The 72,089-nt window shown below is 40.0% G+C and overlaps 5 protein-coding genes across 5 annotated transcripts in view; 2 read left to right on the top strand and 3 right to left on the bottom strand.

The window, feature by feature from the left end:
* The window catches only part of LOC139448559 (uncharacterized), a 2,774-nt gene extending 392 nt beyond the window's left edge, over nucleotides 1-2,382 (bottom strand). Inside the window, exons 1-3 of the mRNA XM_071230128.1 lie at nucleotides 2,331-2,382; nucleotides 1,048-1,104; nucleotides 1-430 (exon numbers count right to left, since the gene is read on the bottom strand). The exon at nucleotides 1-430 is cut by the window's left edge and continues 392 nt beyond it. Coding sequence (XP_071086229.1) covers nucleotides 1-430; nucleotides 1,048-1,090 — 473 coding nt within the window. The 5' untranslated portion in view covers nucleotides 1,091-1,104; nucleotides 2,331-2,382. The remainder of the gene's footprint in view (nucleotides 431-1,047; nucleotides 1,105-2,330) is intronic.
* Nucleotides 2,383-5,268: 2,886 nt separating this feature from the next.
* LOC139448761 (uncharacterized) lies at nucleotides 5,269-10,698 on the bottom strand. The gene is made up of 5 exons (XM_071230297.1): nucleotides 10,425-10,698; nucleotides 9,392-9,489; nucleotides 5,804-5,930; nucleotides 5,565-5,635; nucleotides 5,269-5,274 (listed from the first exon to the last, which is right to left on the bottom strand). The coding sequence occupies exons 1-5, from the start codon at nucleotides 10,696-10,698 to the stop codon at nucleotides 5,269-5,271; spliced, it is 576 nt and encodes a 191-aa protein (XP_071086398.1).
* Nucleotides 10,699-25,002: 14,304 nt separating this feature from the next.
* On the top strand, nucleotides 25,003-27,697 carry LOC139448398 (uncharacterized). Its single transcript, XM_071229941.1, has 2 exons — nucleotides 25,003-25,646; nucleotides 26,460-27,697. Exons 1-2 carry the CDS (start codon nucleotides 25,274-25,276, stop codon nucleotides 27,527-27,529), a joined length of 1,443 nt encoding a protein of 480 aa, XP_071086042.1. The 5' UTR covers nucleotides 25,003-25,273; the 3' UTR covers nucleotides 27,530-27,697.
* On the bottom strand, nucleotides 27,669-32,247 carry LOC139448397 (uncharacterized). Its single transcript, XM_071229940.1, has 3 exons — nucleotides 32,099-32,247; nucleotides 31,101-31,249; nucleotides 27,669-30,788 (listed from the first exon to the last, which is right to left on the bottom strand). Exons 2-3 carry the CDS (start codon nucleotides 31,247-31,249, stop codon nucleotides 28,208-28,210), a joined length of 2,730 nt encoding a protein of 909 aa, XP_071086041.1. The 5' UTR covers nucleotides 32,099-32,247; the 3' UTR covers nucleotides 27,669-28,207.
* Nucleotides 32,248-32,406: 159 nt separating this feature from the next.
* LOC139448527 (monocarboxylate transporter 5-like) lies at nucleotides 32,407-54,635 on the top strand. The gene is made up of 6 exons (XM_071230081.1): nucleotides 32,407-32,423; nucleotides 43,551-43,759; nucleotides 51,941-52,084; nucleotides 52,531-53,577; nucleotides 53,912-53,962; nucleotides 54,546-54,635. Exons 2-6 carry the CDS (start codon nucleotides 43,561-43,563, stop codon nucleotides 54,608-54,610), a joined length of 1,506 nt encoding a protein of 501 aa, XP_071086182.1. The 5' UTR covers nucleotides 32,407-32,423; nucleotides 43,551-43,560; the 3' UTR covers nucleotides 54,611-54,635.
* Nucleotides 54,636-72,089: the final 17,454 nt, after the last annotated feature.

The following is a 72,089-nucleotide window of genomic DNA, read 5'->3' as shown; positions in this document are numbered from 1 at the left end:
ATAGTATCCGTTAGGCATCTTCCTCGCTCACCCTCCCGATACACAATGGTACAGATTCTCCCTTGATGTCTGTCGCAACTCCATACACGGACACACCAGGACCGGAACTGATTACAAGCCCTGTACCATTTGTCCATCTTTCCATCCTCAGACACGCCTGTCTCCAGGATTGACAGTTGCAACTCTTCACTCGCAACACCAACCACTGATTGTGTCTCCCAGTATTGCGGACTTGGAGGGTCAGAGTTGGGTTTTGTGGATGGCTGTTGAGGAACGAACATTGGCGTAGAGCTGCAGGTGCCAAGATACATCTTAAAACTGTCACTGTCCTGTTCATGTGTTTCGGGTGGTGAATTGATAAGCTCTCCATGGGAGTTTACCTGGCAACACTTCTTATTGGCTCGAGCAGCATCCATGTGAAGTACAGGGCCTAAAATGTAAAGATATTCAACATTATTGAAATTGCAGACATGGTTATATCATGTACAATACTTTCTTCTATCAGCCAAACATGCCTAGTACACTCTGTCATCAGAGGCATACCTTACTCTATTACATAATCCGAGGTGGTAAAGTTGCAGAGTTGCGTCCCTTTGGCAAGCCAGAAACCTATGATGTTGAGTTCGAATCCCGGTTCGCCCCGATTATGTTTCTAGGTTTGTCAGCACCATACCCGTGCTCGTGGGTTTACCAAAGTGGTAAACGTCTGAGACCTGCATCACTTTGGGCTTTCTTCCCACATTAAGCAGACACGTCGTGATATAACTGGAATAATGTTAAAAGCGGTGTTGATGAAAACTCACTCAATCACTGTTACATAATACTAACCACTTCTTAACTTATATTTAGTAGTATACTTTACTCTGTAACATGGTGCTGACTCTAGCATTAAGTGGCAACATAGGCAGCCATTTCACACTGTATATTTATTCACTCTTGTATATGGTTATGTACTTATATTAGGATATACCAAACCTTCCGCTGTGAAGGGGAAACAGAAGTATTCTGTGTACTATCAGTTGGCAATGGAATCTCCACGATACTTACATACAAGCAGTCTTGCACTGGCACCCTGTCCTACAATGTCCATATTACAGGGGCAGACTGGAACATAAATCAGTTTTAAACATTAGGAAAAGACTTATTCCAAAATTGAACTATTTTTACCAACACATTTTCATTTGAAACAAATATAAATAGGATAATGGCAGCAACAGTACAACAACATAGGGATTGTTATAAAGAAATGTGCTGTACAACAACATAGGGATTGTTTTAATGGCATAACAGTACAACAACATAGGGATTGTTATAATGGCATTTGCAGTACAACAACATAGGGATTGTTCTAATGGCATAACAGTACAACAACATAGGGATTGTTATAATGGCATTTGCAGTACAACAACATAGGGATTGTTATAATGGCATTTGCTGTACAACAACATAGGGATTGGTATAATGGCATGCGCTGTACAACAACATAGGGATTGTTATAATGGCATAAAAGTACAACAACATAGGGATTGTTATAATGGCATGTGCTGTACAACAACATAGGGATTGTTATAATGGCATAACAGTACAACAACATAGGGATTGTTATAATGGCATGTGCTGTACAACAACATAGGGATTGTTATAATGGCATAAAAGTACAACAACATAGGGATTGTTATAATGGCATGTGCTGTACAACAACATAGGGATTGTTATAATGGCATGCGCTGTACAACAACATAGGGATTGTTATAATGGCATAACAGTACAACAACATAGGGATTGTTATAATGTAATGCCAGTACAGCATAGGGATTGTTATAATGGCATTTGCTGTACAACAACATAGGGGTTGTTATAATGGCAGCAACAGTTCAACATAGGGGTTGTTATAATGACATGTGCTGTACAACAACATAGGGATTGTTATAATGGCATAACAGTACAACATAGGGATTGTTATAATGACATGTGCTGTACAACAACATAGGGGTTGTTATAATGGCATGTGCTGTACAACAACATAGGGATTGTTATAATGGCATAACAGTACAACATATGGATTGTTATAATGACATGTGCTGTACAACAACATAGGGGTTGTTATAATGGCATAACAGTACAATAACATAGGGATTGTTATAATGACATGTGCTGTACAACAACATAGGGGTTGTTATAATGGCATGTGCTGTACAACAACATAGGGATTGTTATAATGGCATAACAGTACAACATAGGGATTGTTATAATGACATGTGCTGTACAACAACATAGGGTGTGTAATAATGGCATGTGCTATACAACAACACAGGGATGATACTACTAACCTTTCAGTTTGATACATGATTGATGTACATCATGAGACCTGACACCCTCAGACATCATCTATGCAGACAGGGGAATATAACAAGTCAAAAGTTTAATGAACGATTAACTCATACTTACAGGCTTTTGTAAATCTACTTTAATGCGATTGAAGCGATTTCTATATTTCCGTACTGAGGAGGTCCCAGACCCAGTACACTTATAGTGAGTGAGTGTGTATGGTTTTACGCCGCTTTTAGCAATATTACAGCAATATCACGGCGGGGGACACCAGAAAAGGGCTTAACACATTGTACCCATGGAATCGAACCCGGGTCTTCGGCGTGACGAGCGGACGCTTTAACCACTAGGCTACCCGACCGCCCCCAGTACACTTATAATGCAGTAGAGTCCATATATTTTTCCTGTGTCTCATTGCATGATAAATGTACAGAGATAAATTTTGTAAAAGAAAGTACTTCGAGTTGTTTAACAGAGATGTGAATTTAAAGAAATTGGGATTGACATAGTAATATTAAGGTATATACTTAGCCCTTAATGTTGCATAAAATAAGCATATAAAAATGAAGTGATATTCATCTTCAATGTCATTCAGAGCGCACAATTGACAAATACGTTCTTCTCTTTTAATACCCGTGTAACGCCCAGTTTCAATAAATAGATAATGTGAACAACAGCGAAATCTTGCTAAGGAAACCCGGATTTTATTAAAGTTAAACGAGATAAATACTGTTCGGGATATAGATCATTCTTTTACCATTTTGTAATAGATACTTTTGTTTGATTCAGATACAGATAGAGACCAGTTTTGTAAAAATATATCTTTAAGTCTTTGTGTCAATGATCTAATGAAATAAGAATGACATTGTATATTTTGTTGACACGGTACATTACCATAACCACGGAAAACAGCAAGTCTTTTACGCCTGTTACCCAATTACGTTTTCCATTTTTATCAAGGAGGACCATCATATTACAACTTTTTTTCGAGAACCTATAAGATGGCATATTCAATAATCTCAACTAATATTTGATAACCTTTATACATGTATATGAATATATATACATTTGAAATCTGCCACAATCACCATATACCATGACACTTGGTTTGTTAACCTTAACACCAAGGAATTTCTTGCAGGCATAGACATGACCTTTTTCTAGTTTTTCAAGCTTACTGACTCCTCATATCTCTGCTCCATATAGTAATATCGGACAAATATCTTGTAGAACGACTTGTAATAATTTTTACAAGAATATAGATTGTTTTAACACACCAATCAATACCCTGCATCGATGCTTGCTCTACATGTATATACCAGGAAGTTGACTTGTTAAATATACACCTAATATAAATACACGTAGAAAGAGGTAGTTTCTAGGCGTTCCCCTTTGTCTTCGTTGTATCTTTATTTACAGTTAATTTCCATTCAACACAGTATTTTTCTAATTCGTTAATTTGTGTCTGTAAGCCGCCAATGCTACTTGAGAATAATATAATATAGTCCGCAAATCATAGTAAAACTAATTGCGTCATGTCAGGATGTAGTTGAATTCCATTTGTACACTATCTTGAATTTGTGTTGCTAATTAATTGATAAAAAATAAAAACACAAAAAAGGACTTAGTATGCAGCCTTGTCTCACTCCAAGTTCACTATCAAACACAAATTAACAGAAAATATTTTTTTCCATGAAAAGTTCCATACGTATATTCGGTTATGTATCAGGTACCTGTCACTGGGATGAGAGAATAGGCAGTTACTATTTTCACAAATGCAAGTAACTTACGGTTTTTATCATTTCATACACATCAGGTGTCCTTAGCGGGCTCCCTGGTTGAACGTCTCTGTTGCTTGCCACCATTTGGGTTTGTGTGTGTTCTTGCAGGTTAACACCTTCAAAGAATCGACGCATTAGTTCAGTCGCAAAGGTAATAAAACACTGAAAGAATTCGCTGCAGACACTGCAGTGTTTCAACCAAATTTGTATATTCATACACCCTGTTTCTATTGTTCTCTCGAAATGTATATGTATTTTCTGCAATTATGACCAATTCTGCTCCATTCAATACCCTCTAAAACAAACTCATACCAAGAAGTTTGCATACGATCTTCTCCAAATCCACCCATCTCTGTTGATGTATAGACACCACCTGACAAATAGAAATATAAATGTTTTAAAGGAAGTCCCACTAACGCTTTATAGGCTTCTTTTTCTTCCTCCAGCATCTAAAAGTAACACCAAATCATTCAAAAGAGGATAAGACACTATGACTGAGGTGTCCTTCGTGTTTAAATTTATGTTTTATAGTAGGAAAATACGTTCAAGACTCCAAACAAATAACACAATTGCATTTCAACCCAGGAGAATCAAATACTTATTAGATTTGGTTTTGGTTTGATTTGTTGTTTTACGCCGCACTCAGCAATATTCCAGCTATATGACGGCGGTCTGTAAATAATCGAGTCGGGACCAGACTATCCAGTGATTTACATCATGAACATCCACGCAATTGGCATCGATGACGTGCATCAACCAAGTCAGCGAGCCTGACCACCAGATCCCGTTAGTCGCCTTTTACGACAAGCATAGTCGCCTTTTACGGCAAGCATGGGTTGCTGAAGACCTATTCTACCCCGAATCTTCACGGATCTCTCCAGTGTATAAAATTATGAAATTTAGGTTGTATACAGGCATAATTGTAATGCGAGTAAATGTGATTAAAGCCAATTCCAATTATGCGACAACCAGCTTCGTGCAAGTCAGCATAATGTGTCTGAATGAGGTATTATTGTTAAACGCCGACATGTTACTTGTGAAGCCTAGCCCTGTAAAGCCGACATAAGTCCAGACTAGTATGAGCAGCCGCACAAATACACGTGCATGCACGTCGATAAATATATGAAATCTTGATTTCGACGTGAAACCACATTTCGCCTCACCTCTGTGGACAGTCCTTCATGTTTATTATGGGTGGCATTAATTAGATCATGATCTCTACAATCTGTCATCCTATGCACATGAGAGGCGGTGAGGGTAGCCTAGTGGTTAAAGCGTTCGCTCGTCACGCCGAAGACTCGGGTTCGATTCCCCACATGAGTACAATGTGTGAAGCCCATTTCTGGTGTCCCCCGCCATGATATTGCTGGAATATTGCTAAAAACGGCGTAAAACCATACTCACTCACTCACTTTGCATATTCAGATGGATATAAGGATATATTCTGCAGCATACCTTCTTGAGTCTGTCACATTTTTCGTTGGCCTTCAGTAGGTCCCCTTGGGACTTTGCTAAATGGAATTGCACTGAAAACATAAGGCAAAATTATTCTTATCAGGCCAAACGGATCCAGAAAATTTGGACAATCATATCCAGGTAATATATATCACCACAATGACTGAAAAGGATTAACCCTCGTTTAATAAATTCTTACTCAATAATAAATCACTTTCAAAATCAAAATTATAACGCACACTCTATATGTACGCCTTGCTCCTTGATCTGTGAAATATGATCTTTTGCCTCCTTGTGTTTAGTCTTCTCTAGTGTGTCCTGGATCCCTCTCGGCTGTTCCAACTGCTGTTTGAGGTCATTAATGTCCTGGAAATAAAATAAAAATATAGGCCTGAAACTAAATAATACATCACTGACATCATTTCAATCAACAGTAGGATTAATGTCATTTTTACAAATATGCGCAGCTGAATGCTGTTTGTTTAACTAATTTAAAGAAATCAAATGATATATATATATACATATTTAAATGAATATATTATTGTATCAAGCCGATTCTTATTCGGTACTTATGTTTTCCATCAAACATGTTTACCCGATCAGACACCGCTTGGCAGATGAAGGGAGGTAATCACAGAACACTTGAGTTCGTTATTTTAAATGAGTTCGTTATTTTAAGGCTGCTTTTCTCAGTTCCCTACCCTCGAGGATAAACATGGCAACATTTCACTAAAATAAATATATGTTTGGAAGGCTTTAAAAATTAAATCTAGTTTTATTAGGGTTAATACAATACTTCTTATGTATATGTAAGTATATTAAGTTAAGTAAGAAATGATACTCATTTTCAACCAAAATTCTATTACATACTTGCAGAATCTCAGTTCCGAAAAAATATTTGAATACCTGCTATTTTCCATGAAACGAGAATGAGTACAACGGCGAAACTGTGCCAATGCAATGCGAAATTTATTAATATCTAAATTAAACAAATAAAATTCTGTTTCAAAGGTATGTCTAAAATTTATATCATAGCTCGTTTTGGGACTTTTGGAAAACGACCAATGCCCATCTTTTGAAATTAAGCACATTATAAACGCTTAGTTAATTCAGAGAGAAACGAATCAACTTTGTCTACATACTGTCTAACCAAATCCAAAAATACACAGTTAATTTATTTTTGCCGTGCAGTTGATTCTACCATGTGAAACCAGTTGCAGCATCACATTGTACGTAGCTCCTCGTGGAAATCTAGTTTCAGGCATTGATACAAGTTTGCACCAATATTGTACACATCGCTTATTAACTGTGACATACAAGGGATAGCGCCCACATTCTCTGCGAACAACATGATCAGGAGTGGAAATTGTTAACCAAATAATCGCTTACATGCGAAAACATGAGCACATTCTATATCTTTACAGTTATCCTAACAGTTAAACCGGTGTTACTTTTGAATCAAGACTACATTATCGTTATTCCTAGTGAGTGAGTATGGTTTTACGCCGCTTTGAGCAATATTCCAGCAATATCACGGCGGGGGACACCAGAAATGGGCTTCACATATTGTACCCATGTCGGGAATCGAACACGGGTCTTCGGCGTGACGAGCGAACGCTTTAACCACTAGGCTACCCGACCGCCCCTGCTATTCCTAGACCAAGAGAGAAAGTTCACCACCTTCCTTTTGTTTTAACCAAATCAACTGCCAGTATATTGTTACACTATTTTTCAAGAACATCAATACACACAGACATTCGTTATGTCATCTCTATATGTTTATCAGAGTGTCCCGTCTCAATACATTACTAATCACTTGCTGGTAAGCCGATGAAAACTTTATTTTTCTTATGCGGCTCTCGACTGAAAATGTATGTTAATAACGTTGTTCATATAGTGTGATATCTCCTTACAGCGCTGTGAGTGAGTGAGTGAGTTGGGTTTAACGCCGCTTTTAACATTATTCCAGTTATATCACGGCGTGTCAGCTTAATGTGGGAGGAAAGCCCGAAGTGATGCAGGTCTCAGACGTTTACCACTTCGGTGAAACCCACGAGCACGGGTATGGTGCTGACAAACCTAGAAACATAATCGGGGTACAGCGTTGTGGTATTAATCTTTTCATATAACATGAAAATGCAAAATGAGGGTTAAGCCTGTGCTCGATAATCTGGTGGATATGTTAGTTGACATGTTATAAGTAGAAACTTGTACTTATCGAATTCCCTTTTATTATTAACCCGTGAAGATCCGGGGTAGAAAAGGTCTTCAGCAATCCATGCTTGCCGTAAATGGTGACTATGCTTGTCGTAAAAGGCGACTAACGGGATCTGGCGGTCAGGCTCGCTGACTTTGTTGATGCATGTCATCGATACAAAATGCGTGGATTGATGCTCATGATATTAATCACTGGATTGTCTAGTCCAGACTCGATTATTTACAGACCGCAGTCATAAAGCTGGAATATTGCTGAGTGCGGCGTTAAACAACAAACCAACCAACCAAATTTTTCTTATTAGTTACACGGCATTTTGGGGTTCATTTTGACAGGAATTTTATTACGCAGTGAAGTGGTGATACTCACGTGTTCATCATGAAATTCCTAATCTCTTAGGATATCAGTTTTGCGATTAAGTGGGTCGAAGTTAAGAACCTTATCGGAAATTTTCGATTGAAGGAATTTTCTACGAGGCAAGGGCGTTAACCGACTTTAAAAGTCCAGTTTCCACCCTTGCCGAACTTGGCTGAAATTTCCAGTGTCACCAGTGGCTATTACGAGTTATGTCCCTTCTATGTTCAAACTATTGATAAATTAGATTCCATCTCTTATATCACTTGCATTTGCTTCAAACAAAACCCCGGCGCCCAGTCAAGACGATCTGCTCGATAGTCAAGATCTGTATTGTAATAAAACGGGTCTTACCCCGTGATGTGTATCAAATCACGTGAGCACCTAGCTTAAAAACATGAAAGAATTTGCAAAATATATGTCGACGCCCAGCTGGCGGTACAGATGCTTTGCAAATCCTGCAGTCGACCGAAATCTGCACGTTGAAATCCATGTTGTTTATATATATAATTACGAACCGGATATCTAGTTCTGTACGCGAGTTTGATTGGACATAGACTCGTTAGTCCAGCCAAAATGTAACTCCATTATTGCTGCTTAGTTCGGCAAGGTTGGAAACTGGACTTTTACGGTAAGTTATCTCCCTTGCCTCGTTTTCTACGCCCCCATACTTTTACGAGCGTTCAAATAGAAATAACTGAAAACTTCGCTTCAAAGTCAGTAGTTTGTTTGTTTGTTTTACTCAGTGTGTGTAACGCATTAGAGGAATGTGTGTAGCCTTATGTGTGTTAATCCTTTCCACTTGTATCTCTTCTGCATAATGTTAGGTGGATCGCTATGTTGTGATGTTATCTGGCAACTACACAAAGAGGTTTAAGTTGGGACTGGTATTTTGATTTTAGTTTTGTTACTTTTCTCAATAATGTGAAAAAAGGTTTCATATATAAAGATATTGTTTTAATATATATCAACTTGAAGAAAGAAGAAATTGTAAAACGGATAAACATACAACACCCAGAAAATAATTTGAAAATTCCATTTCAAATTTCCATACTTCCACAGCTGATTACCAAGTTCGCAATGTGAAGGTCAATTATAAACCCTGACGAATTTGTCACGTGACATTACGGCAAATTAGTCCTCACAGTTCTGCATGCCTTGGATATTGGACAGTCACAATTTTGCTACGTTTTCTAAAGAGTAATACTATTTAATAAATAGTTTATGTGGTACAGAGAAATAAGCGAGTTTGACTTACTGATTGTAACAGAGCTATCTGCTTCTCATATTCCTCTATTTCCTTCCTATGCTGAGCTTCTAACTTTCCCTTATTGACAAAGATAACACTTGTCAGACCTGAAAGAGAATAGATATACGTTTATGTTCTTCACCGAAGTACCAGTATTATATAATCTGATGACCCGTGAAGATCCGGGGCATAAAGGTCTTCAGCAACCCATGCTTGCCGTAAATGGCGACTATGCTTGTCGTAAAAGGCGACTAACGGGATCGGCTGGTCAAGCTTGCTGACTTGGTTGATGCATGTCATCGATCTCAATTGCGTGGATCCATGCTCATGATGTTAATCACTGGATTGTCTGGTCCAGACTCTATTATTTTACAGCCAGCCGTCATATGGCTGGAATATTGCTGAGTGCGGCGTTAAACAACAAACAAACAAAACAAACTATATCATCGGATTGCTTCCTGTGGCACTGTGATTAGTAATGTACTATTTCATTTAGAACGCTTGATATTCTTCTATCATGTTCAGGTTTTGTTCGGGTTTTGCAGGGGCGGTCGGGTAGCCTGGTGGTTAAAGCGTTCGCTCGTCACGCCGAAGACCCGGGTTCGATTCCCGATTTGGATCCAATGTGTGAAGCCCATTTCTGGTGTTCCCCTGCCGTGATATTGCTGGAATATTGCTAAAAGCGGCGTAAAACCATACTCACTCACTCACTCAGGTTTTGCACTATTTGAACAAACCTAAAATAGTGCCAAATCAGTCTGTCAGTAATTGTTGAGAGTAATGTCTTTCTCGGTTTATGTAAATTTGAAACAATAATTACATCTTTTCTTCATCACTTTTTAGAGTGGATAATACGTTTCCTGAAACAGGGTCGTATGGTAATGAAATATCTCAAAAGACTGATAGCTTATTTGGCATGATCATGTAGAATCATGTGTAGAAGCCCCAGATTAACGTAAGGACCCAGTAGTAAAAATGAAACACATCTATCTATTAGAATGCAGAATACATACAAGTTTGGCCACAAATTACAACGTTGTACCTGCTTCAGTCGAGGTCCCATCAAGGCGTTTTTTAATAAATGGTTGCGTTGTGTCCAGGACTGTACACAGTGTTCTGTAGCCTTCCAGTCCTTTTTTCTTTAGGATCTCCAACAACATCTCACACTTTTCTCCGCCAGCCTGTCTACACCTGTCATAGTCCACCTGTGTGAAGACACCGTCCTCCAACAAGGCGTCCAGCACAGGGTCCACCTGAAGGTTCTCCTTCAGGAACTTATGGTTCCTCTGAAGGATGACAACATGAGCTGCGTCCATCGCTGAAATTATATTATACTCTACTTATCTGTAGAAGACTGTAATTCTGAAGATGTAGAACGTGGAGAAATGCTTATATATGCAAATTATATGTTTCCCGCATATCTGCCTACCTACATACCAACATACCCGCGTACCAATAAACGCTCATACTCACATATCCATATTCCTACATACCCACACACCCAACTACTAAAACAGTAACAGACCAACATACACGCGTACAACAAACACCCATACTCACATACCCACACTCCTACATACCCACACCCCCAAATACTAAAACAGTAACAGACCAACATAACCGCGTATAACACACCCATTCTCACATGCCCACATCACTACATACCCACACACCCAAATACTAAAACAGTAACAGACCAACATACCCGCGTATAACAAACACCCATTCTCACATGCCCACATCACTACATACCCACACACCCAAATACTAAAACAGTAACAGACCAACATACACGCCTACAACAAACACCCATTCTCACATGCCCACATCACTACATACCCACACACCCAACTACTAGAACAGTAACAGACCAACATACACGCGTATAACACACCCATTCTCACATGCCCACATCACTACATACCCACACACCCAACTACTAAAACAGTAACAGACCAACATAACCGCGTATAACACACCCATTCTCACATGCCCACATCACTACATACCCACACACCCAAATACTAAAACAGTAACAGACCAACATACCCGCGTATAACAAACACCCATTCTCACATGCCCACAACCATACATACCCACACACCCAAATACTAAAACAGTAACAGACCAACATACCCGCGTATAACACACCCATTCTCACATGCCCACATCACTACATACCCACACACCCAAATACTAAAACAGTAACAGACCAACATACCCGCGTATAACAAACACCCATTCTCACATGCCCACATCACTACATACCCACACACCCAAATACTAAAACAGTAACAGACCAACATACACGCCTACAACAAACACCCATTCTCACATGCCCACATCACTACATACCCACACACCCAACTACTAGAACAGTAACAGACCAACATACCCGCGTACAACAAACACCCATTCTCACATGCCCACATCACTACATACCCACACACCCAACTACTAGAACAGTAACAGACCAAGAACAAACATACCCGCGTACAACAAACACCCATTCTCACATGCCCACATCACTACATACCCACACACCCAACTACTAGAACAGTAACAGACCAACATACACGCCTACAACAAACACCCATTCTCACATGCCCACATCACTACATACCCACACACCCAACTACTAGAACAGTAACAGACCAACATACCCGCGTATAACAAACACCCATTCTCACATGCCCACATCACTACATACCCACACACCCAACTACTAAAACAGTAACAGACCAAGAACAAACATACCCGCGTACAACAAACACCCATTCTCACATGCCCACATCACTACATACCCACACACCCAACTACTAGAACAGTAACAGACCAAGATACACGCCTACAACAAACACCCATTCTCACATGCCCACATCACTACATACCCACACACCCAACTACTAGAACAGACCAAGAACAAACATACCCGCGTACAACAAACACCCATTCTCACATGCCCACATCACTACATACCCACACACCCAACTACTAAAACAGTAACAGACCAAGAACAAACATACCCGCGTACAACAAACACCCATTCTCACATGCCCACATCACTACATACCCACACACCCAACTACTAAAACAGTAACAGACCAAGAACAAACATACCCGCGTACAACAAACACCCATTCTCACATGCCCACATCACTACATACCCACACACCCAACTACTAAAACAGTAACAGACCAAGAACAAACATACCCGCGTACAACAAACACCCATTCTCACATGCCCACATCACTACATACCCACACACCCAACTACTAGAACAGTAACAGACCAAGAACAAACATACCCGCGTACAACAAACACCCATTCTCACATGCCCACATCACTACATACCCACACACCCAACTACTAGAACAGTAACAGACCAACATACACGCCTACAACAAACACCCATTCTCACATGCCCACATCACTACATACCCACACACCCAACTACTAGAACAGTAACAGACCAACATACCCGCGTACAACAAACACCCATTCTCACATGCCCACATCACTACATACCCACACACCCAACTACTAGAACAGTAACAGACCAAGATACACGCCTACAACAAACACCCATTCTCACATGCCCACATCACTACATACCCACACACCCAACTACTAGAACAGACCAAGAACAAACATACCCGCGTACAACAAACACCCATTCTCACATGCCCACATCACTACATACCCACACACCCAACTACTAAAACAGTAACAGACCAAGAACAAACATACCCGCGTACAACAAACACCCATTCTCACATGCCCACATCACTACATACCCACACACCCAACTACTAGAACAGTAACATTTCCCCGCGCAACAACAAACACCCATACTCACATGCCCACAACCCTACATACCTACATACCCACACACCCAACTACTAGAACAGTAACATTTCCCCGCGCAACAACAAACACCCATACTCACATGCCCACAACCCTACATACCAACACACCCAACTACTAAAACAGTAACATTTCCCCGCGCAACAACAAACACCCATACTCACATGCCCACATTCCTATATACCCGCACACCCAAATACTAAAACAGTTACATACCGGCGTACCAGCAAATACCCATACTCTTATACCCACATCCCTACATACCAACATACTACAACAGTAACATATCCGCGTACCAGCAAATACCCATATTCGCTTACCAACATTCCTACATACCCACATACGTCTTCAGCAACCCATGCTTGTCGTAAAAGGCGACTAACGGGATCGGGTGGTCAGACCCGCTGACTTGGTTGATGCATGTAATCGTATCCCAATTGCGTTGATCGATGCTGATGATATCAATCATTCCCATAGAGCACACCTAATCACACACGAGCTTATGACGTTAACAGATGCACACTCATTTTGAAGTTTATCAGACACAATTAGATTAAATCTTCTGTTTAGGTACGCCTGTGCTGGGCATTAAATAGTCGAAGCATTGAAACACCATGTCATGTGTCATATCGATGCACATACCTTGTTGATGTTCGAGTCCCGAGGCAATGAAGTAATGCTGAGACAATACACCATGAACGTGCCATAAATATCAGTTGTACGAGACAAGACAGCCAAGGTACACAACGTGTTTGTGCAGTCCTATATATGAATATGTAGGCCCCAAACGGGCACTCAACAACACCTACAGGAGCTGTGAGGCAAGTTGGCATTATCTCTTTGCCTTCTGTCTTGAGTTTTCAGGTCACTGCGCACCGCATTTGCAAGCAAGATGTAATGCGAGCTACATCCTTGTTCATTCTTCTAAAGTAAACTGAATAACCAAAATAAATGTCATCTCAAAACATCGTACAATGCATATTCTGCACGATACGTCTTTCCACATCACTGGGAAAGGATAGCACATGGGTTGTAAGACTTAATCTGTAGAGGCCGAGGATACTTCAAAGTGAACCTATCCTACTTTCGTGAATACCTTAAAGGTCTAAGTACACACGAAAGATTTAATAAACGTTTGACCGTGGTCTAGTGGTAGAGCGTCCGCACGGAAAACGGAAGGTCAGGGGTTCGATCCCCGGCCGCGTCATACCAAAAGACGTTAAAAGATGGTACTTGTTGTTACCCTGTCTGGCGACTCAGCATTAAGGGGCTAAAACAAGGACTGGTCGGCTCGGAGTCAGTATACTGTGTCTGAGTGGGGTATTGATCATGTTAAACTGCCGCATGGTATCTCAGTGGGCTAGCACTATAAATCGGCACCAGTCCGCTCTACTACAAGCAGCCACACACACAAACACACACACACACACACACACACACACACACACACACACACACACACACACACACACGTGCATGCACGTCGCTATATAAGTGCAATAATCTTGGACGCGACGTTAAACCCAATTTCACCTCACCTAATAAACGTTTTATAAGTCATAAAACACATAACCAAATACTATAAATATTGGTTGACTATTTGGCATAAACTATTGCACAACACCTTTCCCACATTGATATACCGGTGCTTCAGATTACAACCCTCTGTCTTCTGGACAGGGGCGATAGGGTAACCTCTGGGTGGTGTTATGTTTACAGCATTCGTTTGCCATGCAGACATGCGTGAAGCCTGACCTGATGTGACACGCACCGCCACGTTTGCACTGGAATATTGCTGAAATTTGAAAAAAATGAATATATGACATCTTTTTATGGATAGCAGCTTCTTTCCTTCTTTGTCACGACGTTTCAGAGCCACTCCCTGCTTCATTAGCTCAGAAACGTCGTGACGAAGAATAAAAGAAGTTACTATCCATATGAAAGTGTCATGTGTTCATGTCCTTCCAACTTCTTTACCCAGCCAAGTTGGAATCGTTGGTAATGCAATGGCTGATGCTGAAGCTGAAGCAGCACTGAACAAATCTGTAACACCGCTTTTGCTCAACCACACTGATTCCAAACCAGTGATTACTTCATATATCCGAGTTCCGATGCAAAACAAGTGGGACACTCAAGTAGGGCAAAACGCTCATTTCGACGACGATAAACACGTTGTCTTCAGTGTAGAAGAAATCGCTAAATCACACTCGTCTGCAGTTTCTCAAATTCCAAGGCTGTAGGGTTGACGCCAACGCATTCGTCGCTGTCGATGGATCTGTTGCAAAACAGGGACGATTACTGGTCTTCTGGGTCGGATTCCAGCCTCGCGAAGATGGTTCCTGACAGTTTGGTCCGATATCCTCCTCAAACCAGGGATGCGTCCTGAAGCCTCCGTAGCTGTGGCATTGCGATGACGTAGGTGGAACAGTCGAATGTAGCGATCTGCTGTAGGGGTGGTAACACTTGGTCGGCCGGTTCACGGACGGTCTGCAGTGGAATTGAACTGTGTGTATCGGTCACAAAGGAGGCAAATGGTGCTGTGGTGGAAAGTGGAAGTGGCGTGCAACCGAAGACCGCGATTCCCCTCTTTGGATACGTCCTATGGCGATGTTCCGATCGGCAGCGTGGAACATCGCCAGCGCATATTCGCACTTGAAAAATGTTAGGAAGAGAATATATGGACGTCGTCTTCTTTATTATGAGGAAGTAAATGCATATACTCCGAAACGTTGTGTTCCTCATAATAAAGAAGTTAACATCCATATATTCTCTTCCTTAAGTGTATCACTTCTGAATGCCTTTCAAAGACTTTCAAATTATTAGCTTATGCTTGCCTTTTTAAAGTCACTACCACGAGTTACGAACGCCATAACGTGCATTTTGCTTTACTTTTTACCTCCATGACATTTTTGAACAATTGTGAAAACAATGCCGTTTAAGACATTGCAAATCGACAATGATCTAATTTATCGGATTTTCTGTGTAGTCAGGTTCAATGAACTACAGCATACTACCTGTGCGTTTCCTTTTTTGAAGAGTGTATTTACGTTTTCATTTCATTACACATTCACGCATTGAACATCACCGATCCGACTTGTACACGAGGAGATCCATTAAAATGTTACATTAAGTGATAGATTTGTGATTAAATAAGACTATAATAGGTACATTTACCTGGGTTAAATTTGAAAACATTTTGTATGAGTGTTAACAAGTGTGTTATTTAAATCATGGAAGATGTGTTTTTATAGACAATGAATTGTGTGTTCACAAATCCCTGTCATGTAATTATGTCTTCCTATGATTTTGTATACATGGAAAATTGAAGGTATTTGTCACCTGAGTAACAGACTGAGTATTGTAGGCCCATAGAAATATGATGGGATGCACTATAAATGTTGAATGCGACAGGTAAATGCGATGACTAATTACTAGTATAATCAAAAAGGTTGACGTAAGAAATTAAATGAATAAAATAATTGTGAAATAATTAGCAACAGCTCAGTGAGTTGCACGTAATCTTGGAAATTACACAAAGTTGAATTATATTTTTTCTTTAAAAAAACGGGGACAGATGTTGGTTTCACTTCATGTCCATGGATTCAGTGGATGAATTGTCAATTGAAGTAGGTTGATGACAATGTGCCAGACAAATTATGCACATATATGGTTTAAAAGTCACCACTGACAAACATCACTTATATGATAATACAAGACAAGGTTCTGTTCTGTTGGAGCACCACACTTATAATTGGTCTATTGGTCATACATACTGACTGCATTAACTTGAACGCAATCGAAAACACATATAACATACATAACAGAAGTATTATATCCATTTGTGTCTGTTAGTAGTAAATAACAATTCTTAGCAAATTATTCTCATCCAACAGTTCTCATGACTGAACAAACAACAGTGGGAGTATCCTCTTTCTGTGTACTTGGATAAACTATTTCCAGTAGTCAAGTTGCCACCTGTCTTTTTCTGTAGGAACATTCCAAACTACAGCTACATGTATCTATGTCTTTATTTCATTAAATATTCACGCTTTGAACATTTCCACCGATCCGTCCTGTCCACGTGGAAATCCATTTAAATTGGTGGCTTGTTTGGTACATTTATAAACAACAGTAAGAAATTTGTGATTAAATAAGACTAAAATAGATAGATTAACCTTGACTTAATTTGTACATTGAATGATAGCCTGCATATATCATTGACTATAGTTTGTTAAACATTTGTGTGTGCGTGCGTGTTAACATGTGTGTTATTTAAACGGAAGAGGTGTTCATATAGACAATGGTTTGTGTGTTCACAACGTCCCTTTCATGTATTTTATATTTTCCTATGATTTTGTATAAATGGAAAATAGAAGGTATTTTTCACCTGAGTAACAGACTGAGTATTGTAGGCCCATAGAAATACGATGGGATACACCATACATTTTGGATGCAACAGGTGTATGCAATGACTAATTATAATTGACTTTTTGTATGTACTTCCATGGATAAAATCAATGCAATAATTGTGTAATAATTGGCAACAGATGAGTGAATTGCACGTGGTCTTGGTTATTACACAAAGTTGAATTCTACTTTTTCGAAAAAAGTCAGGGACAGATTATTCGTTGAACTTTATGCCCATGGCTTCTATGGATGAAACTAACTTAGACGATGTTGCAAGTGATCTTCATTCCTGATTCCACACTTCGTGTCTAGGAGAATTGCTCACAGCTAAGTGAAATGCTTATTTGGTTTCTCAAAGCTATTAATGTGACAAATGCCAACTTCGAGATAAAGGTACACAATACACTAGTAAAGTCAAAGTTAGGACCGAGTCCAAGATTGGAGATAGCGCTTTGTCTATTTATGTCGAATTCGAGATAAGCATATATATATATTCTTCGGCAGAGAGGAATTATCTCATTAGAATAACAGATATGTGTGATATTGGTGTTTTGTGTGAGAGAAACAGCTTGTGATGATAAACAATGTATCAATGTTTATTACCAAAAGGGTTCATAAAAATCATATGTGCACTGGTACAAATATCACTTCTCGCGAACCAGTGTATTTTCACAGTCATCCGATCGGCATGGTTGTCGCCATTCGAATCTAATCGTGATGTAAGGTCGGAATGACGTCACACTAGAAACGACGGCTAGCTGAAGATTGTTGACGTAATTCGACAAATTGTGGTTTTGTAGGGAAGTGGTGGTGATCAGTGCATTTTTTCTTAATGGGAGATGGAAATGGTTAAGAAATAATTGGTGATAAAGACATTATTACACTGACATGTGTGTCATACTGATTTTACGAAACTCGTGTAAGAATTCATGTTTTACCCTCGCTCTCGCTCAGGAAATACAAAGTTTCTGCCATTCGTTTTGTAATAATCAGTATGACACACGCTCGTATGATAATCTCTCGGAAATAGGCATGGTAGTGTTACCAGACATCATGGCTGTACCTCGCTGTCCCTGTGTTTTATAGTTTTGTTCATATATGTGGTACAAAACCCCGATGTCCCAAGTTTCTGGACTCTAGTACCATGATACCAGCTTCAAGGATACATCCAGCAAGCCAAGTCTTTTATCGTAACATGTCCGTTATTCAGCTATGGCCTGATGAGACTCGGACGTGGTACGAGTTGAAAGCGCTAGCTAGCCAATTAAAACTGTGTTCAATTTTACTCCACTTATTTAATTATGACTATATAGTGCCTGAGAGTTAGAACTTTACTGTGCTGTGTTATATATAATATTATATATATATATAATTATATATACATGGTATAAGACATTGCCTGAACCAATATTGGTGTTTAGTATTTTGTTACTCAACCGCAAAAGAAACGCAAGCCAAATTGTTGGGGTTTTTTGTGAAGAGCACAAAATAGTATTTTGTGGAAAGAAATGTAAACAAACGAGAAAAGACGCATTGAAGAAACACTGTTCACGAATTATATCATTCATTTTGAGCACGCTGCAGGAACGCCGTCGTTTCGTCTCGTTTGACGCTTGTTGAACGAGCAGAGCAAATCACATACAAAAATGCGTGCATTTTCCCCCTTGTTCATCCTTCATAAACAACCATATAAAAAACACCAAGCATTTCATATTCGACTTTGAAAGAGTACAGGAAACATGGTTAGACTAACTGAACTCCAGAGAGACGTTGCCATTGGATGCTACAAGCCGGATCAACGTCAACTGCAATGGCTAGGCACTTTGGATGTCATGTGTCTACCTTCACCAGATTGGTCGTAGGCATTAACAGACAGGCAATGTCCAAGACCGGCCTCGTTCTGGACGGGAGGGTCACTACTCCAGCGCAGGACCGTTACATCCGGGTGACACATCTGCGTGACTGACAGCGACGAGCAACACAGACAGCTGCAACCATTCAAGGTCCACGTCATCCCGTGTCAGCCGACACAGTTCGTCTAAGAACGGCGGGAATCAAATGTTGTCGCCCTTACGTCGGACCCAGACGGACTCAACGTCACCACCAACGACGTCGGCAGTGTGCCCAACAGCACCTGCGTTGGCGACGTCAACAGTGGCAACAAGTTGTCTCCTCAGGTGAATCAAGGTCCAACCTTTTTCACACCGATGGCCGCATCAGAATGTGAAGACAACGTAATGAGTATTACAGGACGACCGGTGGGGAGGAGGAGGAAGCATCATGGAGTGGTAGGCTTCAGTTATCATCACAGGACCCGCTCCACGTGCTCCGTCAGCATGTGACTTTTGTCGTGTACAAGGATGATGTTGTTGGTAATCACGTCAGACCTCAATCTCATTAAAATCAGATCTTAGTTCTCGCTACCGCTAAAAAAAGATCTGAGGACATCCCATTACGGGTCACGTCAGACCGACCTTGCGCGAACTTTGACCGACCAATGGAATGACCAATCAGAAGGCAGCTTTCTCGTGCTTTACGGCACTAATTTCAAATTGGCGACTACGCTTCGAAACATATTTTGACAAATTCTCGATTACAAATTTGAAACCTGAACAAAAAACACATTCTGGAATGGCTAATAGATCGTCTAGATTGTAAGGATTCCGTCGTTAACCCCGTAACTATCGTTCGGAACACCCCATGTTAAAGTTTTCGAGGTTGCATGATTTGAAATCACATTCCGACTGTCGCTTTCATGATGTGGTAAGCAACGCTCTGATTGGTCGGATGAATGGTCGTTCTGACGTGACCCTAAATGGGATGTCTTCATATCTTTGTTTAGCGGTAGCGAGAACTAAGATCTGATTTTAATGAGATTGGTCAGACATCTTTTCCCGGATCAACCTCAACTCCAGGTCTTTCAGCAGGACAACGCTCGTCCCCATACAGCACGGGTCTTTGTGGACTTCCTCAGAGTGAATAACTTGCGGTTGAGTATAAGTAAGACAATACAATATCTACAAAAAAGATCAGCTGTGTCTGATGAAATATTTGTGTACTTGTGTATAGTTGATCAAACGACTGCATTAGCTTTAACGCAAGTTTGAGTAGCATTTTACCTTCTGCCTGTCAAGTCCAAAGTGCCAAAAGGTCGTTAGAGTGTGCGGACATGGTTATGTATTGGAGAAAACACGCTCACGAGGTTTTGGTAGACAGAGCATGCCCTGGGGAGAGGGAAATACCAAGGGGGCGAAGCGAAGCCCCCGCGGTTTTTCCCGACCCCAAGGGCATGCTCTGTCTACAAAAACCGAGAGAAAGTGTTTTTCCATGCTTATAAACCGAAAAAAGAAACTTAAAACAACATTTATCAACATTTTTATGTTTCAAACATACTTTCCATGAACCTTAGGAAACGCTCGTAAAATATCTGTTGCTGGCGTACGGAGCTTGAAAAGAGCATTCTAAAACCAGTGAGGCTTATCAACGCCTCTGTAGCCTCGTGGTACACTCACTGGGCTACAGATATGAAGGTTGCGAGTCCGATCCTTTAAAGAAAACATTTTTTCATTTAATTTTACATTTCATTACATGTTACAATCTGAACGGAAGTTATATTAATAAAATCTCAGGGACATTACAACGTTTATGAGATTTAACCCGACTGGAAAGTAAAACCCCACAATAGGTCTTAATGCCTATAGAAAGAAGTCTGTTACTTAATAGAGATCCCAATGAATAGGTTTATAAAGTGTGGTAAAAACATGGAACCTTGCACAAGCAAAACACGTGGATCGATGCCCATGATATTAAGTTTTGGAATGTCTGGTCCAGATTTGATTATTTAGAGACCGCCGTCATATTGCTGGACTATGAGTGCAGCGTTAAACAAACAAACAAACAAATAAACAGGATCTATCATATTTTTCTAATCTATTACTTCCATGTTGGTCTGTTTCTATGTGTCAGTCTCAATTTTGATAATGCAGATTCAAATTTAAATTAGAGCTTATTCAATAGACATTATCAATTTTTTACTGCATTATTCTGTTTCATGTGTAAAATTGCCACCAAACTTCCACCAATGTGATAGGTGCGTTTAATAATTAATAATTATCCAACAATCCACAATAGATTGCTCATATTCTACATATTCTAATTAATTAGGGGGCAAGGGTGGCCCAGTCGTCAAAGGCGCCGCGATTCGCTGTGCAGAGTTGCGTCCCTTGGGAACGCCAGAAACCTATGATTGTGGGTTCGAATCTCGGTTCGACCCGATTATGTTTCTAGGTTTGTCATCACCATACCCGTGCTCGTGGGTTTCACCAAAGTGGTAAACGTCTGAGACCTGCATCACTTCGGGCTTTCCTCCCACATTAAGCTGACACGCCGCGATATAACTGGAATACTGTTAAAAGCGGCGTTAAACCCAACTCACTCACTCTAATTAATTAACAAATGTCTCAATGTCCCACATGGCATAGCAAACGGCATCTATCCCCGGATCAGTGGCGCGATACACGCTCGTCTTTAGTTAGAATATAGGCGGCCATGGAGTTATGACACAATTCTGTTTTTTCTATTAAAACCATAATTATTGAAACAAAGACATTTTTTTAAACATATGGATTGTCTGGTTCAGACTCGATTATTTACAGACCGCCGTCATATAGGAATATTGCTGCGTGTGGCGTTAAACAACAAACAAACAACAACACAAAACGTGTTCAAAAGATTGAGATCAAATGTTGGATCAATTTCATCATTTTAATATGTGTTTTGTTTATATAATGAAAATTTACAAAACCGCCAATTAGAAAGTGAAACAAAATGATAAATAAAAGCTGATATATTTGGAGCTGATATTAAAATGTTTACGTCAGTATCAGTAATATCACTCGGGGTATGAAAAAATGTTACACCCATTCTTGTAAAACAAAATTAGCGTCTTTGATACAATAACAGTATGATTTATTTTTTTGTAAAAGATCATACTCAAATATTCGGTCCTGATATGGTGAAACAGAATCAAACACAATCCAGTATTTGACATTGTATTTACTCCGAGCCGATCAGTCCATGTATATATCCCCTTATGCCAAGAGCCAAGCAGTGCAGCAACGCGGAGGCGGTACAAGAAAGTATTTGTGCTTAAGACATGACGTTTTACATGCGTCTGGATACTTTTAATGGCTGCGTCTTCGTCTTAAATTGGGGCGGTCGAGTAGCCTAGCGGTTAAAGCGTTCGCTCGTCACGCCGAAGACCCGGGTTCGATTCCCGACATGGGTTCAATGTGTGAAGCCCTTTTCTGGTGTCCCCAGCCGTGATATTGCTGGAATATTGGAATATAAAAGCGGCGTAAAATCAAACTCACTCACTCATTCATAATTTCTCAACAAACCTAGAACACCCAAAGCCCCCACGTTAATAAATAGATAAACCTACTGTGTTCTGAACTTACGTGTAGTCAAAGTGTAAATTAGATACATTTTATTTCAATTTGGAGCCGAGTGCCGAGAAATGAAAATAATTCAGAAACAGTTGAAAACATATGTGTTGAACTCAAGGAACTCGAGAAAAGTGCGAGTTATTTGTTCAACACGCCCGAAAAACCGAAATGGCATGTTAAGGAAGTTCGACACAGAGTTCATTTGTATGTCCTCACTATTCGTCACTTGTAATCAAATCGAAATAGTATACAACACTGGATACCGTTGAGGTATATATAACTGTCACTGATCACGTGCTAACCGCTAGGCTGCTATGATGTGATGCACATGAGAGTGAAATAATAAAATGTACTAATACACACACACAATTGCACCCACACGCACACGCACACACACACACACACACACACACACACACACATATATATATATATATATATATACATATATACACCGGAAGGATACCTCCCAGTCACTAAAGTATACACTGATGACCATGTATGCGTTTGACAGACAGATAGACAGACAGATAGACAATAGTTTATTAACGTCTCACTTCTGTACATACATAAAACAGCTTTGTACAACTTGACATAGATAGAATGTACTGAACCATTCAATAGAATTATGAGAGACAAATTATCATAAAATTTACACATAACTGATATTAAGATGATATAGTAAAATGTTTTCCATATAAAAGATGTTTTCTACGATAAAGAATTAAAAAGCAGACTTTGGCAACTTCTTTCAGTGGCATTTAGAAGTTGGTGTGATGAAGTAAGACGAGTTCTATGGATGAACTTGCTTGATAAAAGGTGTTAGGATCTAAACCGAAACGTCGCACTAATTGTAATAAAGAAGTTGTTATAGAACTCGTCTTACTTAGACTTTGGCAAGTATAAAACACACACTGGAGTCATTGAAAATTAAACAAAATTTGTCGATATCAGGTATATCTTAAACATTATAAGATTTAGCAATACATTCATTAAAAAGAGTCACTTGACCTGATATCGTCATATAATACGCAGTGAAACAAAACATGGACCTCGTCTTCTACGCTGTTATCACAGTGAAAACATTTTCTATTGTGGACAGGTACACCTTCGTACCGACCGGCTTCCACTCGAATAGGAGCCACGCCACATCAAAACTTGGCTAGAGCCGATCTATAGTTTCTGGTCATCTGATTTGAAACATAGTATTCTGTCCCATATACTTGCTTGCAACATCGGTACATTCTCAATTTATTAAGCCCATTTCGCCCCTCTTCCTTTCTTAACATATCATTCCAACGGGTAACATATTCATTCATACACCATTGTGCCACCTGTGTAAAAACAGAAAATTTATCCGTAAAACCTGTTGCGTTAAACAGATGTCCTAAATCCATATTACTAAACTTCTTTCTTATCCTATCATTCCATTTTTTACAACCATTGACAGCGTATCTATCAGCCCCCTTCAACACGTGTTTGTTTAACCTACTAGACATATTCTTCAGGCGACACCATTGTCTTGCTACACTTTTCCACTGTCTGACAACAGGCGGTCACACGGGGTCATCTAGAGAGCAACCGCGACTTCGGAATCAATAGCGGTCCTTTAGTGTTCGCGATCGCTGAGCAATTCGCTCGAACGCAACGACAAGCACACGCGGGGGGTAAGTAGATCAACAATAACAATAACACTGATGAACCGACCTAGATTTTCAGCGAAACAATCTGGGCCAGGTAGTATATTTGCTCGTGGCGGGGCGGATAATATACTGCTGCATGCGAAGGGCTATAACTGAGAATATACACAACAGAAAGTTAACAGAGTGTATGTCGCGATGTTGTGCAATATTTAATGCAGCGCGGTTTTTTTTTAATACCAACACGGACTTGTATAACCTGGATAGGAAACGATACAGAATTCCTGAAACTATCTCTGCCGCGCATCCGCGAATTGAAATCCGAGCCCCATGTTATCGGTATCCCGCAGACGCGATGCCAACCACATGTGGACAGCTTATGGCGCATGCGTAGTAGGGCTTAACTTGACTTCCCCTGGTTACCAAAACATCCGGCTTACAAGCATGTGTGGCGATCGATAGCTGTCAAAACACATATGTCCCATGTGCATCAGATTTTTATCAATTAAACACGGAAACGGTAATTAAGATGATCGAGATATCAGACCATATATATACAATGCCTTGCAACATTATCGTCATTCCTAACCTAATACGGATACATATTCAAGCGTTCAGATTCTCTCGTAACAACTACAACATGTCCGATTTCGTCAACTGGGATGACTCCGATATGGATTTGTCCGTACTTCTAGGCGAGTACACAGAGTATGAAGTGGATAGAAACTCGGATTCAACGTCCGATGACTGCCATTCAAAGGTGCAAAAGACTGGCGAAAACAGGAGACCTGGCAAGACTTTTGCAGCTTTGTACAGATGTCCTTTGTGCAGCAAAGACTACGGTTCAATTTCTGGATTCCGTGGCCATGTGATCAAAGCACACGGAAGATCCGATTTACGAGGTAATGAAAATCACAAAACAGTAAAGTTTTCTGTTCAAACATATATTCATATTTTATTTACATATATATTCTTACATAAAAGCCCCAGGGCACAATTTGGCTAATTACCACCATGGGTATATATATGAATAATGGTAAAATATAGGCATATAATTATAAGAGGAAAGCAGATACTCCAAGATGTTATAATGTGTGGAATACATAGATTCTTCAATTTACATATTGCAATTTTGTCCTCCAGACTAATATAATTTCAGAAATAAGTAACCCTATTTGTATTTTATCATGTGTGTATCTATCTTAATTTGTATACATTTAATCTAATCTTAACACATTGACCATGGATACATTAATTTGACTGCCGTAGAATAATAATTGAACTAACATTTTGGGACTCTTGTATCATGTGTATACACTTTCAATGTTGCAATCATTACATATGAACAGAATACTTGTATCAGATAAAAATCTAATCATTTAAGAAGCCTGAGTTAGTATGCTTTTTCAATTACTTTTTATTTATTCATCGTGATGTGTTAATGCTTAGTTTTATATCATTGGATTCAATTCAATCTCAAAATACAATTGTAAAATAACTATGAATTAAAAAAATATGGAAATCCTTATTTTGAACAGAATAACGGTTATCTTCCACAATTTGACTGCCACAGGCACTTCGTAAACATACTGGATAAATGCCTTGATACATGTTTACATTTACATGTTAACACCATACATTCAACCTTAAACTAATATACTTGGTGAAAGGTTCTTTTGATTGCATATCATAAGGGATATTATTACTAATTCCAGCTCCTGACTACAAGCTTACCAGTGAGACACAGCAGACCATACCGACCACACCTCCTACGCTGACAAGTTCCTCAAATCAAGTTTTCTTCAGCACTGAGCAATTGCAAGGATGTATGCTGGAGTCTGTCCGCAATTCTTTAAACGCAATAGCTCATAATGAAATTCACAAGTCGGATCTGGCATGTGAGGGGAAAATGTGTGACATTGCTAGTTTACTTTCTGGTTCAGAGTCATGCCTAGCTCAAATAACTGACCACCTGACACCTACATTTGTAACATTGTTTTCTGGATTGGGAAAAAGCAGCTCCTTTGTGGCGAGCAGAGAGCAGATGTGGGCACAGTTCCACAGAGTAAGAACTGACACCAAGTTCTGTGATCAATTGCATGATGTAATAAAATTACACACACAAGAGAGTGACTGGAATGTCCACATGTTAAGTCAGTGCTTGTTGGATGAACTGGTAGATGCTGTGTGTACGAAGTTTATATCAAGTATACAGAGTGATGCAGAACACGAAGCTAAAGATCTGACCTCGGCGGAAAATGAGACTCTATTTTATATCTGTGGATTTTTAATTAGGGCCATTACAAAGCACTCAGGAATAGAGTCAAAAGTAGCCAAAACCCTGAGGCATTTATGCATAACATCACAGGATACTTCATCTGCATTTATGACAAAATTTCGCGTTTGGACTGAGACTGTCAACAGAGGAGGACTTAAAGTTAGTGGGGACAATTTTTTCTTTCTTGTGAGAAAAATGGAGATAATTTGTCGGCATCAAGTCGACACATCAAACTTAAATGCAAATTCCCTGTGTGTTGACCGCCTTAAGGACAGCATTCTTAAAGATACAACAGTCCTGTTTTACTGGGACAAGCTCGTCACAAGTAGTGAAGAAGAAAAGCTCTCCATTTTGGAAAGTATTGCGGACTTGTTCCTGAAACTGCGAGGAAGAGCTGTTGTCCAGCACATTCGCAGGCAAACACAAAAAAGAAATGCCAGCACACCCAAACGTGCAAAAAAAGGGAAAAAGTCAAATTCCCTTAGAAAACGCCTGAGGGAACATTAACTGCTTAATATGTTTGGATTTTGTGCCAGTTGATTTGTTCGTACATGTAATATAAAAATTGTTCTAATATCAGTGAATAACATAACTGTACATATTTTAGTGCTTAATTAGCTGTACATTTTATCTCATTATTTTGTGGGTGCTTTTTTCAAACTGCAAGAAATAATCTTGAAGAAAATACATACAAATGATCTTATTTTGACTTTTTATTTTGTTAGTCTCAAAACACAAGATTTGTTCGTTTGTTGTTTAAAGCCGTGCTCAGCAATATTTTGGCTAAATGACGGTAGTAAAAAAACAATCAAGTCAGCATTAGACAATCCAGTGATAGACATCATGAGCATAAATTTTATGACATGCATTAATAAAGTTCCCAAGTCTGAACAGCTGGTCTGCAGTCGCCACTAACAAGAAGCATGGTTTGCTTAAGATCAATTCTAGTTTCTAGTCTGGATCTTCACAGGCTTCACTAAATAGTGAGTGAGTGAGTGACTATGGTTTTTCGCCGCTTTTAGCAATAATCCAGCAATATCACAGTGGGGGACACCAGAAATGGGGTACACTCAATGTACCTATGTCGGGAATCAAACCCGGTCTTTGGTGTGACGAGCGAACGCTTGAACCACAAGGCTACCCGACCGCCCCTCATCACTAAATAAACACCACAAATGTCAATGTTCAGTTTCTCCTCTGTCTCTTAGTTAGTGGGGTGTGAACCACTCGAATGTCATTATGTCCTCTCTTGTTTGTAATGTTGCCTGTAATTGGTGCTAAGGCAGTTGAACCAATGACACGAAGTTGTGACATGGTATGTTTCACATCATACACAGTAGGATTGCTGTTGGCCCCTCCCTTTTGTCTATAATGAGAGAAATGTTCTTCAAGTGGATCCTGGTTGAATCTGTGAGTTAGTACAAAGTTTGCACCCTCATCTAGTAGGAACCTAACACATTCCACAATAGATTGAACCGTGATGCGTAATCCATGTAGTGTCTGCTTGCTCAACATCATTCTAGATCTCTGACTCTTCGTGAGAGGCCCTTGTCTGTTCAAAACAGCTCTTTCCCATGCATCGAAATAACCAAGAAATTCAGTTGTCAGATATGTCAGTCTCTCATCATTTCGATCGACATATTCTCGTAAATTAGTATTTCTTTTCCTGTCTGCCTCATTCAAGTTCCTTGTATTTAAACAATCAAAAAATTTGTTCATCTGTCTGATAAAATTCACAGTCTCACTCACAGAATCATCATACAAATGTTCAAGTGCATCCGCAACAGTTTTGCTCAATACCTGAGCTGCCAGATTCACCTTCATTTTAGCAAAAGGCGTGAGATCAATATGCTCCCGCGTTAATTTGTGAGCATGAGCATAAATTGATGGTTCCACATATTCTTCATACAACCTAACAATGTGTGACCACCTGATGTCCTGTCCATCTTTCCACATGTCACGTGACTTGCTGTGGCTTCCAGAATTGGCAAAACAATTTCGGGTGGTTTTGAGGAGGTGAGGGACATCTGAAATGAAGTAAAGCTTCCGTCTAGGATATGAGTAGGGGTTCCAGGTCCAGTATGTGTTTTGAAGTTCCTCACAGTGATGCAGATTGAAGAATTTTCTATTAGGAGATGCACCGTCACATGTTACAAACAGAATTTTTAATCTACATTCAATTTCCAAAAATCGGACAGCCTTCCATATAGCAGGATACAAAAGATCAGCAGTTATCCCACTTGTGGCAAAACAGGCAACTGGGTACTTCAGGGAAGAAGTAATCCCTCTAACCATTATGACAAGAATGGAAGATGCTAGTTTCTTCTTAGTGTTCGCAATTAAATTCTCCATATGCAACAAGTCATTGCCAGTTTTCTCAAGTTCAACATACCCAACAAGCTCACCAGTTACTCTGTCGTAAACTAACCCCTCAGACACTTTCACCTCATCTTGAAGAATTCCAACATAACTCATCCATTCTTCCTGAAACATTCCCAGCTGGGCTGCTTCATTCCTGAGATGTGACACAGAGGCATAGTTAAAGCCACATTCAGCAGGTAACCAGTGTGAATAGTCAAACAGTGTTCGACTGCTTGGTAGGGAGATAAATCCAGCATCTCTGGTGGCATCGTATGCTTTTTGGCTTTTGCTTCGAATATAAAGGCACCACTTAATGATCATTGGGTGCCATTTCATTTGCCTTCTGTCTGTCAAACTTACACATTTCAACTGCTGATCCCAGAAAAGCCTCTGTAGCGAGTTCTCATCGGGGAAGGCCTTTTCAACATCAACTGTATGTTTCTTCAGCAATCCCAAAAGTTCAACATTGTCAGTTTCATTAAGTTTCTGTCCTTCCACAGATATGCTCTTCCATATGCTGCGTCGAATCTTGTCAAGTTCAGTTTGCAGGTGCTGTGTTTTATCTTTCATCACCTTAATCTTAGATATCATCATGTCCTTGGACATGTGTTTATGGGGTGTGGTTTTCTTCTCAGAAAATGATGATTCTTGCTGTTTTGAACGTGAAACTTTCTTTCGAAGTGTGTTTCTATACAAACTGCAATGGCTACACCTTTTTCTAACAGTCAACATGGAACACTTGGTTGATCGAATGGTAGAGTGGTACTCAATATCATCTCGCTTCGCACAGAAATCGGCTTCATGGTATGCAAGAACTTGGTTCGTCTTTGTGTAGGAAGTACTCCATTTTGGCATTGTACTGGTGAACTCTTCCTCATGATTTCCAACACAAACATCCCAAAGTTTGAGTCTATCAAAGAACTTCTGAAGGTCTCCAAATGACATCACAATTTTGGGAAGACCCGTCCATATATCATGTTCTCTGTCAATCACAATCTTGTGTACAAGCAGAGAGGGAACTAATGATGATCTTATGTTCATACACAATTTGACTGTTGGAGACTCTCCATGATAATGTTGGACAAGCTGGATGTTATCATCAGTTATCCTTGAAATTGTGAAGTCGGACAATGCATCAGTATGGCTCTTGATGTCATTCTTCAAAAATTGAAATAACTCAAACCTTCTATCCCTCCATAGTTTCTCGACAAACTTGTCTAAGTCCACATGTGATTTATAGCAGAAAACTTTATGTAAAATGACATAGAACCTATTAGCAGAACTGCAGTCTGAATCAACTTCTTCTGGTTCTTCAGTGGAAGTGTTGTTGCGAGTGCCTGATCCATGTCCAAGGTAGAAGGCATCCCAGGCTTCACTCCATTTAGCACCAAACTCATCTTGTGAACTGGAACAAGATATTTAGAATAATATATCATCTCAATTGGATTGGCACATAAAATTAATACAAATTATTTAAATGTGACAAAAAATTATATCAATTGGCTTTACTCTAGGCTATTACAAGCAGCCACATAAAAACATTGCCATACAAGTGCAATACCCTGGAATGTGGCATGTAACTCCATTTCACCTCACATACTTTACAACTAATGTAAATGATTAAATTTAACAACAATCAATAAAATGTCCTTAAATCAACTTGATATATTTTCTATACTTTGCAAAAGGCATGTAATATACCTAGAAAATAACAAACCTTTCCACAATTACTTGATCATCTGTTCTATGATGGTTCACTTGAGCATGGCTGTGGTCTCTGTCCAATGAAGTTGTCACCTTTGAAGATTTTCTTTTATAGTGCTTCTTTTTCTGGCCAATACCTGGCATTTTCTTTCGGCGTGGCATCTGTAAATGGAACATAATGCACCTGTTTTATCATTCTTCATGTTAAATCAACAAGAATGTACTCATGTGGACATGTAGCATTATTTATTGACAGTTGAAACCTATAATTATAATATAAAAACATACAGATCATATTACTGCAGAAAAAGTCTTGGATATAATTATTTTACAAGTTAGTGAATTACACTTCAGAAATTAGGAACATGAAATATGGGCTGAAAATAGAATATGCTATGAATCATTATTTTTCTCCAACACCTACCCATGTGAAACATTATTTGACATGAAATGTATGTTTCAAGTGGGAATTTATAGTAGATTTCCTTATATTTTAAGCTAAATTATAGCTATTTTTGTAACATTAATTACAGAGTATTTAACAAATGTTTCGTAATTACAAAACCGCATAGTTGCTTATTGGTATATAAGGTATTAGTTGGGTTTTTTTGGGGGAAAAAATATCTATCAGAATAAAAGTTTTAGCACGCCCAAATTGTGCGTGTGTGTAAAAATTTCCGAGTTTTCTTGCATAAACATCGATTTTCATGGACTCGTAATTCGTTGTGAAATAACATTATCAAAGATGTTCTTACACATAACTGCTGTACAGATAGCATATGTTCAGCACACCCTTGTAACTAAGGACTTTATTGGATGATAACGAAGGAGATAGCGAAATAAAACAGCCAAATATCACGATTTCACTTGTCTGCCATCTTGGATGCAAGACGAAAACAATGGACCGGTGTGCACATATCTAAAGACAGTTGAAACAAAAATAATTACTTTCAGAAGTCTTATTTCGTCCCGAATACCATTACACAATATATAAACAAAATATCCACTTACCTTTCAAGTCTGTATATAAGCGAAATACACGGGAAATTCGGATTTTTTGAAGCGATAAGCGGACAAAAATTGAAGAGCTGGTCAGTGAATCTACCCATGAGCCTTGGCGATGACCCCCCGCAGAGGTGGAAAAACAATCGCCGGTAGCGCGGCGTAGATGACCTGAGGCTATCTGTTGCGTTTCCTATCCAGGTTATATAGGTCCGTGATACCAACAATGCATACGTGCATATTACCAAAACGCAGAAGACGGTCGGTACATCAGCACATGAACACTATCGTCCTCTACTACACACATAGAGTTCGTTTTGAGGGATCTGACAAGGTAACACATGTTTATTACAAGGCGAAGGCGTTCGCGATCACATTCAAGCTGTTGCGTTTTGAGGTTACAAACCCACAATACGTCCATGAACGATGGGATCAGAAACGTTGTTTTATCGCTACGCAACGTACACGAGTGCCTCACACGTGTGCCTTTCGAATTCGAGATTATCATATTGTGTGGATGTTAATCCAGTAATTAATTGCAAAGACCGTGTAAATGTAAATGAAACATTGTTATTTGAACAATCAAATTTACAGTGAACACTTAATGACCCTTCATGCAATTGAAAAACGCCAGCTATCATAATTATTTTGTATTCGAAGCTTTGATAGGGATTATAGTTTTCGCTCAAAGCTCAAAACTCGGGTTCAAATGTCTACATGGTCTAATTCTCGTGCCTGGCATCCCCTGCGGTTGTGTCATGGGCTGTTGCAACAAAAACTTTAAATCTACTTTGTCTCACAACGCTCGTCGTAAGAGGCGAATAACGCGGGGGGGGGGGGGGGGGGCTAAAAGTCGGGCCGGCAGGCAAACAAATTACCTTCTTGTGGATACCCGCCCACGTAGGAATATACGGTAATGAAAACGCCGATAAGGCAGCTAAACTATCCCTCAAAATCCCAGAAATAAGCTTAAAGGGCAAGTTCACACGGAAATGAACCTTTTTTTCTTGTACTTTTTCCACATTAAAAGTGTTAACATAGAAGTGTCATAGACAAAAATATAAAAACATCATATTTAATTAACATATTTTTTGCACTAAAACGATTTATATTTTTCACATTTACCAAGTGTTCTATTTCCATAACAAAAACACCATGGCTTATGTCCCTTGCAATATGACGTCATTGGTGCCAATTGATAAACATTATGACGTCATCATGCTTTGTTAGAGCCGCTTCACGTGATGTAGGTACAGTTTTGTGATTCTAGCATCTCAGATGCCAGCCAGAATTGTGTTATGCTGAGTCACCACTGCGCCGGAGTGTGTCGTAGACCATGTTGTTTTACCGCAAACTGGTCCTTGATATCTTTTGCGTTGAGAATAGACAGGGACCCAGTTGAATTGGCACCAATTACGTCATAATCTAAGGGGGATAACTCAGGCCTATTTCGCTCGTAAAACGAAGGCCTCATAACGGCATATCACTTTCACACTATTGTGAGCTTCCTACTTTCACTGTGAAAAAAAATGAGTGTATATTTTCAAACACAGATACTAACTAATTCTAAAATTGCGTTTTGTTTAGAAAAAGAAAGAAAGTGATTTTTGCGTGTACACTTCCCCTTTAAACTTACCCATCTCAAAATCAGAAATTAAAAGCGTAAATAAGCAAAAAATCACCAAAAAATGGCATAACCTATATCTAAACTCAAATAGCCAAATAAAAAAAGTACTCATCAAACCACTAACCAAACCAAAAATTCTCCATCCATCAAAAAAAATCGACAGAGTAATCACTAAACTCCAAACAGGACACACCAGCCTAAATAACCACCTAAAATAAATTTAAAAAAATACTACAGGTAACTGCCCACACTGCAAACAACTAGAAACCCCAGAACACGCACTCATCTACTGCACACACTACCTAACACATCGAACCGCATTACAAACCACCCTCAATCTAAACAAGGCTCTCACTCTAGAAGCAATACTAAACCCACAAAATAAACTAGAAAACTTCAAGGCCTTAGGCGTATTCTTAATCAAAACGGAACTAATAAAACGCATCTAAAAACACTATAATCCACCAAATCAAAATTACATAAACACACAAACATCCACCATACCCAGCTCCCTTAGTTCTCCTCCCCTACCCCATCGGCATCTATTCCAAATCTCAAAATTCCCAAATTCTATATAAGCAACCCCTAAAGCCCCCTCTTGGGTTGCACAGACCACTTTCGCCCCTTTCGGAAACACATTAAATGGCCTGGCCGGGCCCGTGTGCGAAATACGCATCAGTCGGAAAGCGCACGTTAAATCGCCAAAGTAAGTAAATAAGTAAAGTGAAAAACCCTCAAAATAAACTAGAAAACTTCAAGGCCCTAGGCATATTCCTAATCAAAACAGACCTAATTTAGCGCATCTAAAAACTAATTAATCTACCAATCCAAAATCCAATAAACATACAAACACCCACCTCACCCGGCTCCCTTAGTTCCCTCCTCCACCCTCCTCGGCATTTATTCCAAATTTAAAAATTCCAAAAATTCAATATAATTAAGCAACCCCTAAAAGCCCCCTCTTGGGTTGCACACACCACTTTCGCCCTTTTCGGGATACACTTAATGGTCTGGCCAGGCCCGTGTGCGAAATACGCTAAAGTCGGAAAGCGCACGTTAAATCTTCTATATCAGTCAGTCAGTCAGTCATACTCAAAGTGAAGCCGTTTTCCCTCTACATTCTCAACATAGTTTCTATCAAAAGTGTTTGGCTTGTGTTGGGTCTGACTTGGCCCGGGCTGTCAAAATCAACTTTATACACACAGGTGTATCATCAAATGTGTTTACAACTATAGATTAGTATAATATCTGCCTTCATACCACTTTATAATGTCACAGTAAATCGCATTGAAAGGAAACTGATCCGTTAAAGTCAAACACTTTTACTGTATTTTCTTAAGAAAATGTCTGTCAGAAGTGTTCGGTCCGACTTGGCCCGGGCTGTCAAAATCAACTTTTAACACACAGATGCATCAACAAATGTGTTTACATCTATAGATTAGTATTTTATCTACCTATATACCACTTTATAATGTCAGAGATCGCGGTATTTAAAGAAAACAAGGTGCTCAAAGTGAAGCCCTTATCCCTCTACATTCTCAACATAGTCTCTATCAGCAGTGTTTGGCTTGCGTCGGGTCCGACTTGGCACGGGCTGTCAAAATCAATTTTTAACACACAGATGCATCGAAAAATGTGTTTACATCTATAGATTAGTATTATATCTACCTATATACCACTTTATAGTGCCTCAGATCGCGGTAGTTAATGAAATCAAGGTCCTGTCAAAATCAACTTTAATCAGTACATCTCAATTAAAGTAAACTGATCACTTTCACTATATTTTCTTAAGAAAATCTCTGTCCGTTTGTTCCGACTTAGCCCGAGCTTTCAGAAAAAGCACGGATCAGTTCTGGAAGCTGTTTTTGACCTGCTGGTCGTAGTTGTAGCCCAACATGCAGAAGTGTTTGTTCCGACTTAGCCCGGGCTTTCAGAAAGAGCACGGATCAGTTCTGATGGCAGTTGTTTTTGACCTGCTGGTCGTAGATGTAGCCCAACATGCGCGATAAAGTCCTTTCTCACTGTACCGGTTGACATGAATTCAGGGTGTCCTACTACGTTAGTCGATCCGCTTCAGAAAGGTGTTTTAGACCTTCGTTTAGGGCGTAGACCTTCTGGTTCAGGGCATCGTGGTGTAAAATGCCCTGGTCATGGCGCCATCGGTTCTGATCTCTCGGGTTGACTCCGGAAAGGAATACCACAGCTCTGTAGGAACATAAATATCTTCGACGTTATTAACAACCAAAACAGTACTTTTTCTGGTCAAGTGAAACAAATCGGACGAACCTATTATAATATGTTGTCATCTGACAACGTTATGGACTATGTGCGACTGTGTATTGCAAGGTCACCTTAAGAGCCGGTAATTTACAAGCAAATATTGGATTGTGTTTGACAGGAGATGATGTGATATACCGTTGGTTCCGTTCCCTTAAAAGCCAAGCAGTTGGGTGAAGTTGTCCAAGACTTGTCTCGGCGTACTGGGTATGTAAGCCAGGTCATTGATCCCAACATGGACAATGACGAACTGAAAACAATGTTAAAATAACGGTCACATCAGATGTATCGTTTACTGAAATCCAAACGTATGGTACGTTTTTGGAAATACACACACTGTCTGTATCTGCCATCAAAACCGGTTTCAATTATCATAGTGCTGAGTTTATTATGACTGATTCTTCATTACTACGTGCGTGGAACAGTCCTTTTAATGTGCAAAATGTTACTTCCTTTAACTGTTCAAAGATACGATATGAAGACGTCTCCTACCTTAAACCTCTCAATGTCCCAGAGGAGCTCGGGAACGTCAGCCACCTTGGCTCCTGACAGAGATCTCGTCACAATGCCTTTTCTTTCCGTGTGCCGTCCAAGATATTTTTTCAAAGGAGTCGCCATCACGTACATACTACAGTCATTGTCAGATCGTGATATTTGGAATAGGATGTCAGTGCTTACTTACTTACTTAAATTAGGAATTTAACGTGCGTTTTCCAACACATGCGTATTTCGCGCACGGGCCGCCAGGCCATTTGGTGTTTGGTCGAAAAGGGTATGTCCGAAAAGGTGAGGCAACCTTGGTGTGGCTTTCTAGGGTTGCTTAAATTAGCCAATGAGAAGCTAAGAATTAGGGTTAGGTGATAAACAACTTTCATCCTGAATCCAGAATGAGACAATACTCTTGATCCAGCATTATACTTTACATAGCTTTGACGTCATAACCATTCAGATAAATGAAATTCATACAAACTAATAGATAAACAAAACCAAATGTCAATCTAATTGACATTCGCTTAAAACCACAAACGTTAGAATACTGCCACCAACCATCAATATTTTTAACACACTTTTTATTACTTGTACGTTATTTTTATTCTTGTTTTACCTTTAAACCATAAAATATAAAACACCATGTTACATCCAATAATTGTAAAATAGATATGTACAAAGAAACCAAATGTAGACATTTAAATACCATCCAAATGGTCCCGTCATCTATCAGTTATCTCTGATGACGGATGAAAAAAACATCTTATACCTTAGAAGGCAATGTGCCGAAAGTTCATGTTCCAGAAATCTTGCTTTCTACAGCCAGTGGTCGACCTGTTTGTGACATTACAAGCTCACGACTAGTTGCCGTGTAACTCTGTTTGATCGGCAGGGCCGACTTGGCAGAATATGTTGCACAGGAGCTCGAGTCCTTTCGTCGTTCACTCCAGATGTCTCGGGACTACTTTTAGTCTCTGTTTCAAGATTTTCTGGCATGACGTCCGTGACACTTGCAACATCAGTGACGTGGTCTACGTCAGCAACATCCGGGACAGTGCCAAGATCTGTGACATGAGCACCATCCGTGTCAATGCCATCAGCAGCATCGGAGACATGGGTGATATCGGCAGGATCCGAAACGACCTTAACATCCATGACGTCTTGATCTTTAGTGACCGATGTGGACTCTGATGGAGAATCACCAGTACGGTCAACTTCCACTGATTCTGTTTCTTCCTCAGTTCGATCTTGTACAACATCTTCAGCAAGGATTAAATTACCTTCATCCTGTTGCTTCATTTCCGTCAGTTGAACTTCAGCACCAATCGTGTTACCTGTGGATGTCTCACTGGCTGAAGAGACAGAATCAATACGAGGAGTAGATGAAACTGACAAAATAACCTTGTCATGGTCATCATCCTGTTCCAGTATGTCATCTGGTTTGTTTGTCACAGTTTGAATCTTAGTTCTCTTTCTTGGTTTTGGTTTAGGTCTTCCGGTCTCTGTAGAAAACACTTCCAATAGGGAGGAGATGATTCCGATGCAAAGTTCTAATTGGACCCTCTCCATTCTCTTGCTCCACTACAAACAAAGGAATGTTGGGGTTAGGTGTCCTTGGACAATATATGCATCCTCCTACCACCGGTCTGCCATCTTTCCGAGGCAAGTGAGTTAACTGACTATAAAAGTCCAGTTTCCACCCTTGCCAAACTAGGCTGGAATTATGGAGTTACATTTTGGCTGGACTAACGAGTCTATGCATAGTCCAATCAAAATCTCGCACCAAAATCGAAATCTTCAAAAGTTCCTGTGACATTGAATAAGATTTAATGGAAAGTTATGTTTTTTAACAGATCTGAAACAATTTCGGTTTGCAACAGATCAAAGACTCCTGTAAGTGTTCAAATGGTTTAATTTGCCATAGTGACTTCAGAAAATGCGTGATTTCATAAAAAATCATGAACATGCCAAAATGTCGATTTACAAATCATTAGTGTGTGTGTCCACCTCTGGTTGCGATGCAAGCAACACATGTTCGTCTCATGGAATGGACCAGGCATCGCACAAATTCCTGAGGGATATCTGTCCATATCTGCTGGAGCATGTTTCGAAGTTCCTGGAGTGTCTGTGGAACACGTAGTTGACGTCGAAGGCGCCGATCCATCTCATCCTACATGTGCTTGATTGGTGAGAGATCAGGGGAGGGAGCCGGCCAGGGGGTGAGATTTACGTTGTTTTGTTGAAGAGATACTTGAACAAGTCGAGCAATATGAGGCCGGGCGTTGTCATGTTGAAAGGTAATGCCTGGGCCATGACGACGCAAAAACGGTAGAACAACAGGGCCGATGATCTCGTCGCGGTAGCGTTGTCCATTGAGATTTCCCTCTACCACTATCAAACGGGTCTTCTGTCTTGCTGTAATCCCACCCCATACCATAACGCTGCCGCCCCCAAACCGATCTTCTTATATGACACAATGATTGACGTAACGTTCACCTCGACGTCGGTACTCTCGAATCCGTCTATCGCTGTGACTGAGGTGAAAACGAGACTCGTCAGTGAATAGAACTTGTCCCAACTGCATGGCCGTCCAGCGTAGACTCTGTCTGTACCACTGTAGACGTGCTTGACGGTGGTTTCCTGTCAAAATGGGACGTCTGGCGGGTTTTCTGGCGACAATCCCTGCACATCTGAGGCGACGACGTACGATTTGTGAAGGTATTCGTCGAAGGCCAGGGAAGTACTTGCAGTCACTGTTGCTGGCTGGAATCGATTTCGTAGGTGTGTTATTCGAATCCAGTTGTCTTGTCGATTATTGGTTACGCGAGGCCTGCCACTCCAAGTATGGTCTCTGATTACATTCGCCTGTTGCCAACGTTGCCATAAACACCAAATGGTGTTTCTGTGTACGTTAAATTGTCTTGCAACATCACGTTGACTCGATCCTGCTTCAAGCATACAAATGCCTCGTAGACGCTCATTTTCAGACAGGCGTGGCATTTCGTAATGTTGAATAATTGCGTAATTTTGTTGTTTTTCTAAGTGGTTTTGTCAGCACGATGCAAAACAATTATGGAATTCCGTTAACGCACATGTTTTTATACCCATTCTTGGGTAGTGAAATGCATGGGGCTTGCATAAAAGTCACTTTTTGCATGGAATTCATGCTTTTCTGTATCGGTTGCGTTTTTGTGACTTGATTCCATACATCTTCTTCAATATTGAAAACCAAACTTTTCTTGTTTGTAAAATACACGAAAATATTGGTGGCACAGGAACTTTTGTAGTTGAGTATATCTAGCAACTTTATTTTACATTCGTACATTTACTCATACATTTGAGATGGACAGCTACTCGAACGAAAATGAACAGAGCAGCCAAGGATAAAAATGAAATTATATCAATATTAGAAAATAGAAACCATATCAATACAAAAACAGAAATTATGTGAATACCAAACTCACAATGGATATGTGTACCCTACTCACACACATGAGTCCAAAGAGGGACAGGTCAGCTGAAATGCATAGGCAGAAGGCGGCCTCTTAAACACTTAATGCAACAACATTTACATTCGTGATGTTTAAGATGTTTTTTTAAAGACCCGGGCTGTCGATCCGACAGGTAGAAAGGTATGCAGGATGCAAAAGGAGGTACTGCTCGTAGAAAAAACAAGTACAGTACAGAAACTGAAGTAACTTGTGCAGGTTTACTCATCTCTGTTAATCATCCTCAACAAATGCGTAAGTTATCAATGAAGCGGTAGGCTATAAACTACCACTAAAAGCTTGGGACAGCTAATTAAGGGTAAATGGTTGATTGATTACGCAACACTTACTTGATTGCAATTACACAAGGGGCAATTAAGCAAGCAGGTGTAATTGGGATTAATTCCACACTTGCATTTTCGGACGATGAGACACAAGACTTGTAGTTAAGCTAAAAAGTATCTCCATTTAAATTCAGTGTAATCGAATATTGAAATTAGCGTATTGTAAGACGATGCTTGAACATTAATGGTATCAACTCAAGTACATGTGCTATTTGAGTAACAGTTCTACGATTGATCTAATGTTCAACATTGAAGGTGAGGTGGGGTGAAATGAGGTTTTACGTCGCGTCCAAGATTATTGCACTTATAAAAGGACCTGCTTGTACTAGTCTGGACTGATGCCGATTTATAGTGCTAGCTCACTGATGTACCATGCCGCAGTTTAACATGAATACCCCACTCAGACACAGTATACTGACTCCGAGCCGACCAGTCCTTGTTTTAGCCCCTTAATGCCGAGCGCCAGACAGGGTAACAATAAGTACCATCTTTTAACGTCTTTTGGTATGACGCAGCCGGGGATCGAACCCCGCACCTTCCGCTCTCCGGGCGGACGCTCTACCACTAGACCACGGAGGCGGTCTTCAACATTGAAATATGATATTAACATGTCTTTACCAGTGGTACGTTATGAATAATTCTCAGTTGTAAACAGTATGCGTTTGTTCTATGAGTACATGTGAATCATTTGTGTAAATGCATTCTCAACCTTCACAGGTAAATTCATAATTTCATTTTAGTTACCTTCTGATATTATAATTTGCGTTCAGTAAAGAAACCGTGTTTCCGTCAGACAAGGGTCTGCATCAGATGTTTGAATAAATATTGCGTAAAATGTCAAAACATAATTGCGAAAGTTAAAACACATGTTTAAAATTCACATTACAATATATATACATGTGACCCTTGAAATATTTTTTAAAACATTTTTTAGAAATTCAAAACACGTTTGACTAAAGATCATAGCTTATGGCACCATATAAACATGCCAAAACTTCAACACACTTTACCTGTTGTTGGAATAGACAGTTTATTCAGCAAAATAGCTACAAAACGTACACTACGACGAGATCAAACAAGGTGTACAAGCTTATATTAATCTCGTGAATGGGGGAGTCAAAAGCATTTACGCACTGAATTTGGGATTATAAATATAGTAATAACTAATAAGTGTTGTGTAAAGGGGGTTGCGTTTTTTGTAACACAGGAAGTGGAATGACATGTAGTAAATACATAGTACTTACACTAGTGTCACAATAAGAAGCCAACAACGTTTTATGCTTTGCCTCATCAACGCAACCTGCCAGTATCTACTTATTTGGACTAACCCTTTCCCACGTTTCTTTCAATTAACAACGACTAATTTCATACGAAGGGGGTCTGTGATCTAAAAAAACAATTATCATGTTTTCATTGACACAGACACACGTGGTGTGGTCTGGTCTGGTCAGTAACTGACCACCAGCTTTTGACATATGTCAATATGCCGGGTCTGTAAACTGACCATTACAATGATCGAACGATGTGTGACGTCTACTATTCATCTAACAGTTGTAGCATTTATACATTAAAGCATTCGTTTTCTGCCGAGGATTTAAGATTGGGAGGCCTCTAAACATGTAATTTTTTAATTTTGTTTACAAAAGAATAGGATTTCGATTAAAAGGTTACAGTTAGAATGACAAGTACCACGTTCAATCACAAGTATAAGGTTATGGTGAATTTTGGTCAAGGCGAAACAACCACTACTTTGAGAGTTAAGAGTGGACGTGGAGCGGCTTCACTTTGTATAGATATAAATACTTTTGATGAAACATCTGTGTGTTTAAAGTTAATTTTGTCAGCCCGGGCCAAATCGGACCCAACGCAAGCCAAAAAACTTCTGATGGAGACTATGTTGAGAATGAAGAGGGATAAGGGCTTCACTTTGAGCACCTTGTTTTCTTTTAATACTGCGATCTGTAACACTATAAAGTGGTATATAGGTAGATAAAATACTACTCTATAGATGTAAACACATTTGTTGATGCATCTGTTTGTTTAAAGTTGATTTTGACCGCCCGGGCCAAGTCGGACCAAACACAAACCAAACACTTCTGATAGAGACTATGTTGAGAATGTAGAGGGAAAAAGGCTACACTTTGAGCGCCTTGTGTTCTTTAAATACCGCGATCTGAGACATTATAAAGTGGTATATAGGTAGATATGATACTAATCTATAGATTAAACACATTTGATGATACATCTGCGTGTTTAAAGTTGATTTTGACAGCCCGGGCCAAATTGGACCGAACACCTGTGAGACAGTTGAGAGTATGGGGAGAAGAGGTCTACTTTAACCAACGTGTCTGCTTTAAACACGATGAACAGTGACATTATAAAGTGGTATTTACTTAGATATAGTACTATTCTATAAATGTAAACGCTATGCCGACAGATTGAAATTTGTATTACGACAGCTAGAAGTATTTGATACGTTTCAAATTTCGTTTAACGATTGCTCTTTTACATGTTACCAAGATTAGCGACGCTTAAACACAGCTCCACTTTCTGGTTTTCAAGCGATTTTACTCCGAATCACTTCATGATGGTGCACGTTTTTGGTTTGTGATTGTTCATTAATGTCGTGTGTGTGTTGCATCAATAATATGTGGATATGATCGCCGATAAAGGAGTAATTAGCCAATAAAACTTGGGCCCGGCCCTGTCCGACTTTTAGGCAATCCCGACTAACGGAATCGTGTGGTCAGGCTTGCGTACTTAGTTGATGCATGTCATCGTATCCCAATTACGTACATCGATGCTCATGATATCAATCACTGGATTGTCTGGTCCAGACTTGATTATCTACAGACCGCCGTCACATAGCTGGAATATTGCTGTCTGCGGCCTTACACAACAAACAGACCCAAACAATATAGTCATGTGCATGTCCTGTATTCTTGCATAATGATAACTAACAAACAACCTTGGCTCTCTCTCTCACTCACTGACACACATAAACTACTTATTTTGAGACCCCTATCAGAATAGGCATGTGGTGATTATATTGTCAAGGGTGATTAGGTTCTGAGACCATTTTCTCGGCTTGTGTAAATCGGACACGTTTATCTGAAGGTCGTCATGGTACAGCTGTAATAATAAGTGTTGCATGAAACAAACGAACAAACAAACAAACAAACCACAGACCCCAAGACACAACCGTAATGTTCCTGGAATAATTCTTTGCTTTTTAGAAACGAGACAATGAAAACTCCAAAAGAGGACGTTGATCGTGGATATGCCTGGGTGGTTCTTGCTGCCTGCTTCGCCATTGAGGTTCTCTATGGCGCATTGATCTGCTCTGTTGGAGTGATAACACCGGCGATTCTGGAGGAAATTGACGGTGATTTGGTCAAAGTGTCCTGGATAGGATCAACTCTGTTGGGGACATTTACAATGTGTGGTGAGTTGATTTTTTATCTTAACGATTCAACGTTGACATTGCATGTGTTGGCCCATAATTATACACCAAGGTCAATGAACAGATGCATCAGGTATCAATGTGATGTCATAGCAAACAACAATTGAAAGGTATTGGTATATCCCGTCCTACCATATATGTCAATTTGGGGATATATATAATGTGTTGAAAGTTAAATTACTGCAATGTTATGACTAGGTAGGAAGTATGTCGTTCCACAATCCTTCATTTACTTCTGAGTGAGTGAGTGAGTGAGTCAATATCATAGTCACATCAGCAATAGTTCAGCCATATCGTGGCTAAAGCAATTTATACATTAAGTAAACATCAATTTAGGCTATGTAAGAACCTGTCAGCAAAGGACAGTAAAATTACTAGACTTATCACAGATATCTATTTATAAAACTTGCATGTGGCCATCAAAAGCTATTACTAAACAGAACAATACATTGTGAAAACGGGCTTTAGATCGCCAGCACCTGAAGGTAGATCACCATACTAGGGACCAAGGTGACTTACAGTATATTTGCTACCTACATGGGCCCCAGCAGGATTAACACCACCCCTGCAGCCGCTGGTGATTGTATGCAAGTTTAGCCATCAATAAAAACTAACAAATATACTACGATTATAATCGTGGTAGGCCTAAATTTACTTTGAATTATGTGGAACTTACGTACCCTTTCTGGGGGACAATAGTTTTACAGTACTTTAACCCCCTTCGAGGATACATACACTGACAATCACAGTTGCTAATTTAATCTACCAAATTTAAAACAACATTTAGATATTTTGCAAAATAAATTAATCCAAATGTTTCAAACAATTCTATTCCTTTTAAAAAAACAATGATTAAGTGAGAACTAATATTATTAAAACGATTCTTGACATATGAAGATTTGAAATATTTATCCCTTGTGATGGCAAAATCAACACAGTCAAGCAGGGCATGCTTGACCGTGATTCTCTCATCACAAGGGATACAAAATGGAGGATCCTCACCTTTCAGTAAATAATCATTTGTATACCTGCTATGGCCAATACGACATCGTCGCATCATTAGATCTGGACTGACAACCCAAGTAGGTGTAACCGATTGTTGTTTTAATTTCATGTAATTTATTGATATCAACACCATCCTTGGATACATCAGTAAACATATATCTTAACGTGTCATACTTATTTCGCAGTTGGTTGTATTCTTGTTGATAAATGAGTGGATTAGTTTGAGTTTTCTTCAGTTTTGTTAATGTCAGGTCTACCTCTGGCTTTATCAGTTGCCAAGGAGGCGAAGACAAAAGACGATAAGGAGAAATATACTGATGGAAATAAATAAGGGATCGCATAGTGTGTTTGGTCAAAGAGTCCGAATGTTGTTATTTTTTTGTGGCCGTTTTTCGGAAGTACATGGTCAACGTCTCCAAAACGCAGGCTATCACCAATAGAAAGACATGCAGTGCACGTGTTTCACTAGTTTTTCATGGCATAATGGGGTGTAAAGTCTTCTACTTTAAGACCGATGTCATTGACATCAACTGCGTGAAACATGCCAAGACAGTACATGTGTTTGAAGGAGAAATGGCAGGCAATCGGGATGGTGAGGTCAGGCCAGTCACTGCGAGAAGTTGCAAGACACTTTCAGAAGTCCATGAATGTCCTCTCACGGCTGTGGTACCTCTGACCGGCGATGTTGTCATGAGACGTGGGCGTGGGCGACCAAATATACTACAGCTCGTCAAGATCGTCAGATTCGGCTGATTTGTTTGAGGGATCGCTTTGAACCTGCCCCAAAAGTGAATGCCGAGTTCAGAGCTGTCACACATCTACGGTTAAGTGATCGCACAGTACGTAACAGGCTGCGTTCAGCGGGTCTACAAAGTCGCCGTCCCGTGGTAGGAATCAGGATGACCCAAGAACACAAACGGCGAAGGTTACAGTGGGCAAGGCAGCATGGGGCCAGACAGCTGCGTCGTTGGCGTTACACCATGTTCAGCGATGAGTCTCGTTTCAATATGGACAATGCAGATGGTCGGATACGTGTTTGGAGACGACGTAATGAACGATACCAAGCTTGCACTGTCAAACAGCTTGACAGATACGGAGGTGGATCAGTGATGGTCTGGGGTGGAATCACCTACGACAACCGAACAGATTTGATTCGTGTGGATGGTCGTCTAACTGGTGTTCGTTACCGTGACGAAGTGTTACGCCCAGTGGTGCTTCCGATCGCTAACAGCGTTGGGCGGTTGTTCGAGTTTCAACAGGACAATGCAAGGCCACATACTGCTCGTGTTGCAGCCGATTTTTTTAGGCAGAACCAGGTCGCTGTGCTTCCATGGCCGGCTAAAAGTCCAGACGTGAACCCGATAGAACATTTATGGGACGTTCTTGGTCGTCGGGTGCGAGATCACATTAATCAACCTCGTAATCTGGACGAGATGTTTGACTGTTTAAGACAAGAGTGGCATAATGTTCCAAGGGCTACAATCCGGGCATTAATTCGGAGTATGCCAAGACGTTGTCAGGCTGTTTTGAGAGCTCGTCGTGGTCACACTTCATACTAAAGAACTGAGATTAAGTCTTTATTTACCATGTAGCTTTCATTTGATCAAGTGTTGTATTAAAATCTTATGTCTGCACCATCTATACGATCCTTTATTTTATTCCATCAGTGTATTATCAAGGTTTATAGGTGCAGCAGAAATGGCATTTTTTATTCTTATTCCAAGAGGGGGGATAAGAGAGGATTTGTTTTGGTAAAGTTCCCCATAGAGGTGATGAAAACGCAGTCGTATGCAGGATTATATCGATTTGAAGATAATTTAGTGATATACTGTAATATAATTTTCTACGTCGGAGTTTAAGCGATGGCTCGTCAGCGTCTACATATAGACTATTTATTGGAGTTGTTCTAAAGGATCCCAGGCAAAGTTGAATCTTTGATGGTGAAAAGAATCACGAATTTTAAGATTACTTCTGCATGCTCCTCCACAAACGATGGAGCCGTAATCGAGTTTTGAATGGATGAGAGCCCTATATAGTTGGAGGAGGGTCTTCTGATCACCTCCCCACTTTGAATTTGAAACGACTTTTAATAAGTCGAGCGCCTTCAGACATTTTGCTTTAAGGCAGTTTATATGGGGTTTATATGTCAAATGGCTATCAAAAATATGACCCAGGAACTTGGTTTCCTTTACAATCTTGATAGGCGTGCCATCCAAATATAATTCATATGGCCTATATTTTCGACAAAAATGTATACAATTTAGAAAATTTACAATTTGAATTTTATTTAGACATAATTGTAATTGTCTTTCTACTGATGCATATTTTTATCACGACATGAGATCCGTCGATAGAATCGTTAAACACCTTAGATAGGCTATTTATTTTAATGCTAAACAACGTGACAGAAAAAATACTGCCTTGTGGGACACCCTGATCCTGAGTATAATGATCAGACAGGGTACATCCCAAACTAACTTGGAATTAATTGTCTGTCTGATACAAACTTGGATATAAATTGAGGCAAACGGCCTCTCAATCCAAAATCATGTAAATCTTGTAAATACCATGTTTCCATGTAGTGTCGTATGCTTTTTCTAAATCGAAAAAGATAGACACTGCATGCTGCTTGTTAATAATGGCATTCTTAACGAATGACTCCATTTTAACAAAATGGTCAACAGTACTTCGATTTTTCCGAAATCTACTCTGACTATTAGTAATTAATTTATTAGATTCCAAGTAACATGTTAATCTATTGTTGACCATGCGTCCCATGGTTTTGCAAACGCAGCTGGTCAATGAAATAGGTCTATAATTTGAGGGATCAGTATGATCCTGTCCAGGTTTTGGTATAGGAACAACTATGGCATCACGCCATGAAGACGGAAAGTTTCCAGATGTCCAAATGTCGTCAATATAAAAAGAAGGGTTTCTAAACATGTTTCTGGTAAGTGCTTGTATAACGTGTCATGTATAACATAACATGTATAACATATAACATGGAATGTATGACATAACATGTGACTTATAACATATAACCTATAACGCGTAACATACAACATATTACATCGCATGTAACGATGAACATATAACATGGAATGTAAAACAAAAAAACATGCAATGTATAACATAACACGTGACTAATAACATATAACCTATAACGTGTAACGTTCAACATACTACATCGCATGTAACGATGAAAATATTCTGAACCGCGAAGGACACGTCACTATGGATAGATCGTATTTGTCCTGGAAACATACTTTGCGACATATTAAAAATATGAAACTTGGCAAAACTGATCATCAAGGTTGAAATTAAAGTTTCAATATTCTTAAAGTGAAACACAACACTAGTCTCTGAGAAAATGGCATCACAAGTCAGTTTCTCGTGTGTTCGCCATGTGCATTGATGACTGCCGTGCAACGTCGATACATGGATGAGGCGGTTGATTAAAGCCATAGGCACTTGAGCCCACATTCTGAGGAACGCCTGACGCAGTTCAGCTGCAGTTGTCGGCCTTGGTCGGACATCATTCAGCCGTCTTTGAATCTCGTCCCACAGGTGCTCAATGGGATTTAAATCGGGACTGAGGGCAGGCCACTGCATGGTTCTGATGCCATTCTGCTGGAGGAAGGCTCTTTTTGCTCTCGCAGTGTGGGCACGGGCGTTATCATGATGAAACTCGGGGTTGGGGCGACGTGCCAAATGAGGTATGACGTGTGGTCTCAAGACTTGATCAATGTACCGAACTGCTGTGACACCTTTGCCTCTCCCTGGACCGATGTTCTGGAAGACCACAGGTCCGTCCCTCTGTGCAAGACCAATTCCACCCCACACCATGATGCTCGGACCACCCCACGAGTCTCTCAACAACACAAGCATCCGAATAACGTTCCCCACGGCGTCTCTCTCTCTCTGTCTCTCTCTCTCTCTCTCTCTCTCTCTCTCTCTCTCTGTCTCTCTCTCTCTCTCTCTCTCTCTCTCTCTCTCTTTCTCTGCCATCTGCTGTTGAGATACAGTGACGGCTCTCGTCTGAGAAGAGGACTCTTCTCCACTGCTGGTGCCGTGTTGCCCACTGAAGACGGTCCCGGCGATGGAATAGTTCCTCGTTGTGGCCTGTGACATTGGAGGTGCCTGCTCGTCAATCGTCGACGCACGGTGTCCGCACTAATGTGTTGCTGGTGTGTCCCAATGATCTGTCGAGCAGTTTCTGCAGCAGTAACAAAGCGATTGTGAAGATGCTGTCGCACAATCTGACGATTCTGACGTCCGGTGGTGACCCTTGGTCTTCCACTACATGATCGGTCATCTGTAGTGTTGGTGGTCTGGTACCATTGCTGGAGCCTGTATATGGTCCTTACGTGGACTTGAAATGCATTGGCTACTTGTCGGGCGGTTTGTCCAGCTTGCAATCGTCCAAGGGCTTGGTGTCGCTGATTTCTTATTAATCTTGGCGAATGAATGCTATCCGATCTGGGTGGATATTTAAGGGGCAAGAAGTGGGGGAACGGATGTGCATTTCAATTTGCACGGAACTCACGTGCATCGGGTTACCATGGCCGTTGCCGTGATACGTTTGGGCGATCGGTTTTATTGTAAACTGCTTTTTCGGACAAGGTAATGTTAAATTTTAGAAACTTTGACAAAAATTACCCAGCTACTTAAATGACACCTTTTTTGCAATGTTACTTGGGGTGACGTTTCTTTTGCGGTTCAGTATATAACATGTAATGTATAACATATAATGTGTACCATGTGACATATACCATGTAATGTATAACATGCAACATGTGTCCAAGAGCGTACGCTTTGCCCTTAGATGGTGGGTCAGAGTGATAACCGAAGACGAAACCCAGGGGTGAAGTTTTAGACGACAGCAGCAATGTATATTGTTGCTGGGTTGAAGTAGGTCGAAAGGAACAGGTTGATAATAACGTGACAGACCGCACATCGGGACCGAGTGGCCAATGTCCCGCTCTGTCACTTACACATAGGCAAGAAGTCGGACGGCGATTCAATGATCTTGTCCCGTCTCTCTGACTGACGATGCCAATCATGCTTTGTAGATAGAGGTATTACTTAACGTGGGGCATTCTGGAGATTAAGGGTCCTTCCCGGAAGGGGGTTATCATTAGAGGGGATACGCCTAATGTTTGCTGAATATATCAAACAGACAAAGGGAATAGTATCTCGGTGCACTTGAAACATATTGGTTGGTTGGTTGGTTGGTTGGTTAACGCCGCACTCAGCAATATTCCAGTTATATGACGGCGGTCTGTAGATAACCGAGTCTGGACCAGACAATCCGGTGATTAATATCATGGGCATCGATCCACGCAAAAGGTACTTTAGATAAATGAAGTTTTAAATAAAAGTAATGAAATTGTTTACACTATTTTAAATAAAAGTATTGAAATGTTTTGCACTATAACACACATAACATGTGAAGTATAGCATATCACTTTAACATATACGGGGCGTTGGGGTAGTCTAGTGGTTAAAGCGTTCGCTCGTCATGAGGAAAACCCGGGTTCGATTCCCCACATGTGTACAAAGTGTGAAGCCTATTTCTGGTGTCCCCCACCGGGATATTGCTGGAATATTCCTAAAAGCAGCGTGAAACCATACTCACTGTAACATATATCATTTAACATCTAACATGTGACGTATAATATATAACTTGTTCGTAAACATATCACATGTAACGTATAGCATTTAACTTATACCATATATCATATAACGTGGCATCCTTGACGATTTAACTATGTATCTAACAACGCGCTGTGGAGCATGGGTCCATGTACGCTTATAACGTTGATTATGGTTACGGTTCTCGGTATGAATTGCTAACATCAAGTTGCTGTTCAAACAGTATTTACTATTTGCAGGTATATATAAACAAGAAGCTACATACGCCAAGTCACCACATAATGATGAAAGTGGTGGTGTTGGTGCCCCGGCGCGCCTAGCCAAACCGTAGCCTGTTAAAGGGTGAGCCCTTCCTTTTTCGTCTCTGAACCAAAGCTTATTTAACCAAGGTCACAGATTAAATATTTATAATCAATACCAATACATATAAATAATGAGGAGTGACATCGTTGCACAGCTTGTTCGGATTCGCTGACAGTAAATTTGTATTACAATGATAATGGTACTTGACAAATGAGATCAGCTGTCTTAAGGGTAATTGCAATTACGTGATTCTGGACATACATGACATGGCTACATGGTAATTAACCATTGGAATTATATGTTCAAGCATTGTCGATGTCAAGAATCGGTAGCAATGACACGGTTTTGATGCGCGGGTGCCTTGCTTCATACTGATGAAAGAGATACTTGTATTTCAGACAGACAGACAAACACACAGACAAATGTATTCGGTACTCCAGTCCACCGGCCCATAATACAATGGAAATATACTGTATATATATATGTTTGCATACTCGGTAGATTTAATAATGATTTACCGTTCTACACTGTGTTTCCTCTTGCGCTAGAATACTGGTAAAAAATCATAAGAACTTGGAATTCATCTTCTACATGGTTATGTCCCTTTGAAAAACAGAAAGTGCAGAGACGTTCATTATATGGGATGTTGTTGTCAAGCCCCAGTTCGACAGCAACTCTGAAATTATTACGTCGGAACATGGCTATAAGTCTACTTCACTTGTGTTGTTAAGGGACACCCGATACACAACAGATCGAGTTGCGCAACGTACACACAATCAGACCAGCAGAGAGTCTACCACTGCCTGGAGTAACACGTGCGCGATCGATTGACTTGAGCCATGTTCTGCACACAGGCCAATGTCTTCTATACAATGGCGTATACTACAGTATAAATAACCAATAAGTATTATGAACAAAGGCGTTCAGTTCAGTCGGTGTTTGCATACTATGGAGCGATATGAACATTGTAACAAGTATTTTCCCAGAGGCCATATATGTGTAGACATGAAAAGGATACAAACACATTTCGAACTGTCAACACACATTGCTTGACATGACCAGAGCCTTGCTGTAAAGCAGTATGAATGTGAAATGAATATGTCATTCTGTTAACGAAGCGTCCTTGTATTAATCGATAACATACTAAGTGTTGAAACGAAAATTACAATATAGACACCTGCAATAAATACCTTATTTCAGGACCATTCGTAGGAATGGTTGAAGGCCGACTGGGACACAGATTGGCCTGTTTTGTTGGTGGCATCCTGATACTTCTGGGACTTACATCCGCATCCTTCTGCAGAACTGTCACCGGATTAATCCTCACGTTCGGCGTCATAACGGGTGAATATTTCCATGAAGTGTACCCAGAAGACATTCAAAATAATACAAAAGTCAGCATATATATATATATATTTTAATAAAAACTGGAGCACGGCATACATTGTAGCAGATAATGACATATACTCGTACGTTTTATGAAGTTATCAGCTGAAGTATTGAGGAATCATTATTCAAAGATATCGTATATCAATGACTTGTATATGTATTTTGTAAGAACTTTATTTCGTTCCTTCAGGCCTATAACAGCATCAGACAAACTTCGATCGTATGTAAGACGTTTCGTTAGTCATGAGACATGTAAGGTTGTTATGTATTTTGTGTATTTAGTTCGGAATCTGATGAACGCCAGCCCATACCATATTTTGTAGTGTTTGATATCATGCATGCAGTTTTACCTCTTCCATTCACTCACAGAGAATCAGTACTTGACGTATATATTTCCACAGGTCTAGGTTGCGGTCTGGCAGCTAATGTGAGTGGCGTGGCTCCCGGTGACTACTTCAATAAAAGACTACCCGCAGCATATGGTATTTGCATGTCTGGAGGTGCATTAGGACTACTTGTAGTCGGCCCCTTAACTATATTTCTATTAGATCTGTACACCCTATCCGGAACGTTGCTCATTTTGGGTGCCATCGGATTTCATGTGTGCTCAGCTGGAGTTCTAATAAGACCATCGTCAACACTGAATCCAGATAAGTCAATTTTGGTGCAACCTGATTGTGAAGATGGGACTGAAGTGTGTGCTGATGCACCTCAAGACCCTGCTGAGCTTAATTGTGTGCCAAATACAGATGATCCATGTGCACAAAATGAGACTACTGTTACAGTTTTCCTTCAGGGCGATGATGACAGACATACCTGTTCACAAACAGATGATAATGAAGACACAGACTTTCGAAGTCCTGACTCTGGTATTATTACTAAAGAAGACAATTTTAGAGCAGGAACTACAACTGTTGCACCTCTGCTGGAACAGAACTCACATTCACCAAAGAAAGATTCATGGTGCAGGGCAATACGAGAAAGTGTAGCTCTGTTTGGTGCAAATGGATTCTTCCTCTACCTCCTCAGTGTCCTATTTTGGTCTCTTTCAGAGGCTACCTGCATGGTTCATTTACCAAATTATGCTGAATATAAAGGTAGTACACCTGCACAGTCCGCTAGTCTGTTTACTGGAATGGGTGTTTCCGCCCTTTTCTCCGGAATGCTTGCTGGATTTGCGTCATCTGACAAATCTATCGGAAACATCCTACTTCATGTTGGACTGCAAGGAATGTCAGGGATATCAATTATGATACTCCCTGTGCTATCACATACGTACCATCTCCAAATGGTTGCCTGTGTATTATATGGTACATACAGTCAAGGACCGTACACGTTAGTGAGTCCCATATGTATTGAACTGATAGGCCGATCTAAACTAGCCGTTGCCTATGGAATGTGGTCTTTTGTCTTAGGAATCGGCTTAATGTTTGGGCCACCTATTGCAAGTAAGTAAATTTTGAAATACATTTTTCTCGTAACTACTTTGTGAGTGAATGAATTTTTTTTCTTAATTTGATTTTTAGAATAAATTAGCTTTGTCCTCAATGGGCAAACATCTTCAACCGTGTAACCATTATTGAGCTGTACATATAAATATGGAACATATTTGCTGGTTTATGAGCTGTTCAGCCAAAATTTAATATATTGCAATTGAATAAATATTGCTGCAATGTTATTATGATATTAATGTGTATGTTGCATTATTAATTTTCGTAAATTTGAATTCAGGTGTTTTTATCAGCAAAATGTTTTGATAAAAGGTAACCATATTTGTTTCAGGTCTAATTTATGAAAGAAGCGGAGATTATGACTACACGTTTATTTTTGCGGGTAATTGAAAATGATAAAAGAACTATTCTTTTGAAAAGTGAAAGTAAAAGTAGAAATTTGAGTCGATATATATATGGATATTATGCAACATTGAATAAGTGTTACTTAATGCTTACCATGTTAAACCGGTAATAATAATAAATATCGAGTGCCATTTGGTCATCCTGATAGTTGCATGATCTTCACAGGGAAATGTGAGTCATTTGCTTCCGTACGGTATGTGTCTTGTGCATCATACCGGAACAGACCCGTTAAGATTCGGGTAGAATAGGTCTTCAGCAACCCATGCTTGCCATAAAAGGCGACTAACGGGATCGGGTGGTCAAGCTCGCTGACTTGGTTGATTCATGTCATCGATCCCAATTGCGTGGATCGATGTTCATGATATTAATCACTGGATTGTCTGGTCCAGACTTGTTTATTTACAGACCGCCGTCATAAAGCTGGAATATTGCTGAGTGCGGCGTTAAACAACAAACAAACATACCGGAACATGCCTTGGTTATTAAAGGTTATTGACAGATCATCATGACCTATGTAATATGTATACCTTTGTTCACGCATAATCATTGTCTTCTTTCAGGATGTTGTAACCTCGCCAGTGCCGTCTTTGCCATGTGCATACCTCTGTGCAAAAGGAATATATGAGTGTGTGTGTGTGTGTAGTCACGGGACAGATCTGATGCCTTTTGGATGCAAGATTATTGAACGTGATTTCACAATGGACTCTTTCCAAAAGTGAGTTTACAGGTATGCGTCTTCTTAGGGCACAGAAAAGTGTAAAACATGTTTGCCAAAAAGGTTCGTGCTCACACTTTTTTTCGAAGTGTTGTCCTTTGATGGTCCGTTTCAAGGAGACTGCTAACCTTGGCATAATTAGTGACACGTATGTATCTCATCAAGTCATACCACATCTAATGTCAGAGTTGTATATGCAAATATGTATATTTATTTTACAGTTATTGATTTCAATTTTTAAACTGTTGCTTTTGCACTTACACTTGTTCAGTATTCATCTGATATTAAGTAGGGCCAATGTCACGACAAGGGTTGGTTGGTTGGTTTGTTTGTTATTTAATGCCGCTCTATGTATGTTCCAGCTATATGACGGCGGTCTGTAAATAATCGAGTCTGGACCAGACAATCCAGTGATTGACATCATGAGCATCGATCCACGCAATTGGGATACGATGACATGCATTCACGACAAGGGAAGAGTTATCTTTTGTATGCAGTGTATAAGTGATATCCCATGTTTCAGAGCTGATAATGAATAAAAAAGTAAAAACATATACAATATTAAATTAAACAATTGAATTGTTAAACAACAAACAAACAAAAGTAAAGCTTTCACGTTTTGTGGAAGATGTGTGGCACATATGATGCTTAAGTGACCAAAATGATGTCCGTTGCAATTCCTTACTCTTCCTATTGTCATATGTTTCCATAGCGTCATCTCAGTAATTAAATATATATTAAAAACAAAAATATGTGTCACTTTATTAATTCTCCTCTTCAATGTACATATATCATGTCATTGCAGATCGAACAAACGTTGGAACAATGGGAGTTGCTAAAATATTTAATTTCTTAGAATAGGACCGTTTTTTTCTGTCGGAGCTTAACTTGCTTGTACGACGTGTGGGAATCGGAATTACCCCTCCCCCTTGGTTTATCCCCTCACAACCATCTCCGTCTTGCAACTCTCATGCAACTCTACTGGTATAGACTGACCACTGGTGTAATGGTCTTATTGACTTCTGGAACTTCTGTTTAGGAGGTTCAACTTTATAGCCATGTTTAATCAACTAAAGGGGAATAACTCCCAATGATCTACAGTACAGTGCTGGTACAACAACTAGTTATAATAACTGTGCATAGCACTCTGGTGGAAAATGCACTAATGTAAACACATTAGATATACTGACTTACTGCTACATCTCCCCTCTAAAGTTAATAAAGCTTTTCTTCAAAATTAATGCAACACAACAGAATATATAAACTATATTGCTCAAACTCAATACTTTAGAGTCCATGATATGAGTTTGCTTTAACTCCTAGCATGAGAAATGAGTATTTTAACTTTATGTTAAACTTGTGGAAATGACCAGAACACATACATTCTTTGAACTTTAAAAAGTTATCTGAACAGTCCTTTGAAAGTTTTTGAACACATTCGTAAACACATATCAGTCATTTTCAATCAGTCTTTCTGGCTTATTGATCACTCTGCCGTGTCGGGTTGTTGTAATATCAGTGTTTATAACTTGCTGTTGCTGTTCTTGCATCGGAGCTGTTGTAGACTGTTGTGGCTGCTCGTTGACTATCTGCTTGGGGAGTAGCAGATCTCTGCGATTTCTTCTGAAACCACCAGAATCTGTTTTCACCATGACCATGACCTTGGTGCTACTTCCTGGATTATTTCTCCCTTGGTTTTCCAGTTGTTTGTAGTCTCATTGTGTACTCTGACATTGTTACCTGGTTGGAGTTGAGATAGAGGAGCTATTTCAGCATTCTTGTCAAAGTAGTGTTTCTGTTTTTCTCGGGCTTCATACTTATGTGCTGCTACTGCTTGTTGGTCTGGAGTGTTCATTTGTAATATTGATGATTTCAGAGGGAGGTTTGACCTTAGTCGACAATTCATCAGTAACTGTGATGGTGAGAATCCGCACTCCAGTGGTGTACTGCGATATGTCCGAGTCCGAGATGAGGGTCTTCTCCGCTCTCTATGCATTTCTTTATGATATTTTTAACAGTCTGTACTGTTCTCTCAGCCAACCCATTTGACTGAGGGTACCTTGGGCTTGATGTGATGTGTTTAAATTGCCAAGTATTTGCAAACTTAACAAATTCTGCACTGGCAAAACATGGTGCATTATCGCTGTAAAGCTCATCAGGTATTGATTTTTTAGCTTTGGTGACGGCTTGACTTGTTTGACTTGACAACGCAATCCCTTCAGGGTAGTTAGAATCGACGATGACTCTGTAGTTTTTTGACGATAACTCGAATAAGTCTGTCGAAACTTGTTCCTATGGCCTTGTTGCTACTGGACGGGAAATCATAGGTTCGGCTCTCTGCCGATTTCGATGTGTCAGGCATGCGTCACAGCTGCTTACCATAATGTCTATCTCATGGTTCATTCTTTGCCAGAATAGCACCTCTCTAGCACATTGCTTGCACTTTTCTTGACCAAGGTGACCTGTATGTATCTTCTGAAGCATTGTTTGACGAAGATGGATTGGAACAACGACTCTGTTACTTTTAAAGATAACACCATTAATGATAGAGAGCTCATCTCTATAATTCCAACAGTCAGTGAGAATCTGCAGACAATCAGCACGCTCATTGGGCCTGCCTGTGAGAATGACATTGCTGAGTGTTGTCATTTCAGTATCGTTCTTGATCTCATCTCTGATTTGTGCGAGTCAATCAGTTGATATTTGTAGATTTGACATCACGCTGTCTACATACATCTGCACCCCAGCATCAATTGAACTTGTAATTTCACCCTCTTTTGGAAAGTTGCGAGATAACGCATCTGCTGTGTACATTTCTTTGCCTGGTGTATATGTGATATCCATGTCCTACTTCTGTAGACGAAGTATAAATCGTTGAATTCTGGGTGGACAGTCATTCAGTGCCTTTTTGAAGATCGGTACTAGCTGTTTATGGTCGGTTTCAGCTATAAATGTTCTGCCATAAACATACTGATGAAAGCGTTCTACTCCAAAACATATTCCAAGAGCTTCCTTCTCGATTTGAGCACATCGAGTTTCGGCTGAGGTCATAGCTTGTGAACCATAGGCTACTGGACACCAGGTGTCGCTGTGCTGTTGAAGTAGTACTGCACCCAGACCGCTTTGTGATGCGTCTGTTTTGATGGGCTTTGTTGAGTCGTAGAATCTGAGAACTGGTTGTTGAGAGATCAACGTTCGGAGTTCAGTCCACGCCTTGTCTTGAGGATGTGACCATGACCACTGAACATTCTCAGTGGAGCTGACTTTGCAGATAGATCACGTATGTATCTTCCGAGGTAGTTACCATACCAATTAACTGTTGAAGCTCCATGTTGTCAGTGGGTTTCTTCAGATCCATGATGGCTTTGCCTTTGTTAGGGTCTGCTTTCAGGCCATCAGTTGTAAGACGATCTCCCAGGAAGGTTAGTTCAGATACTCCTATCTCGCATTTATCTCTTTTCAATTTCAGCCCAACATTTCTACACTTCTCAAGGACCATTCTCAGTCTCTCATTATGTTGTGACTTGTCATTACCCCCTATGATCATATCATCCATACTTGTGTCAGTCCCTTGTATGTGTTGAAAGAGCTGGTGGATGGTGCGATGGTAGACTTCTGGTGCACTGGATATACCAAATGGAAGACGAAGATATCGATATCTCCCAAAAGGCGTGTTGAATGTTGTCAGTAGAGAACTTTTGTGATCAAGCTTCATTTGCCAAAAGCCTGAAGAAGCATCAAGCTTGCTAAAGACTTGGGGACCAGCAAACTGTGACATCACCTCTTCTCGGGATGGTAGTTTTCTCGCTGAATCTCCCTATTGAGATTTCTCGGGTCAAGGCAAATCCTGAGCTTGCCCTGTTTCTTGTGCATGATCACCATTGAACTGACCCATTCAGGGGGCTCGGTCACCTCTGTGATGACTCCCAAGAGATATCATCCTGTCAAGCTCTCCTTTTAGCTGTTCATGTAGTGCAAAGGGAACTTTTCGACATGCTTCTATTACTGGTTTGACGTTATTGTCTACTGTAATGGTATGCTCACCTGGTAGACAGCCTAGTCCGGTGAAAACATCTTCATATTCTGATAGAATATCTGATGAACTGAATGAAGATTCACTTTTGATGACTTGATCTACGTTGATTTCGTAGACACGGCGGATGAGGTTCAATCGTTCACAGTCTTGGACTCCCAGGATTTATCTGGCATAACTGCAAACACTGTCTTGCATGGCTTGCCTTTGTAAGTGATTGTCACTTCTGCCTGTCCCTTTACAGGTACGTTAGTTCCGCCATATGCTTTAAGGTTCACCTTTGCAGGTTCAAGGGGTGGCTGGTATTGCAGTTTGCTCCACTGTGAATAACCCATGATGTTCATATCGGCTCAGAATTCAACACATCTACGAAGAAATGATTCAATTGGTGGTTGCTGGTTGGTGGCGCCAATTTCGTCAACATTTCTCAACTTTGGGCGACTGGACCGACTTGACGGTGTTTTACACTGAGCTGCAAAATGTCCGATACAACGACATTTCAAACATGTTTGACCAGATGCAGAGCATTTATCACCTTGCTTGTGTGTGTTATTACAACATCTACCACGATGTTCAGTTTCTTTCAGGTTTTCTATAGTTCTGTTTTGTTTTGTTGTTTTTTGGCTTGGATTTGACATAATGAACAGATGAATCTTCACTTACTTCTTTAGCTTGCAAACTTGCCTTTTCTGCTGCTCTAATTGAATCAATAGCTTGAGCTTGAGTTGTCCAACTGAGCAAAACTTGCTACTTTCACCTTTTGCTCTATGTTGTCTGTTACTTGTACATGTGTCCTTGCTTCTTGAGTAGTATACACTACACAACGAGTACCAACAAAGTGAGACAAAAGTATATTCGTTTTACATGTGTCTGGATACTTTTAATGTCTTCGTCTATCTTAAATTTTCCGAATTGTCTAATTAATACCCTGAACGACATTTCGAACCCTCACGCGCAAATGAATTGTTTCTACTGAAAATGATGAAAAGCTTCCGCAGTCCGGAACTCATTGCAGAAGACATTTTATACAAGTTCAATGCGCATTCACAACGCATCACTGTAAGAAAGGGTTCAGAACCGGAAACGAAGGTACTGATTATATGCACTCGCATCCGTCGTCGATGATGCTATTTTAACCCGATTCAAACACATATAGACCTTTCGTGGGAACATTATTGTTGATATTTTGCGTGGATCTAGGCCCATCTGTTATTCCGCTCTTCTTGATCAAATAAGAAACGGATAAACCTTCTGTGTTTTGAATTTTAGTATTTTACTTTGGAGCCGAGCGCAGAGAAATTAAAATCTTGAAAATATGATAATAAAATACAGACGTACAAAACTTGTTAATGTGAAAAAGGCAATCCCATATCAGCTGGCAATCCTCTTCAACTCTCATGGTGCTGCAGGACTACCCTCACATTGGTGCCACGGGACCATAAATGGTCCCATAAATATACCTTTTCAACTGTGAATGAAGATGTCAAACACTCAAAATTGTAACCATCATCACCCCAATCATCTCAGCTTAAACATTGTGTAACTGTATATGTTATACAGTGCTACGGATTGCGAAATATGGTGAGATTAGTAAAGTGGTTACAGCTCTTCTTTACATTTTATTGCCCTGTTGAATTTCATGCGAATGACCGCGAATTATTTATGATGCAGCCATGCCACATCCACGTAACTATTGTAATATCAGCCAATTTGAAAAAGAAATTGACGGGTTAGTGTGTCATGGCGATTTAGCACGGCGCTAGAGACGAACCGACAGTGCACATTGTCGTTCTGTTTATGATCCTGATACAGAAAATAATTTAATATAAGGAAAGATATGATCGTTAATATTAAGTTGGTATAGTGTGTATTTATAGGCAGGAAGTTCATGATCAACACTTAAACATTGAGTGACCAATTTAGCATTCTCTGGCGTTGACGTTTGCAATTAATACTCATGAAACAAATATAATTATAGATATTATGTTTATCTGTCATTTTTATTTTGTGAAAGACAGTTCAACTGCATCTAAATTGTCGTAGGGAGCGGAGGACCAAACATTTTGAAAAAAGATCCCCAATAGGCGAAATAATCGAGAAAGACTTTAAGTCATTGTCACAGCGAAAGGAAGATATGTAAGAAGCGTTATAACGAGGATGTAGCTGTGTATAACATAATCGTGGCATAAGTCCAAAGATTCGAAGTTACCAAGTTGATAACATTAGTGGTTGGCATTACATTGTACAAGGCTGGCTGAAAAGTTCTAAGCCTAAGTGGGATATCTCAATCGGATTGAAACAAACTTTTGCCACCAACAAGTACAATCATTTAATGAATCATAGACATAAGAACTGCAACTGTAGTGTTATTATTGTCTTTGTACCAGACCATCTTGTGAACCTACCCATTGAAATCACCAGAAATGGACAAAACTGGCTATGGGGCAGTCATCCAGTACCTGCAACTGAAAGGGCTAACTCCAACACAGATACATGCTGACATGGTCTCCACCCTAGTCGATGATGCACCTTCCTTTTCCACTGTAAAGAAGTGGGCTGCGGAATTCAAGCCTGGCAAAGAGAGCCTTGACGATGACCCGTGTCCAGCACAGGAGTTTGATGATAGCAATATAAAACAATATATTCGTATAGAAAATAATCACACCCCTCTATATACATAGAGACAAGGAGTGACATCCGCCATCTTGGTTCTTATTCAAGATTTCGCAGTCGGTTCGAATCACAGCTCGATATCACATGAAATATGAATGTCACTTATTTCAACCTATTGGCACCTTCTAAACGAACCATTGGCTATACAATCATGTTCATCTGTGGTCACCTTACCTCGTCAGATCTATGCTGCGCCACTGAGGTAAACAAGAAAAAGGGGGCCGGAAATTACGGCGCTACACTGGCTTGAACTTTGCAAACGTTTCTGATTGGTTAAAATGCGTATCATAATAGTAGGACACAGTGAAGGGAGGGCAATTCAAGACCGTCAATGATAATCTGCCTCGAAATGTTTAATTATGCTGTAGATTTCCTTGTCAACCCCAACATTTTGCAAGCAGGCCTACCATTGACGGTTTTGAATTTCCCTCTCTAGACTGTGTGCTAATATTTCGATACACTATTTTAGCCAATCAGAAACGTTTGACGGGTTCAAGACCGTGTACCGCCGTTATTTCCGGCCACCTTTTTATTGTTTACCTCGGCGGTGAAGCTTAGGGTTGAGATTTGATGGTTGTTTTAAAATACATACGAGGTAAGGTGACCACAGATAAACACGATTGTGTTGCCTGAGGTTTGTATAGCAAGTTCCAATAGGTTGAAATAAGTGACATTCATATTTCATGCCATAATGAGCTATGATTCGAATCGACTGCGAAATCTTGAATAAGAACCAAGATGGTGGGTGTCACTCCTTGTCTTTATGTAAATAGAAGGGTGTGATATTTTTTTCTCTCCATACGAATATATTATGTTCTACATGCTCATCGAGTTCCTGTGGTGTCCAGGAAGGCCTCCAACAGCAACCATTCCCGAAAACATTGCCCGGGTGCATGACATGGTGATGGCTGATCGACCACTCGACATATTGCCAGTGTTGTGGGCATCTCTCATGAGAGGGTTGAGCACATTATCGCCAACGAGTTGGGAATGACAAAAGTTTCTGGAAGATGGGTGCCAAAGCTCTTGACAGCGGATCAGAAACGTGTCAGATTCCTGACGTCCCGTGACAATTTATGCCGTTTTGAAGCAGATCCCGATGATTTTTTGGCCCGATTTGTAACCATGGATGAGACCTGGATTCATCACTTTCAACCAGAAACCAAATTTCAGTCTAAACAATGGAAGCATCCGGAATCACCAGCCCCCCAAAAAGCCAAGTCGGTTCCTTCTGCTGGAAAGGTGATAGCTTCAGTCTTTTGGGATTCCAAGGATATTCTGCTGATTGACTATTGAAAAAGGCCAGACTATCAATGGAAGTTATTATGCTGACCTACTGAGACAGTTGCGTGAAGCTATCAAAGCTAAGCGACGGGGAATGCTCACTAAAGGAGTCCTGTTCCAGCAAGACAATGCTCTTGTTCACAAATCGGTGGTTGCCATGTCAGCGATCCATGATTGTGGCTTCGAGCTCATTGACCCATCCCCCTTATTCACCCGATTTGGCCCCGTCAGACTTCCACCTGTTTCCCAAAATGAAAAAGGAACTAGCCGGTCGCCATTTTCCCAGTAATGATGACGTCATTTCCGCTGTCAATGACTTTTAGGGTGGCTGAAGAAAATTTCTTCTTGACGGGCATCCAGGCCTTGCAGCATCGCTGGCAAAAGTGTGTAATTGTTGTTGTTTGTTGTTTAACGCCGCACTCAGCAATATTCAAGCTATATGACGGCGGTCTGTAAAATAATCGAGTCTGGACCAGACAATCCAGTGATTGACATCATGAGCATCGACCCACGCAATTGGGATCGATGGCATGTATCAACCATGTCAGCGAGCCTGACCACCCGATCCCGTTAGTCGCCTTTTACGACAAGCATAGTCGCCTTTTACGGCAAGTATGGGTTGCTGAAGACCTATTCTACCCCGGAATCTTCACGGGTCTCCGCGCAATTGGGATCGATGGCATGCATCAACCAAGTCAGCGAGCCTGACCAACCAATTTCGTTTGTCGCGTCAAGCATAGTCGCCTTTTATGGCACGGGTCTAAAAGTGTGTAAACCTGGAAGGGGACTATGTGGAGAAATAAATGAAAACCATCGACTTGGTACGGGTCTTTCACAGTTAGGCTTAGAACTTTTCAGCCAGCCCTCGTACAATACTGCATTCTTTCTCAAAGAACCGAAAACCTCATAAGCGTGGATACATATTCCCATTGAAAGAGACACCTTACACAATGGTATGTTAATAGGCGTGAGAGAGCCGCATTAAGTAAACACAATAACATGGACTAAGTCTTTCCAATCTACCTGTTACTGAAACTGGAACTATAGTTTATAGGGCTATTCATGTTCACGTATACAATTATGCTATGCTAGCGGGAATGCAGTAGAAAAACCACAGTTACCCCTTTTAGAAAAATATGATGAAGTGCATCATAAGTCACCTGTTGCAAACTAGGAATAAGACACCAGGTCAAAGAGAGGTGTGCTGTGAGAACAATACGATGAAGAAAACACAAAAGTTGTTTGATCAGGGTTACAACATTCAAGACTGCAGTGAAGCTTTCAAATGTGTTATGGTAGACACGTTGAGAACTTTTACAAATTTGTTTAATCAGCGACAAAAATTGTGTTCGACGGAATTCTTTATCTTGACGTGTAACATGTTCCCGTGTTTTAGGGCGGGATAGCATCACCTCTTCGAGAACAGCTGGTATCACTACTAGTCACTCATAAACGCATGCTTATGATGTAGGTCTGAACAGAGCTTTCCCTTCGTGAGTCTGTACAACTGAGGTGTTCTAAGGCGCCGCGATTCGCTGTGTAGAGTTGCGTTCCTTGGGCACGCCAGAAACCTATGATTGTGGGTTCGAATCACGGTTCGCCCCCATTATGTTTCTGGGTTCTTCGGGCTTTCCTCCCACATTAAGCTAACACGCCGTGATATAAATGGAATACTGTTACAAGCGGCGTTAAACCCAACTCACTAACTCATGCACTCACTCACAACATTACAAACACTTTAACCGAAGATGCTAGAACGTTGAGAATCATAGGCCCGCTGCGCAATGTGCATACATCAGTTTATATATCCAGCACCTGTGGTCGAAACTTTGGTAACACAACACGCAGCTCTACACGTGATGTAGGTCTGAACAGAGCTTTCCGTTCATCAGTCGGCAACAACAGTCGCTGTACAACCGACTATCAGCTACAACTTGACGTTAATATTCAATGCTGCAGTGTCACAATGGCTTGATATGTATAACTTGCACAGTTCTATGGAGAAGCACACGATTGTATATCCACATTGTTTGTGCAGTACACGTCCCGCATTCGCTGTAACACTTTACCACGCTGCGGGTGTATGTCTGCCTGCTGTACGTCTAGTTTTATCTCAGTGATATCTGGAGGTCACTGTTGTGGAAATCACGTAAGAGGTAAGCGGTAACTTTTTATGACTCTACATAAACAACATGATGATTGTTCATGTGTAAACGATCGGTAATCAATATATGTATGTAACATTCGTCTTTGCTAGAGGCAAGGTGTGCATTGCCGCGCCTTCCTCGCCTTGAGAGAGAAGTAGAACGAACACGAACTGTTACAGAACGAGTGTTTCAAGGGTTACGTTATCGGAGTATATAAGATGTCAAACACTGAGTGCGCAAAATCAAAATTATATCCAGCATCACCCTTATCATTCCAGCTTTAACATCGTGTAACTCATATTTTATGCAGTGCTTCGGATTGCGAAATATGGTGAGATTAGTAAAGTGGTTACCGTTCTTCTTTACCTTTTTCTGCCATGTTGAATTTCATGCGAATGACCGCGAATTCTTTCTTATGCATCCATGCTACATTCACGTAGCTATTATAATATCCACAGCCAATTTGAAAAAAGAAATTGATCAGACGGGTCAGAAATATTTACTTTTCACCACTGCACAGTTATTGGCGTAAGACTATTAACGTTTAATCAGCAACGGAAGTGTTTTGTTCAAGTATTGCATATTTTTATCGACTGTGTGTCATGGCGATTTAGCACGGCGCTTGAGACGAAACGGCTCTGCAGATTGTCTTTCTGTTTATGATGTGATGCTGATTTACAGAAAATATTCAAATCTAAGATATGGAAAGATAGGTGGTGAAGGTGGTAACATGAAGGTGGTATAGTGTATATGTAGGGGCAGGACGTTCATGATCAAAACGTAAACATTGAATGACCAAGCCCGAAGAGATGAACAGTACACGTTCGCATCATAGCTGTGCCGCGATTTCTTGTCTACCAGTTGTCTTTCATGCTCGCCCGTTGCGACAAATAACTGCTGTTTTTTTTATATGAAATGACCAAGAGTCATGTGTGATTGCTCAAACTACCTGACCGCGGGAATGAACTGCCCTAAACGTTTGACATTTTACATTGTTTTCAAAAGTGTGGCCACATCTAACGTGAGTCAACGCCATATTGTAAACAAATTGTGTCGAGGTCGGTTTGACATGTGGTAGCTCGGCCCCCGTTTCTGTCGATGGTACACGCGATACACACATAATACAACTATTGAAAACATCAAAATACTTCTAAAGTGATAACAGCAATACCTTTTTGCATTTGGGTGAACCGCTTCGGGATACGATGTGCTGTAAAGTTAAATTTCGACTTGTCTTTCCTTCCATTGAAACTGTGATAATGGCGCTATGATTGGTTTGCTGAAATAGTACTTTCCGTGAGTCTAATGAACATGGTACATGCTGTGATTGTACAAGATAATTTATAACAAATTGTGTATGTGTATATACCATCAAATACACATTATAAATCTCCTCAGAAAATTGAATATATTATCATAACACGACAGCTCGTATTTCAACATTCTGCCATGGATGTTAGATGTAATTAATATTAGATTTACAAATTATTGATGTAAACTGTATTTTCGATTAACGTATGATAATCAATTGCGACTCTTCAACTCTTATTTGATATGTTATCTGAAATGCCGGAATAAGTAAACGCTTCATATTTTTTCGTTCAATGACGTCACAATATGCAATTGTATTTTTGTAGGCTAGTAGAGGGTTGTTTTTTGTACGCACCTTTTCCTGAGATCGGAATAGTGAATCTTGTGCGAGAAATGCGCTCAAGCGGCACCGGATCTACCTCCGGCTACAAAATCACGCAGAGATGTAAAAAAAATAATTTCATATCTGATGGTGTAAATGTAACTGCAAATATTAAACCGGTTTGGAAAAAAAGACACAGCTAAGTGTTGTCCGAGAATGTATTCTGCGTTGAAAAACTGCCAATTTTTCCGCTTTTTATACTACACCAATAAAAGTACTGTCCGACGATTTCTTTTCTTTAGCAGTTTTACGGACGCGGTATGCGAACAATATACTGCCTAATCTCTGAACGACATAAATATATATCAAATGGAGTTATATGCGGATGTATAACGACATACATTCAATGCAAAAAATAGCCAGCCGTAAATGACGAAAACTGATTTTACTCTATGACATTAAAAGGCGACAGAGAGGTTGCACAACTACAAAGAAATGGGGGCATAACTCCGCTATGCTTAGCACAAGTTTATTGTAACTCAAGTCACTTGGTGAGAATTACCTGCAGGTAAGGTTATATATTTTCGTGGTGTTTTGTTCTCGAGGAACCAAACTATTCCAACACTAGTATATCTATTGAAACTGTATACGTATAGGTATAAAGAAAAAATAAGAAATGATAAAATCGCACTTCATAAAAAAAGACGTAATAGCGTAGTGGATGGCCCTATCTGACCTACAAATTAGTCCTTAGATTCCAACATTCTCCTGATTGTGCACGTGTAATTTGACAAATGTTGCACCATTATTAATGGAGTACTAGCTTTATCAATACGATGAAGAAAACATAAAAGTTGTTTATCAGGGTTATAACATTCAAGACCGCAGTGAAGCTTTCAAATGTGTTATGGTAGGCATGTTGAGAACATTTACAAATTTGTTTAATCAGCGACAAAAATTATGTCCGAGGGAATTCTTTATCTTGACATGTAACATATGTTCCCATGTTTTAGGGCGGGATAGAATCACCTCTTCGAGAACAGCTGGTATCATCACTATGTGCTAGTCACTCACAAACGCATGCTTATGTTACAGTCGGAATCGTAAAATGGACGTTTCGTATATATTTATCAGGATTACATTTGTCGCTTTTATTATAAATAAACATATACCGTGTTCAGAGTGAATGAGTTCAGTGAGTTATGGTTCATAGTTGCAATAACGTGTTCAGATAGGTGTCATGTGGAAATTCAGAAAGATTTGGAATTCAATATTTGCTTACCGGCTAATGTTTATAAATTAAATATTTCAAAAGATTGCATATAAATAGGACAAGTCCCATTTTGCCAATACTTACCAATATGTATTGTCAAGCGAATTTAATACTATCTCACACTTTGTTCATGAACTCGTCGCTCGGGGCTCAGTAGTCTAGGCGCCGCGATTCGCTGTGTAGAGTTGCGTCCCTTGGGCACGCCAGAAACCTATGATTGTGGGTTCGAATCACGGTTCGCCTCCATTATGTTTCTGGGTTCTTCGGGCTTTCCTCCCACATTAAGCTGACACGCCGTGATATAACTGGAATACTGTTAAAAGTGGCGTTAAACCCAAACAACTCACTCATGCACTCACTCACAACATTACAAACACCTTTAACCGAAGATGCTAGAACGTTGAGAATGATAGGCCCGCCGTGCAATGTGCATACATCAGTTTATATATCCAGCACCTGTGGTAGAAACTTCGGTAACACAACACGCAGCTCTACACGTGATGTAGGTCTGAACAGAGCTTTCCGTTCATGAGTCGGCAACAACAGTCGCTGGACAACCGACTATCAGCTACAACTTGACGAGAATATTCAATGTAGCAGTGTCACAATGGATTGATATGTATAATTTGCTCAGTTCTATGGAGAAGCACACGATTGAATATCCACATTGTTCGTGCAATACACGTCCCGCATTCGCTGTAACACTTTACCACGCTGCTGCGGGTGTATGTCTGCCTGCTGTACGTCTAGTTTTATCTCAGTGATATCTGGAGGTCACTGTTGTGGATATTACGTGAGAGGTAAGCGGTAACTTTTTATGACTCTACATAAACAACATGATGTTTGTTCATGTGTATGTGATCGGTAATCAATATCTTTATGTAACATTCGTCTTTGCTGGGGCAAGGTGAGCATTACCTCACCTTCCTCGCCTCGAGAGAGAAGTAGAACGGACACGCAGTGTTGCAGAACGTGTGTTTCAAGGGTTACGTTATCGGAGTATATAACACGCACATATGCCAAACGAGCTCGAGAAACACCTATCGGATCAGACCTTCAAACGTTTCTCTAAACAATGGGTTTATCATGTATCTGATGCCTTTTTAATTTTCGTTAATAACGGTAATAACAGACACCTAGCGCTGATCGCGTTGTCATGTTAACGTTGTATTGGCACCATATATGGTCCCGCGAAAATATCCCTTTTCAACTGTGAATTAAGATGTCAAACACTGAGTGCGCAAAATTAAAATTATATTCATCATCACCCTTATCATCTCAGCTTTAACATCGTGTACCTCATATTTTATACAGTGCTTCGGATTGCGAAATATGGTGAGATTAGTAAAGTGGTTACCGTTCTTCTTTACCTTTTTCTGCCATGTTGAATTTCATGCGAATGACCGCGAATTCTTTCTTATGCATCCATGCTACATTCACGTAGCTATTATAATATCCACAGCCAATTTGAAAAAAGAAATTGATCAGACGGGTCAGAAATATTTACTTTTCACCACTGCACAGTTATTGGCGTAAGACTATTAACGTTTAATCAGCAACGGAAGTGTTTTGTTCAAGTATTGCATATTTTTATCGACTGTGTGTCATGGCGATTTAGCACGGCGCTTGAGACGAAACGGCACTGCAGATTGTCTTTCTGTTTATGATGTGATGCTGATTTACAGAAAATATTCAAATCTAAGATATGGAAAGATAGGTGGTGAAGGTGGTAACATGAAGGTGGTATAGTGTATATGTAGGGGCAGGAAGTTCATGATCAAAACGTAAACATTGAATGACCAAGCCCGAAGTGATGAACAGTACACGTTCGCATCATAGCTGTGCCGCGATTTCTTGTCTACCAGTTGTCTTTCATGCTCGCCCGTTGCGACAAATAACTGCTGTTTTTTTTATATGAAATGACCAAGAGTCATGTGTGATTGCTCAAACTACCTGACCGCGGGAATGAACTGCCCTAACCGTTTGACATTTTTCATTGTTTTCAAAAGTGTGACCACATCTAACGTGAGTCAACGCCATATTGTAAACAAATTGTGTCGATGTGGTTTGAGGTGTGGTAGCTCGGCCCCCGTTTCTGTCAATGGTACATGAGATACAAACATAATACAACTATTGAAAACATCAATTGCACCATACTTCTAAAGTGATAGCAGCAATACCTTTTTGCATTTGGGTGAACCGCTTCGGGATACGATGTGCTGTAAAGTTTAATTTCGACTTTTCTTTCCTTTCATTGAAACTGTGATAATGGCGCTATGATTGGTTTGCTGAAATAGTACTTTCCGTGAGTCTAATGAACATGGTACATGCTGTGATTGTACAAGATAATTTATAACAAATCGTGTATGTGTATATACAGTCAAATACACATTATAAATCTCCTCAGAAAATTGAATATATTATCATAACACGACAGCTCGTATTTCAACATTCTGCCATGGATGTTAGATGTAATTAATATTAGATTTACAAATTATTGATGTAAACTGTATTTTCGATTAACGTATGATAATCAATTGCGACTCTTCAACTCTTATTTGATATGTTATCTGAAATGCCGGAATAAGTAAACGCTTCATATTTTTTCGTTCAATGACGTCACAATATGCAATTGTATTTTTGTAGGCTAGTAGAGGGTTGTTTTTTGTACGCACCTTTTCCTGAGATCGGAATAGTGAATCTTGTGCGAGAAATGCGCTCAAGCGGCACCGGATCTACCTCCGGCTACAAAATCACGCAGAGATGTAAAAAAAATAATTTCATATCTGATGGTGTAAATGTAACTGCAAATATTAAACCGGTTTGGAAAAAAAGACACAGCTAAGTGTTGTCCGAGAATGTATTCTGCGTTGAAAAACTGCCAATTTTTCCGCTTTTTATCGTACACCAATAAAAGTACTGTCCGACGATTTCTTTTCTTTAGCAGCTTTACGGACACGGTGAGCGAACAATATACTGCCTAATATCTGAACGACATAAATATATATCAAATGGAGTTAAATGCGTATGTATAACGACATACATTCAATGCAAAAAATGACCTGCCGTAAATGACGAAAACTGATTTTCCTCTATGACGTCAAGTGGCGACAGAGGTTGCACACCTACAAAGTAATGGGGCATAACTCCGCTATGCTTAGCACAAGTTTATTGTAACTCAGGTCACTTGGTGAGAATTACCTGTAGGTAAGGATAATATATTTTCGTGGTGTTTTGTTCTCGAAGAACCAAACTATTCCAACACTAGTATATCTATTGAAACTGTATACGTATAGGTATAAAAAAAACAATAAGTAATGATAAAATCGCACTTCATAAATAAGACGCTATTTAGCGTAGTGGATGGCCCTATCTGACCTATAAATTAGTCCTTAGATTCAAACATTCTCCTGAGTGTGCACGTGTAATTTGATTAATGTTGCACCATTCTTAATGGAGTACACACCTTATCAATACGATGATGAAAACACAAAAGTTGTTTATCAGGGTAATAACATTCAAGACCGCAGTGAAGCTTTCTCACCTCTTTGAGAACAGCTGGTATCATCACTATGTGATAGTCACTCATAAACGCATGCTTATGTTACAGTCGGAATCGTAAAATGGACTTTTCGTATATATTTATTTGGATTATGGAAACAACACTTGTCGCTTTTATTACAATAAACATATACCATGTTCAGAGTGAATGAGTTCAGTGAGTTATGGTTAATAGTCGCAATAACGTGTTCAGAAAGGTGTCATGTGGAAGATTCAGAAAATTTGGAATTCCATATTGGCTAACCGTCTAATGTTTATAAATTAAATACTTTAAATGAGTGCATATAAATAGGACGAGTCGCAATTTGGCTTTTACTTACCAATATGCATTGTCAAGCGAAGTTAATAGCTGTCTCATACTTTGTTCAAGAACTCGCCGCTTTTGATATAAAATATGTTGCACTTTCACCATGATATGTTGCACTTTCACCATTGTTACAACATCACGGGGGGGGCTCTAAGGCGCCGCGATTAGCTGTGTAGAGTTGCGTCCCTTGGGCACGCCAGAAACCTATGATTGTGGGTTTGAATCACAGTTCGCCCCGATTACGTTTCTGGGTTTTGCCAGCACCAACCTGCATCACTTCGGGCTTTCATCCCACATTAAGCTGACACGCCGTGATAGAATTGGAATACTGTTAAAAGTGGCGTTAAACCCAACTCACTCACTCATGCACTCACTCACAACATTACAAACACATTTAACCGAAGATGCTCGAACGTTGAGAATGATAGGCCCGCCGTGCAATGTGCATACATCAGTTTATATATCCAGCACCTGTGGT

The sequence above is a fragment of the Haliotis cracherodii genome, unplaced genomic scaffold (assembly GCF_022045235.1).
Source record: "Haliotis cracherodii isolate W230 unplaced genomic scaffold, xgHalCrac1.p SCAF_7, whole genome shotgun sequence".
Taxonomy (NCBI): Eukaryota; Metazoa; Mollusca; class Gastropoda; order Lepetellida; family Haliotidae; genus Haliotis; species Haliotis cracherodii.
This window is presented reverse-complemented; position numbering and strand designations above follow the sequence as displayed.

What these genes read in the sequence shown, in the direction of transcription:
- LOC139448398 (XM_071229941.1), top strand. Translation starts at nt 25,274, where the DNA reads ATGATCGAGATATCAGACCATATATATACAATGCCTTGCAACATTATC. An exon ending in CGGAAGATCCGATTTACGAG is followed by an intron (nt 25,647 to 26,459) that starts GTAATGAAAATC and finishes TACTAATTCCAG; the next exon opens with CTCCTGACTACAAGCTTACC.
- LOC139448397 (XM_071229940.1), bottom strand. Translation starts at nt 31,249, where the DNA reads ATGCCACGCCGAAAGAAAATGCCAGGTATTGGCCAGAAAAAGAAGCAC. An exon ending in GATCAAGTAATTGTGGAAAG is followed by an intron (nt 30,789 to 31,100) that starts GTTTGTTATTTT and finishes ATCTTGTTCCAG; the next exon opens with TTCACAAGATGAGTTTGGTG.
- LOC139448527 (XM_071230081.1), top strand. Translation starts at nt 43,561, where the DNA reads ATGAAAACTCCAAAAGAGGACGTTGATCGTGGATATGCCTGGGTGGTT. An exon ending in GGGGACATTTACAATGTGTG is followed by an intron (nt 43,760 to 51,940) that starts GTGAGTTGATTT and finishes ACCTTATTTCAG; the next exon opens with GACCATTCGTAGGAATGGTT. An exon ending in GTTTGGGCCACCTATTGCAA is followed by an intron (nt 53,578 to 53,911) that starts GTAAGTAAATTT and finishes TATTTGTTTCAG; the next exon opens with GTCTAATTTATGAAAGAAGC.
- LOC139448761 (XM_071230297.1), bottom strand. Translation starts at nt 10,698, where the DNA reads ATGGACGCAGCTCATGTTGTCATCCTTCAGAGGAACCATAAGTTCCTG. An exon ending in TGGGACCTCGACTGAAGCAG is followed by an intron (nt 9,490 to 10,424) that starts GTACAACGTTGT and finishes ATTCTCTTTCAG; the next exon opens with GTCTGACAAGTGTTATCTTT. An exon ending in AGATAGCTCTGTTACAATCA is followed by an intron (nt 5,931 to 9,391) that starts GTAAGTCAAACT and finishes TTTTATTTCCAG; the next exon opens with GACATTAATGACCTCAAACA.